The 72,089-nt window shown below is 38.4% G+C and overlaps 1 pseudogene; it reads left to right on the forward strand.

Moving 5' to 3' along the window:
- The first annotated feature begins 3,221 nt into the window (after positions 1 to 3,221).
- LOC100409628 (non-POU domain-containing octamer-binding protein pseudogene) lies at positions 3,222 to 45,458 on the forward strand (annotated as a pseudogene).
- Positions 45,459 to 72,089: the final 26,631 nt, after the last annotated feature.

Here is a 72,089-nt window from a genome sequence, read left to right on the forward strand (position 1 = left end):
AATCTTAGGTATTGTCACAAAAGAAATGCCTGGCTTTTATAAGAGCTCATTCACAGAGGGAAGTGAATGTGATTTGTCTTAAATATTGAAATAGAAAAAAAATCTATATTGGGCTAACTTTTTAATGTTCAATTACATGTTTCAAAGACATTATCAAGATGGAGTATTCTCGTTGATCTAATAATCTAAAAACCAACTGATTAAACATTAGCTTGTTTTAGCCTTGGACCAATTATTTATAAAACAAGATTTCAAAGACATGGAAAGAATTGGATCTACAATGAAAATGAAATAATTGGCCTTAAATGGAAGAGGAAGACTCTAAGGATGAATATGCATGATTCCACTTATATGAGGTATTCAAAATAGTTAAACTCTCAGAAAGAGAGAGTAGAATGTGGGTTGATTGGGAAGAAGGGAAATGGAATTGCTGTTCAAAGGGAACAGAGTTTCAGTTGTACAAGATAAGAGCTAGAGATCTGTTGTAAAATATTGTGCTTAATTAACAATAGTGTATTGTGCACTTGAAAATGTATTTAGAGGGTAGATCTCATGTTAAATGTTTTTACCACAATAAAAAAAGGAGTTGTGAAAAGTGGATTCAAATATATTGAAGATTTGAGTGGTAGTGGAGGGAAATAATATGTGATATTCTCAATTTTATTGATGTCATACGATAAAACTTTGAAAAAGTAAAAAGAGTCACAGGTAATGGAAATGGAGTAACTTGCTTATCTGGGCCATCAAAAATATAGCTCTACAAGGCATTTATTTGTGTAATTGTATTATTTCTTCACAACTGGGACATGATTAAAAATAAGAGTGTATTATTCTTGGTCAGGGCTATCTTGAATAATAAATATTTTACCAGAAAAAAGGCCCCATTTCTTTTTTATTGTTTCTTTCTTTGAAGCTCTTCTCTTTACTATTTTATAATACTTTAAGATATAACTGGTCAATAAAAGAAAATACATGCAGTTCAGATCTTTAGAAGGCTTTTAACAAAGGCGTTAGTGTTAGACAGACTCTAAAATATATTCTAATCCCCAATAAGTCCTTTCATATTTAAACAATCTTTAGTTCACAAAAGAAATGCCTGGCCTTTATAAGAGCTCAATAGCACTTGAATATTTTGTTTTGTTTTGTTTGAGTCCTGGAGTAGGGAGTAAGTGAGGAAGCATTTCCTCATGTTTGTGTTCAACTAAACTAAGCAAATATGGTTTAAGTAAATTACACAATGCCAGATCAATTAGGCAGAGGCCAGTTCATAGCAAAACATTTATGTCCCTTCCTCCTTCCTGGAAAAATGCAAATCATTGCCCTGCCAACAAGCAAATGACCATTTGCTTTTCTAACAATTGATCCTGTCTCTGACCTGGACCTTCAAATAATCTAACCATAGAAGTAGGCTGTATAAACTTAGAATCATAGAGATTGCACATTGTACAATGGCCGCATTCTACAAAAGCAGAAATGAGGCCAGGTCAAAGACTTACTTTGCTTAAATTCAATGTCTCATCTCATCTTATATGTCCTAACATTTATTGAATGTTTACTACTTGCCAAGCACTCTGTCTTCAGTAACTCATTTAATCCTTATGAGAACCCTATAAGGTAGGCATTATTATTTTTCTCATTTTATAGATGAACAACTTTGGCTCCCAAGAGACTTCAGCATGCCCAGTGTCAATCAGTTTGTCAGTAAATAGCCTAGATTGGAACCCTGTCAGATTTCAGAGCCTACACTTTAAACACAATATATTCCGTCTCTATAATACTTTATATCTAGCAGTGTTACCCAATCAATGTATTCAAATTGTAAAACTGTACACAAGTATTTGTATTATTATATAAATATAATAGTCATATTTTACATCTCTTATTCTTTATCAACAAAATTTAAACTAGATTATATTTATTTAATCTAACATAATAAAATTGCATTTATCAGTTTAGACAATGGTGAACTGCTTTTGCATGTCTGTTCTCATCACTCATTTTTATAAACTGTAGCAAGCAGTTCAACACTAAGTTCACTTAATATATTATACCTCAAAAATAAGCAACAAGTGTTTATTTACAAACTAAATACTATCAAACTTTTTCCTTTTCTGATCATTAAATATCAATAAGTCAATTTGCAAATAAATAATGCATTTTTTTCCCTGAGGCATGAACAAAACCCTAGCTTCTTCCTTTTCTCTGCTTTTAGGGATGAGGATTCCTGGACTCTGATACATAGAACACATCCAGTAAATATGAATCAGTGGAAAGGAATAATTTATGTCCATAACTATAATCTGAATTTCCTCTTTCATAATTAAAATGTGGAAAATTTTTTCCCTAAATGAAAGTGGAATATATGTATAAGGAACTGTCATTATTTGAAGATAATATTATTGTGTATCTGGAAAATTTAAAAGGATACTTTGAAATGTTCATACACAAGATAATGAAATATAAAATAAATATTCAGACATTGAATGGACAAGAGGAAGCAAAGCAAAAGTGCAACTTACTCTTCTAGCTATGCGTGAGTAATGTTTTTCTTTCTCTGACTCAGGAGGCTCATGTCTTAGGTCAGTATGCATGAAACACACAGGCTGACTTGGTACCTTGAAAGTAAGATAAACATCTCAGATTCTTCACAGTTCTTGATGGTTTTGGGGGATGAAGATGGATGGGTTGCCAACAGAAGAATGGGTTTCTCAAAGAGAAGGGACAAGAGTCCCCATGGATTGGGTGAGGGAATGTGAGAAGTCTTCGTTACCTAAATGAAGTGTTAATTGCATCACTCTCCTCCGGGGAGCTGAGAATGCAGAGGTAGGCAGTACCCAGTCTTATAGGCCCTCAGAGGTCAAGCCTCAGTTCTGTTTTCTGCTCCTGCACCTTCATTGGCTTCTATAATACAGCCATGATTCTTTACTTTCGTCCTGCAAGGGTTCAACATTTGATGTTTCTTTATGCATAACCAGCACTCTAACCCAAATAAGCTTAGCCATGGATATCTTTTACAAAGAAAAAAATTGGCTTTGCAAAAGTAATTCATAAAACTCCTGACTAAAATAAATAATAAAACATTACCTTCACACTTTCCATTTCTTTCTAACTTTCCCTTTCTATCTTCTCTTCCAATTATTTTTTTCCTTCTTCCGTCCTGGTATGGAGGTGTCAGAATCTATCTGTGGAGGGGGAGCCATCTATGAAGGCTTCTTGGAGGCATGCAGGATTCTGCAGCAGATAAGGAGAGTCAGGCAGAAGTGCATTCAAGGTGGGTGAGGAACTGGCAAGTGGAGGAGATATCCAGGGGTGGTCTGGAGATTCATTACATTGAGCAAATAATTACTTTATTTGAGCGAATAAATAAAGGCATTGTAAATGATGAGAGCCAGGTTTATCTCAGGTGGAAAACGTACTTAAAAACATGGAAGGAAATTCAAGATGGTTCGGTAAGGACAATTCAGGATTGCAGCTCTCAGTGAATGCGCAGAGGGTGAGTCAAAGCCGCATTTCCAGACAGATCTTTGTTGCCCACAAAATGGGGAAATTCCCAGGTGTAGTAGAGACACAGGATGCCAGCACAGCTGTTTTGACTGGTGCGGCCACTTCGGCCAGCACTGCAGAGCAGCAGCACTCCACAACACTCCACACAAAACACACTAATCTGGATGCCCTGTTAAACTAGCAATCTGAGATTTGGGAGGGCAGATTAGTATATCCATCTGATTATACGGGACGTGGACAGTGAGTGAGACCAAGAGATTCTTGGGAAGAGGGTTTGAGCCAGTGCAGTGGGTCACTGCACGGGAAATCACACAGATCCCAATGTCCTAACAGCAGGTGACTAAAACACCTGAAAGAGCCAACCATTCAACTTAAAAAAAAAAAAAAAAAGGTGCTCTGAGGCAGGAAGCCAGGTGAGCAGGCTCAGTGGGTTTCACCCCACAGAAACAAACAGAATGGAGATTCGAAATGCTCCAGGTGGAGAGTTTCACTGCCGGCACAGCTGAACCCAGGATGGTGCAGCTGGGGGGGGAGCGGCGTCTGCCATTACCAAGGAAATCCGCCCCTACAGAGGTACACTCCCATTGCTGATGCAGCCTGCTGTTGCTGAGGCAAACCACCATAACAGAGAGACTCCACGCAGGGCAGAACCTGTGGCAGCAGTGTGGAGACCATGGCTGCAGGGCAGAGCCTGTGGCAACAGGGTACACCCCATGCCAGCAGGGCGGAGCCTTGGCAGGCAAATAGTGACTAGACTGCCTCCTAGATGGGCAGGATAGTGCAACAGACACTCATAAAGAAAGCCCTAACTCCCCGAGACAGAGCATCTGAGGAAAAAAAGGGGTTTTATGAGTTCTGCTGCAGCAGACTTAAACGTAGCAGCCTAACAGCCCTGAATAAACAATGGAGCTCACAGCTCAGCACTTGAGCTTTTATAAAGTACAGACCATCTCCTCAAGCAGCTCCCTGACCCCTGTATATCCAAAGAGTCACCTCAAAAAAGACTGATCAGACTAACATTTGGCAGGCATCATTCTGGGACAAAGATAGCAGCAGAAGAAACTGATAGCATCCCTCACTGTTCTGCAGCTGCTACAGGTGTACCCCAGACAAGCAGGGCCTGGAGTGGACTTCAGCAGTCGTACAGCAGAGGGGCTAGACTGGGAGAAGGAAAACCAAGTAACAGAAATACTTCATCATCAACAATCTGGGCGTCCACTGAGAGAAAAACACCCAAAACCAGAACACCTCACCTCCTACAAAGGACCAAACCTCCTCACAAGCAAGGGAACAAAGCTGGATGGAGAATGACTGTGACAAAATGACAAAACTAGACTTCAGAAGGTGGATAATGAGAAACTTCTTTTAGCTATAAGAACATGTCCTAAATCAATGCAAGGAAACAAAGAACTTTAAAAAAAAAGATTTGAAAAAAGATTTGAGATAATGATAAGAAGAACGGATAACTAAGAGAGGAATATGAATGAATTGAAGGAGCTAAAAAACACAACACAAGAACTTCGCGAAGCATGCACAAGTTTTAACAGCCGAATTGAACACGTGGAAGAAAGAATATCAGAAGTCGAAGATCAACTCAATGAAATAAAATGAGAAACCAAGATTAAAGAAAAAAACACACAAATAAATGAACAAAGTCTCCAAGAAATGTGGAACTATGTGAAGAGACCTAACCTACATTTAATAGGTGTACCAAAATGTGACGAACAGAATGAATTCAAGCTGGAAAATACTCTTCAGGATATTATCCATAAAAATTTCCCGAACCTAGCAAGGCAGGCCAACACTTAAATTCAGAAAATAAAGAGAACACCACAAAGATACTCCACAAGAAGAGCAACCCCAAGGCACATAATCGTCAGATTCACCAGGGTTGAAATGAAGGAGAAAATACTAAGAGCAGCCAGAGAGAAAGGTCGGGTCACCCACAAAGGGAAGCCCATCAGACTCACAGCAGATCTCTCAGCAGATACCCTACAAGCAAGAAGAGAGTGAGGGCCAATATTCAACATCCTTAAAGAAAAAACCTTTCAACCCAGAATTTCATATTCAGCCAAACTGAACTTCACAAGTGAAGGAAAATAAAATCCCTTGCAAACAAGCAAGTACTCAGAGATTTTGTCACCACCAGGCCTCCTCTACAAGAGCTTTTGAAAGAGACACTACACATAGAAAAAAACAACCAGGACCAGCCATTCCATAATCACACTAAAGCTAAAGAGCATCAACATAATGAAGAATCTACATCAACTAATGGGCAAAACAGCCAGCTAGCATCAAAATGGCAGGATCAAATTCACACATAACGATATTAACCCTAAATGTAAATGGACTAAATGCACCAATCAAAAAACACAGACTGGCAAATTGGATAAAAATCCAAAACCCATCAGTGTGCTGTATCTAGGAAACCCATCTCACATGCAAGGATACACAAAGGCTCAAAATAAAGAGATGGAGAAAGATTTACGAAGAAAATGAAGACCAAAAAGAAGCAGGAGTTGCAATTCTCATCTGTGATAAATTTGATAAAGAGACAAAGAAGGTCATTATGTAATGGTAGAAGGATCGATAAAACAAGAAGAGCTAACAATCCTAAATATATATGGACCCAATAAAAAAGTACTCAGATATATAAGATAAATTCTTAATGACTTACAAAAAGACTTAGACTCCCACACAATAATAGTGGGAGACTTTAACACTCCACTGTCAATATTAGACAGATCAACCACACCGAAAATTAACAAGGATATCCAGGGCTTGAACTCAGACCTGGAACAAGCAAACCTGATAGACATTTACAGAATTCTCCACCCCAAATCCACAGAATATACATTCTTCTCAGCACCACATCACACCTACTCTAAAATTGACCACATAATTGGAAGTAAAGCACTCCTCAGCAAATGCAAAACAATTGAAATCATAACAAACAGCCTCTCAGACCATAGTGCAATCAAGTTAGAACTCAGAATTCAGAAACTAACTCAGAACCGCAAAGCTTCATGGAAACTGCACAACTGGCTCTTGAATGTTGACTGGAAAAACAATGAAATGAAGGCATAAATAAAGAAGTTCCTTGAAACCAATGAGAACGAAGACACAACATGTCAGAATCTCTGGGACACATTTTAGGCAGTCTCTAGAGGAAAATATATAGCAATAAGTGCCCATATGAAAAGAATGGAGAAATCAAAAATTGACACCCTATCGTCAAAATTGAAAGAGCTAGAGGAGCAAGATTAAAAAAACTCAAAACCTAGCAGAAGACAAGAAACAACTAAGATCAGAGACACAAAAACCCCTTGAAAGAATCAATAAATACAAGAGCTGTTTTTTTGAGATCAACAAAATAGACAGACCACTAGCCAGACTGAAAAAAAAGAAAAGAGAGAACAACCAAATATATGCAATAAAAAATGTTCAAGGGGAAATCACCACAGATTCCAAAGAAATTCAAACCATTATCAGAGAATATTACAAACAACTTTACGCACATAAACTAGTAAACCTGGAAGAAATGAATAAATTCCTGGACTCCTGTGTCCTCCCAAGCCTAAACCAGGAGGAAGCCAAACTATGAATACACCAATAAAACGGTCTGAAGTCGAGGCAGCAATTAAGAGCCTACCACACAGAAAAAGCCCAGATCCAGATGGATTCACAGACAAATTCTACCAGACACACAAAAAGAAGCTGGTACCATTTCTTCTGAAACTATTTGAAATAATCCAAAAATAGGGAATCCTTCCCAAATCATTTTATGAGACCAACATCATCGTGTTACCAAAACCCGGCAGAGACCCAATAAGAAAAGAAAACTTCAGGCCAATATCCATGATGAACATAGATGCAAAAATCATCAATAAAATACTGGCAAATTGATTGCAACAGCACATCAAAAAACTTATCCATCATGATCAAGTAGGATTCATCCCGGGGATGCAAGGCTGGTACAACATATGCAAGTTTATAAACATAATTCACCACATAAATAGAACCAAAAAAAAAAACCACATGATTATCTCAATTGATGCAGGGAAGGCATTTGACAAAATACAACAGCCCTTTATTCTAAAATCCCTTAATAAACTCGGTATTGATAAAACGTATCTCAAAGTAATAAAAGCTATTTATGACAAACAAACAGCCAATATCATACTGAATGGGCAAAAACTTGAAGCATTCCCTTTGAAATGCAGCACTAGACAAGGATGCCCTCTTTCACCACTCCTATTCAATATAGTACTGGAAGTTCTAGCCAGAGCAATCAGGCAAGAAAAAGAAATAAACGGTATTCAAATAGAAAAGGAGGAAGCCAAATTGTCTCTATTTCCAGACGACATGATAGTATACCTAGAAGACCCCATCACCTCAGCCCAAAAACTCCTGAAACTGTTAAGCAACTTCAGCAAAGTCTCAGAATATAAAATCAATGTGCAAAAATCACAAGGTTTCCTATACACCAATAAAAGACTTAAAGAGAGCCAAATCAAGATTGAACTGCCATTCACAATTGCTAAAAAAGGAATAAAATACCTAGAAATACAACTTACAAGGAATGTAAGGGACCTCTTTAAGGAAAACTACAAACCACAGCTCAACTAAATAATAGAAGACACAAACCATTGGAGAAACACTCCATGTTCATGGTTAGGAAGAATTAATACCGTGAAAATGGCTATACTGCCCAAAGTAATTTACAGCATCAACGCTGTCCCCATCAAGCTACCACTGACTTTCTTCACAGAACTGGAAAAAACCACCATGAACTTCATATGGAACCAAACAAGAGCCCACACAGCCAAGTCAATTCTAAGCAAATAGAACACAGCAGTGGGGTGGGGGGGAGGCATCACACTACCAGATTTCAAACTATACTACAAGGCTACAGTAATCAAAACAGCATGGTACTGGTACCAAAACAGAGATATAGACCAATGAAACAGAACAGAGACATCGAAGGCAACACAATATATCTACAACCATACAATCTTTGATAAACCTGACAATAACAAGCAATGGGAAAAGAATTCCCTGTTTAATAAATGGTGTTGGGAAAACTGGCTAGCCATGTGCAGAAAGCAGAAACTGGACCCCTTTCTGACACCTTACACTAAAATTAACTCCAGATGGATTAAAGACTTAAACATAAGACCTGGTACCATAAAAACCCTAGCAGGAAATCTAGGCAAAACTATCCAGGACATAGGAGTATGCAAGGACTTCATGAACAAAACACCAAAAGCATTGGCAACAAAAGCCAAAATAGACAAATGGGACCTAATGCAACTCCACAGCTTCTGCATGACAAAAGAAACAGTCACTAGAGTGAATCAGCAACCAACAGAATGGGAAAAAATTTTTGCAGTTTACCCATCTGACAAAGGGCTGATATTTAGAATTTACAAAGAACTCAAACAGATTTACAGAAAGAAAAAACAAACAAGTTCATTCAAAAATGGGCAAAGGATATGAACAGACACTTTACAAAAGAAGACATATATAAGGCCAGCAATATATGAAAAATGCTCATTATCATTGGTCATTAGAGAGATGCAAATTATAACCACATTGAGATACCATCTCACGCCAGTTAGAATGGCGATCATTAATAAATCTGGAGACAACAGATGCTGGAGAGGATGTAGAGAAATAGGAACACTTTTACACTGTTGGTGGGAGTGTAAATTAGTTCAGTCATTGTGGAAGACAGTGTGGAGATTCCTCAAGGCCTTAGAAATAGAAATGCCATTTGACCCAGCAATCCCATTACTGGGTATATATCCAAAGGACTATAAATCATTCTACTATAAGGACACGTGCACATGAATGTTCATTGCAGCACTGTTTACAATAGCAAAGACCTGGAACCAACCCAAATGCCTATCGATGATAGACTGGACTGAGAAAATGTGGCACATATACAACATGGAATATTATGCAGCAATCAAAAATGATGAGTTTGTTTCTTTTGTAGTGACATGGATGAATCTGGAGAACATCATTCTCAGCAAACTGACACAAGAACAGAAAATGAAATACCACATATTCTCACTCATAAGTGGGTGAGGAAAAATGAGAACACATGGACACAAAGAAGGAAGTACTACACACTGTGGTCTATTGGGGGGAATAGGGGAGGGATAGCGGGGGAGGAGAGCTGAGGAGGGATAGCCTGGGCAGTAATGCCAAATGTGGGTGAAGAGGAGGAAGGTAGCAAAACACAGTGCCATATGTGTACCTATGCATCTATCTTGCGTGTTCTGCACATGTACCCCAAAACCTAAAATGCAATTAAAAAAAAAAGAACTTTCAACCCAGAATTTCATATACAGCCAAACTGAACTTCATAAGTGAAGGAAAAATAAAATCCTATGCGAACAAGCAATTCCCAGAGATTTTGTCACCACCAGGCCTGCTTTACAAGAGCTCCTGAAAGAGGCACTACACATAGAAAGCCACAACCAGTACCAGGCACTCCAAAAGCATACCAAATGGTAAAGAGCATAAACAAAATGAAGATTCTGCATCAACTAACCAACAAAACAGCCGGCTAGCATCAAAATGGCAGGATAAAATTCACACATAACAATATTAACCCTAAATGTAAATGGACTAAATGCCCCAGTCAGAAGACACAGAATAGCAAATTGGATAAAAAAAAGCCAAAACGGTGTGTTGTATTCAGGAAACCCATCTCACATGCAAGGGTAATCAAAGGCTCAAAATGAAGGGATGGAGGAAGATTTACCAAGCAAATGGAGAGCAAAAAAACGGAGTTGCAATTCTTGTCTCTGATAAAATAGATTCTAAAGCAACAAAGATCAAAAGAGACAAAGAAGGACATTACATAATAGTAAAAGTATCAATACAACAAGAAGAGCTAATGATCCTAAATATATACCCACCCAATGCAGGAGCACCCAGATAAATAAGGCAAGTTCTTGATGACTTACAAAGAGACTTAGACTCCCACACAATAATAGTGGGAGACTTTAGCACCCCATTGTCAATATTAGACCAACCAGACAAAAAATTAACATAGATATCCAGGATTTGAACTTAGACCTGGAATAAGCAAACCTAATAGTCTTTTACAAACTCTCCATTCCAAATCCACAGAATATACATTCTTCTCAGCACCACAGCACACCTACTCTAAAATTGTCCACATAATGGGAAGTAAATCACTCCTCAGCAAATGAAAAACAACTGACATAATAACAAACAGTCTCTCAGACCACAGTGCAATCAAGTTAGAACTCAGAATTCAGAAACTAACTCATAACCGCACAGCTTCATAGAAACTGAACAACTGGCTCTTGAATGTTGACTGGATAAACATTGAAACGAAGGCAGAAATAAAGAAGTTTTTCGAAACAAACGAGAATGAAGACACAACATACCAGAATCTCTGGGACACATTTAAAGCAGTCTCTAGAGGAAAATATACAGCAATAAGTGCCCACATGAGAAGCAAGGAGAGATCCAAAATTGACACTTCATCATCAAAATTGAAGGAGCTAGGAAAGCAAGATCAAAAAAACTCAAAACCTATCAGAAGACCCGAAATAACTAAGATCAGAGCAGAACTGAAGGAGATAGAGACACATAAAACCCTTCAAAAAATCAATAAATCCAAAAGCTGATTTTTCGAAAAGATCAAAAAAATAGACCACTAGCCAGATTAATAAAAAAGAAAAGAGAGAATACTTAAATTGAAGCAATAAAAAAATGATAAAGGGGATATCACCACAGATTCCACAAAAATTCAAACCATCATCAGAGATTATTACAAATAACTCTATGCACATAAACTAGTAAACCTGGAAGAAATGAATGAATTCCTGGACACCTGCCTCCTCCCAGGCCAAAACCGGGAAGAAGCTGAAACCCTGAACGGACCAATAAAAAGATCTGAATTTGAGGCAGCAATTAAGAGCCTACCGCACAAAAAAGCCCAGGCCCAGATGGGTTTACAGCCAAATTCTACCAGACACACAAAAGGATCTTGTACCATTCCTTCTGAAACTATATCAAATAATCCAAAAAGAGGGAATCCTTCCCAAATAATTTAATGAGACCAACATCATCCTTATACCAAAACCTGGCAGAGACTCAACAAGAAAAGAAAACTTCAGGACATTATCCATGATGAACATAGATGCAAAAATCTTCAATAAAATATTGGCAAGCCGATTGCAACAGCACATCAAAAAGCTTATCCACCATGATCAAGTAGGATTCATCCCAGGGATGCAAGCCTGGTTCAACATACACAAGTCTATAAATGCAATTCACCACATAAACAGAACCAAAGACAAAAACCACATGATTATCTCAATTAATGAAGAGAAGGCCTTTGACAATATTCAACAGCCCTTTATGCTAAAAACCCTCAATAAACTCGATATTAATGGAACGTATCTCAAAATAATAAAAGCTATTTATGATAAACCAACAGCCAATATCATAATGAATGGGCAAAAACTGGAAGCATTCTCTTTGAAATCTGGCACTAGACAAGGATGTCCTCTCTCACCACTCCTATTCAATATAGTACTGGAAGTTCTAGCCAGAGCAATCAGACAAGAAAAAGAAATAAAGGGTATTCAAATAGGAAAGGAGGAAGCCAAATTGTCTCTATTTGCAGACGACATGATTGTATATTTAGATCTCATCTTCTCTGCCCAAAAAACTGATAAGCAACTTCAGCAAAGTCTGAATATAAAATCAATGTGGAAAAATCACAAGCATTCCTATATACCAATAACAGACTTAAAGAGAGCCAAATCAAGAATAAACTACCATTCACAATTGCTGCAAAGAGAATAAAATACCTAGGAATACAACTAAGAAGGAATGTAAAGGACCTCTTCAAGGAGAACTACAAACCACTGCTCAATGAAATAAGAGAGGACACAAACAGATGGAGAAACATTTCACGTTTATGGTTAGGAAGAATCAATATGGTGAAAATGGCCACACTTCCCAAAGTAATTTATAGATTCAATGCTTTCCCCATCAATCTACCAATGACCTTCTTCACAGAACTGGAAAAAACCAACTTAAACTTTATATGGAACCAAAAGAAAACCCGCATAGCCAAGTCAATTCTAAGCAAACAGAACACAGCAGGAGGCATCACACTACCAGACTTCAAACTATACTACAGGGCTACATTAATCAAAACAGCATGGTACTGGGACCAAAACAGAGATACAGACCAATGGGACAGAACAGAGGCCTCAGAGGCAACACAACATATCTACGATAATCTGAACTTTGACAAACCTGACAAAAACAAGCAATGGGGAAAGGATTCCCTATCTAATAAACGGTTTGGGGAAAACTGGCTAGCTACGCACAGAAAGCAGAAACTGGACTTCTTCCTGACACCTTACACTAAAGATGGATTAACTCCAGATGAATTAAAGACTTAAACATAAGACCCAACACCACAAAAACCCTAAAAGAAAGCCTAGGCAAAACCATTCAGGACATAGGAGTAGGCAAGGACTTCATGACCAAAACACCAAAAGCATTGGCAACAAAAGCCAAAATAGACAAATGGGACCTAATCAAACTCCACAGCTTCTGCACAGCAAAAGAAACAGTCATTAGAGTGAATTGGCAACTGACAGAATGCGAAAAAATTTTTGCAGTTTATCCATCTGACAAAGGGCTGATATCCAGAATTTACAAAGAACTCAAACAGATTTACAAGAACAAAACAAACAAGCCCATTCAAAAGTGGGCAAAGTATACGAACAGACAATTTACAAAAGAAGACATACATTAGGCCGACAAACATGAATAAATGCTCATTATCACTGGTCATTAGAGAAATGCAAATTAAAACTACATTGAGATACCATGTCAAACCAGTTAGAATGGCAATCATTAAAAAATATGGAGACAACAGATGCTGGAGAGGATGTGGAGAACTAGGAATGCTTTTACACTGCTGGTGGGAGTGTAAATTAGTTCAACCATTGTGGAAGACAGTGTGGCGATTCCTCAAGGACCTAGAAATAGAAATTCCATTTGATCCAGCAATCCCATTACTGGGTATATGTCCAGAAGATTATAAATTGTTATACTGTAAGGACACATGCACACGAATGTTCATTGCAGCTCTGTTTAAAATAGCAAAGACCTGAAACCAACCCAAATGCCCATTGATGATAGACTGGACATGGAAAGTGTGGCACATATACTCCATGGAATACTATGCAGCCATCAAAAATGATGAGTTCCTGTCCTCTGTAGGGACATGGATGAAACTGGAGACCATCATTCTCAGCAAACTGACACAAGACAGAAAGTGAAATACTGCATGTTCTCACTCATAAGCGGGTGTTGAACAATGAGAACATGGATGCAGGGAGGGGAGCACTACACACTGGGTTCTGTAGAGGGAAATAGGGGAGGGACAGTGGGGGGTGGGGAGTTGGGAAGGGATAGCATCGGGAAAAAACCCAGATATAGGTGAAAGGGAAGAAGGCAGCAAATCACAATGCCACGTGTGTACCTATGCAACTATCTTGCATGTTCTTCACATGTACCCCAAAACCTAAAATGCAACTAAAAAAAGTTTAGGCATAGAGATGAAATTGGGATGCATGATGAGGCAGATCTGGAGATGAAAATAATTAGAATTGATGTCTTCTCTGAAGCTCTCACCTATCCCTTATCAATGCAAGTAATTTGTAGGTAACCGACTACACAGGATTCCTAATTACTAGCCTGAGATGACTTCTGAAAGAATAAGATGTTTACAATGCCATTTGGAGCTGTTGGCTTTCCTTAGGACTGAATGGCCACCTGGGACCTGGAGGACCCAAACTCCCGTGACTCTCACAAAACCTGGAACTTGCTGCTTTTGGGAATAGGTGGTTTGTCCCTGGACAGTGTGGATAAATTGATTGCCATGCTGTGATTATAAACGGAGGCTATAGTCTGCTACAGAAAACCCTTCTATTTTTTTTTTCTGTGTTGAGCTGACTTTTCTTTTTGCAAAAGCAATATTAATAACATGGCCAAGCTACACTACACAATGCAGCTTGGCAAACTTTTTCTGTAAAGATCCACATAGTAAATAACTTAAGCTTTTGAGACCCATCATCTCTGTCACAGCCACTGGACTCTGCTGTTGTGGTCCAAAAGCATCCATAGACAATGCATAAACACATGAGGGAGACTGTATTCCAATAAAACTTTATAAACACTGATGTTTCACAACATTTCCATGGGTCATAACAGTTTTGTTTTAATTTTTGTACCAACCATTTTAAAGTGCAGAAACACTCTCTGCAATTGTTTGTACAAAAATTAGGCAACTGGCCAGGTTTGCCCCTGGGCCATGGTGGCCAACCCCTGCTATACAGGAAAACTATTTACCGTGAAAATCTGTTTCTTCAAGCGCTGACTGCTCACACTGATCCTCATCCAGACAGCTGAATTAGGGTGTCTCTTTAAATCTATGAAACTAAATAAATGAGGGCAGACCCCTTTTTCAGTCTAGAATGCAGCTTGTGTACACCGATGTTATTTCACATATCACATTTTCACCCATAAAACACTGTCATGCCATTAATAATCTTCAGAGGAACACCTTGAAACTTGAATAGCTGAGGGTACATTGTAAATGGGCTGTAATGGCTTTTATTTCTCATTCTTGTCACCTCAGATCTAATTGGCTGTTTTGTCATTTTTAGTTCCTACTTTGCAGGATTCTCCAACTTCTCTGGCCTTTCAGATAAAGACTCAAAGGAGAGCCAGGACCTGAGGCTCTTAGGATTGGGAAGTAGAGCAGAAAGATTAGGCAACGTGGATGGTGGCCATCAACTTTGGCTGATTCAGGAGGAGTAGGGAGGTACACACATCCTCAAATGACTTCTGCCCCTACCCTCCACTTCTCTATGGGGGCTCATCCATGTTCTGAAATTTGGGGACAGTATCTTTTGATCCTCAATTAGAAATAAGTTTCAAATCTCATATTGTTCTACATTGGTTAGGAAGAAGACAGAGCACGGAATTTGAGACCTCTAAAATGTGTAGCTTTTCTTTTCTTCTTTTCCAAGACAGTCTCACTCATTTTGTCCCCCAAGCTGGAGTGCAGTGGCACCATCTCAACTCACTGCAACCACTGCCTCACAGGTTAAAGCAATTCTCCTGCCTCAGCCTGCTGAGTAGCTGGGACTACAGATAAGCACCACCACGCCTGGCTAATTTTTGTACTTTTAGTAGAGATGGGGTTTCAACATGTTGGCCATGCTGGTCATAAACTTCTGACCTCAAGTAATCTGCTCCTCTCAGCCTCCCAAAATGTTGGGATTACAGATGTGAGCCAGCACACCTGACTGAAAATGGGTAGCTTTTTCTTATGCAGAGCACTCGAGCTCTGGTCCAGCTCCTGCAAACCTGAATTTCTACACCCATCTGGCTGTAAGCAACCAAAGGACCACTTTTGACTAAGACCCCACCTTCCTTGGACTTCAAATGATGAAAATAATTCACTTACATCGCTGTAAATGACATAAGGGATTGTGAATGATGAGAATAAATTTGTTAAATAAACATAAAATTGTAATTTAATATAAGGTCCTTTAAAATAAATAATGAATAAATAAAACTAATAAGTGCTAAAGTATTTTTTAGTGTTTATCACATCCTAGTTATGATGCTAAGCATCTTATATTAGCTCACTTAATCTTCAGAATATTATTGTTTTCATTGTATGGGTCAGAAAAAGAAACTCAGAAGGTATGTAGTTTATCCAGGTCCACAGCTGATAAGTAGCAGAAGAACTTTACAATATGCAGACTCATCTGGCTCCAGAGTGTATGATCTTCACAACCCCTAACGTGGCTATGTGTCTTTGCCAAATCATCTTACCTCTCTGAGCCTCCTTGTCCTCAGCTCAGAAATGAAGCTTCAAACTATAAAATTGCTAACCTCACTTCCAAGTCAAAATTCTAAATCTACTATTTCATGCTTCTCTTTTCAGGAGGGGGACAAAACTAAATATGTAAGTTCATATGGTAACAGTGGGAAAATAACTCTAAATTTTCAGGCTGTGACACATTGAGTCAGTGTTTATTAAGTAAAAACTCTCACACCCTTTTGGCATAAACTGAAATACAATTGAGCAGTAATAAATAATAGGCACTCATGCTCTGTTAGACATGGGAAAGAGACAACATGGGGACCTGCTTTGATCTCTCTTGCGGTAGCTTGTAAATGATCCTGAAGAAGACACATAAATCAGAGCAAAAAAGTTTTTCAATCAAAAATTCAAGATTCTGAATTATTTAAAAAAGCATTATGCTTATTATGCCATATTTATTAAGTCAGAAAAATAGTTGAACTTGTTTATTTTACAATTTAAAGTTTAGAGCCTTTGAGCAACATGCCCCAACTTCCCCCACCTCCTCCTGCCTAATAACCACTGTCTTACTCTTTGCTTCTGTGAAATTTTTAGATTTTGCATTTAAGTGAGACCATACATATTTATTTTTCTTTGCCTGACTTATTTCACTTAGAATAATCACCTCCAGTTTCATTGTTGTGGTTGCAAATGGCAGGATTTTCTTCTTTTGAAAGCTGAATAGTATTTCATCATCTTCTTTATGCATTCATAGATTACTTGTTTTTAATCAAACTATACCTACTTATATTCATCCATAAAAATGGGAGTAAGGGCAATTGACTTAATTTTTCTGGTTGTATTGTGAACATTGGAGACACTGCCTGTAAGTAGTTAACACAGAGACCAGCGCACAGTAACTGCTTTAAAATACAATCGTCACAATAAAAGTCATTATCATCCTTCAGAATTTACTTACAAGAAGCCTTTCTTTACCATCCTTTTAATTAGAATTGGATCCTCTCTTCTTTGTGCATCTCTAGAACCCAGTACAGAGATTTCCCCATAATAATTATTATTTAAAGTATTAACATTTATTAAGAAATTACCAAATGCCCAAATCATGCAAAGGATCACATGTATGATCAATTTTGTCCTCATTATAGAGTTGTGAAGTGACAAAACTGAAGGTACTGAAGGGCTAAGTAGGTCAGGATGCCCAGTGAATAGATGGAAAGGTGGAATTTGGAAGAATGAAACACCCGTTTCTACAGCCAGCACTTACAAGCTCTATGCATTGCTACCTCGTCTTTTTTTAAATAATTTTTTATTGCAATTTAGGTTTTGGGGTACATGAGCAGAACATGCAAGACAGTTGCGTAGGTACACACATGGCAGTGTGCTTTGCTTCCTTTCTCCCCTTCACCCACATTTGGCATTTCTCCCCAGGCTATCCCTCCCCACCTCCCCCTCCCACTGGCCCTCCACTTTTCCCCCCAATAGACCCCAGTGTTTAGTACTTTCCTCCCTGTGTCCATGTGTTCTCATTTTTCATCACCCGCCTATGAGTGAGAATATGTGGTGTTTCATTTTCTGTTCTTGTGTCAGTTTCCTGAGGATGATGTTCTCCAGATTCATCCATGTCCCTACAAACGACATAAATTCATCATTTCTGATTGCTGCATAATATTCCATGGTGTGTATGTGCCACATTTTTCCAATCCAGTCTATTATCAATGGGCATTTTGGTTGATTCCAGGACTTTGCTATTGTAAACAGTGCTGCAATAAACATTCGTGTACATGTGTCCTTATAGTAGAACGATTTATAGTCCTTTGGATATATACCCAGTAATGGGATTGCTGGGCTAAATGGAATTTCTATTTCTAAGGCCTTGAGGAACTGCCAGACTGTCTTCCACAATGGCTGAACTAATTTACACTCCCATCAACAGTGTAAAAGTGTTCCTATTTCTCCACATCCTCTCCAGCATCTGTTGTCTCCAGATTTTTTAATGATCGCCATTCTAACTGGCGTGAGATGGTATCTCAATGTGGTTTTGATTTGCATCTCTCTGATGACCAGTGACGATGAGCATTTTTTCATATGACTGTTGGCCTCATATATGTCTTCTTTCGTAAAGTGTCTGTTCATATACTTTGCCAACTTTTGAATGAGCTTGTTTATTTTTTTCCTGTAAATCTGTTTGAGTTCTTTGTAAATTCTGGATATCAGCCCTTTGTCAGATGGGTAAACTGCAAAAATTTTTCCCATTCTGTTGGTTGCCGATTCACTCTAGTGACTGTTTCTTTTGCCGTGCAGAAGCTGTGGAGTTTCATTAGGTCCCATTTGTCTATTTTGGCTTTTGTTGCCAATGCTTTTGGTGTTTTGTTCATGGAGTCCTTGCCTACTCCTATGTCCTGGATAGTTTTGCCTAGATTTCCTTCTAGGGTTTTTATGGTGCCAGGTCTTATGTTTAAGTCTTTAATCCATCTGGAGTTAATTTTAGTGTAAGGTGTCAGAAAGGGGTCCAGGTTCTGCTTTCTGCACATAGCTAGCCAGTTTTCCCAACACCATTTGTTAAACAGGGAATCCTTTCCCCATTGCTTGTTTTTGTCAGGTTTATCAAAGATTGTATAGTTGTAGATATGTTGTGTTGCCTCCGGTGCCTCTGTTCTGTTCCATTGGTCTATATCTCTGTTTTGGTACCAGTACCATGCTGTTTTGATTACTGTAGCCTTGTAGTATAGTTTGAAATCCGGTAGTGTGATGCCCCCCACTGTGTTCTTTTTGCTTAGAATTGACTTGGCTATGCGGGCTCTCTTTTGGTTCCATATGAAGTTCATGGTGGTTTTTTCCAGTTCTGTGAAGAAAGTCAATGGTAGCTTGATGGGGATAGCATTGATTCTGTAAATTACTTTGGGCAGTATAGCCATTTTCATGATATTAATTCTTCCTAACCATGAACATGGAATGTTTCTCCATCTGTTTGTGTCCTCTCTGATTTCGTTGAGCAGTGGTTTGCAGTTCTCCCTGAAGAGGTGTCTTACGTTCCTTGTGAGTTGTATTCCAAGGTACTTTATTCTTTTTGTAGCAATTGTGAATTGCAGTTCGTTCTTGATTTGGCTTTCTTTAAGTCTGTTATTGGTGTAGACGAATGCTTGTGATGTTTGCACATTGATTTTATATTCTGAGACTTTGCTGAAGTTGCTTATCAGTTTCAGGAGTTTTTGGGCTGAGGCGATGGGTCTTCTAGGTATACTATCATGTCGTCTGCAAATAGAGACAATTTGGCTTCCACCTTTCCTATTTGAATACCCTTTATTTCTTCTTTTTGTCTGATTGCTCTGGCTAGAACTTCCAGTACTATATTGAATAGGAGTGGTGAAAGAGGGCATCCTTGTCTAGTGCCAGATTTCAAAGGGAATGCTTCCAGTTTTTGCCCAATTAGTATGATATTGGCTGTTGGTTTGTCATAAATAGCTTTTATTACTTTGAGATACGTTCCATCGATACCGAGTTTATTGAGGGTTTTTAGCAGAAAGGGATGTTGAATTTTGTCAAATGCCTTCTCTTCGTCAATTGACATAATCATGTGGTTTTTATTTTTGGTTCTGTTTATGTGGTGAATTACGTTTTAGACTTGCGTACGTTGAACCAGCCTTGCATCCCCGGGTTGAATCCCACTTTATCATGATGAATAAGTTTTTTGATTTGCTGTTGCAATCGGCTTGCCAATATTTTATTGAAGATTTTTGCATCTATGTTCATCATGGATATTGGCCTGAAGTTTTCTTTTCTTGTTGGGTCTCTGCCGGGTTTTGGTATCAGGATGATGTTGGTGTCATAAAATGATTTGGAACGGATGACCTCTTTTTGGATTATTTGGAAGAGTTTTAGAAGGAATGGTACCAGCTCCTCTTTGTGTGTCTGGTAGAATTCGGCTGTGAACCCGTCTGGACCTGGCTTTTTCTGAGTGGTAGGCTCTTAATTGCTGCGTCGACTTCTGACCTTGTTATTGGTCTATTCATAGTTTCTGCTTCCTCCTGGTTTAGGCTTGGGAGGACACAGGAGTCCAGGAATTTATCCATTTCTTCCAGGTTTACTAGTTTATGTGCATAGAGTTGTCTGTAATATTCTCTGATGATGGTTTGAATTTCTGTGGAATCTGTGGTGATTTCCCCTTTATCATTTTTTATTGCATCTATTTGGTTGTTCTCTCTTTTCTTTTTTATCAATCTGGCTAGTGGTCTGTCTATTTTCTTGATCTTTTCCAAAAACCAGCTCTTGGATTTATTGAATTATTGAAGTGTTTTTTGTGTCTCAATCTCCTTCAGTTCACCTCTGATCTTAGTTATTTCTTGTCTTCTGCTGGGTTTTAAGTTTTTTTGATCTTGCTCCTCTATCTCTTTCAATTTTGACGATAGGGTGTCAATTTTGGATGTCTCCATTCTCCTAATATGGGCACTTATTGCTATATACTTTCCTCTAGAGACTGCTTTAAATGTGTCCCTGAGATTCTGGCATGTTGTGTCTTCGTTTTTTTGAAGAACTTCTTTATTTCTGCCTTCATTTCATTGTTTATCCAGTCAACATTCAAAGGCCAGTTTTTCAGTTTTCATGAAGCTGTGCGGTTCTGGGATGGTTTCTGAATTCTGAGCTTTAACTTGATTGCATTATGGTCTGAGAGGCTGTTTGTTATGATTTCAGTTGTTTTGCATTTGTTGAGCAGTGCTTTAATTCCAATTATGTGGTCAATTTTAGAGTAGGTGTGATGTGGTGCTGAGAAGAATGCATATTCTGTGGATTTGGGGTGGGGAGTTCTGTAAATGTCTATCAGGTGTGCTTGCTCCAGGTCTGAGTTCAAGCCCTGGATATCCTTGTTGATTTTCTGTCTGGTTGATCTAATATTGACAGTGGAGTGTTAAAGTCTCCCACTATTATTGTGTGGGAGTCTAAGTCTCTTTGGAAGTCATTAAAAACTTGCCTAATGTATCTGGGTGCTCCTGCATTGGGCCCATATATGTTTAGAATTGTTAGCTCTTCTTGTTGTATTGATCTTTTTACCATTATGTAATGGCCTTCTTTGTCTCTTTTGATGTTTGTTGCTTTAAAGTCTATTTTATAAGAGATGAGAATTGCAACTCCTGCTTTTTTTTTTTGCTTTCCATTTGCTTGGTAAATCTTCCTCCATCCCTTTATTTTGAGCCTTTGTGTATTTTTGCATGTGAGATGGGTTTCCTGGATACAGTGCACTGATGGGTTTTGGCTTTTTATCCAATTTGCCAGTCTGGGTCTTTTGATTGGTGCATTTAGTCCATTTACATTTAGGGTTAATATTGTTATGTGTGAATTTGATACTGCCATTTTGATGCTAAGTGGCTCTTTTGCCCGTTAGTTGTTGTAGATTCTTCATTATGTTGATGTTATTTAGCATTTAGTGTGATTTTGGAATGGCTGGTGCTGGTTGTTCCTTTTTATGTGTAGTGCCTCTTTCAGGAGCTCTTGTAAAGCAGGCCTGGTGGTGACAAAATCTCTGAGTACTTGCTTGTTTGCAAAGGATTTAATTTTTCCTTCACTTCTGAAGCTCAGTTTGGCTGTATATGAAATTCTGGGTTGAAAGTTCTTTTCTTTAAGAATGTTGAATATTGGCCCCCACTCTCTTCTGGCTTGTAGTGTTTCTGCCGAGACATCTGCTGTGAGTCTGATGGGCTTCCCTTTGTGGGTGACCCGACCTTTCTGTCTGGCTGCCCTTAGTATTTTCTCCTTTATTTCAAGCGTGTTGAATCTGACAATTATGTGCCTTGGGGTTGCTCCTCTTGCGGAATATCTTTGTGGTGTTCTCTGTATTTCCTGCATTTGAGTGTTGGCCTGTCTTGCTAGGTGGGGGAAATTTTCCTGGATGATGTCCTGAAGAGTATTTTCCAGCTTGGATTCATTCTCTTCGTGCCCTTCTGGTACACCTATCAAATGTAGGTTAGGTCTTTTCACATAGTCCCACATTTCTTGGAGACTTTGTTCATTCCTTTTTGTGCTTTTTTCTCTAATCTTGGTTTCTCGTTTTATTTCATTGAGTTGATCTTCGACTTCAGATATTCTTTCTTCTGCTTGGTCAATTCAGCTATTGAAACTTGTGCGTGCTTTGCGAAGTTCTTGTATTGTGTTTTTCAGCTCCCTTTATTCATTCATATTTCTCTCTAAGTTATCTATTCTTGTTATTATTTCCTCAAATCTTTTTTTATATGTTTTTTCAAGTTCCTTAGTTTCTTTGCATTGATTTAATACATGTTCTTTTAGCTCACAAAAGTTTCTCATTATCCACCTTCTGAAGTCTAATTCCGTCATTTCATCACAGTCATTCTATGTCCAGCTTTGTTCTTTTGCTGGTGAGGAGTATTGGTCCTTTCTAGGAGGTGAGGTGTTCTGGTTTCAGGTGTTTTTTTCTTTTTTGCGCTGGTTTCTTTCCATCTTTGTGGATTTATCCACTTGTCGTCTGCGTAGTTGCTGACTTTTCGATTGGGTCTCTGAGTGGACACCCAGATTGTTGGTGATGAAGTATTTCTGTTACTTGGTTTTCCTTCTACCAGTCTAGCCCCTTCGCTGTATGACTGCTGAGGTCCACTCCAGGCCCTGCTTGTCTGGGGTGCACCTATAGCAGCTGCGGAAAAGCGAGGGATGCTACCAGTTTCTTTTTCTGATATCTTTGTCCCAGAATGATGTCTGCCAAATGTCAGTCTTTTGGATATACAGGGGTCATGGAGCTGCTTGAGGAGACAGTCTGTACTTTGTAGGAGCTCAGTTGCTGAGCTGTGAGCTCTGTTGTTTATTCAGGGCTGTTAGGGTGAAAAAACCCTTTTTTTCTCAGATGCTCTGTCTGGGGGGGGTTTGAGGCTTTCCTTGTGAGTGTCTGCCTCGCTGTCCTGCTCAGCTAGGAGGCAGTCAAGTCACTATTTGCCTGCCGAGGCTCCATTCTTCTGGTGTGAGGTTTGCCCTGTTGCTGCAGGCTCTGCCCTTCTGCTGCAGTCTCCGCCCTGTTGCCACGGGCTATGCCCTGCAGCAGAGTTTCTCTGTTGTACCGGGTTGCTTCGGCAATGGCAGGCTACGTCAGTAATGGGCGTGTACCTCAGTGGGGGCTGATTACCTTGGTAATGGCGGACGCCTCTCCCCCGCAGAGCTGCACTTTAAGAGAACCTCCTCCCTGGGAGCGTTTGGAATTGCTGTTTTGTTTGTTGCATTGCGCTATCCCAAATGCTTTGTCCCTGGGATTTCCTGGGCTGGCTCACTGCCCAAGTCCCGTTCAGTCTCAAGTTTAGCCCTCTCAGGTCTCAGTTTGCTGGTTCAACAGGGCACCTGTAACAGTGCGCTTTTGTATGGAGTGTTGTGGAGCACCTCTGCACTTTGGCGTGGGCCGGAGCCACACCAGCTGCTGGCTACACCAGCTGAGACCTCTGCCTGGCATCCTGCATCTCTTTTATACCTGGGAATTTCCCCGTTTTGTGGGCAACTAAGATTTGTCTGGAAATGCGTCCCCGACTCACCCTCTCTGCGGATCCAGCGAGAGCTTCAATCCTGGGTTGTTCTCACAGCGCCATCTTGAGTCTTCCCCTCCGCTACCTCCTCTTTTCACCGTGGTTCTCCACTGTGAGCTGGTAGCTACTTGAGGTTAAATAACTTTTTTTCTCTTTATAACAATTATTTTAGCATCTTATGCCAAATCTGGCATCATTCATAGAGGCTGAGGTAGAATAGAGGAGTTAGAAAGGAGAACGTTGTGTTACAAAGCCAAAACTGGTCAATGATGGAGAGTGTTTACATCTTTAAAAAGACTGACAGCTTCCATATTTGATGGTCCCTTCTTTAGACTGTCTCTGATCTGTTTTCACCTGGCCACTGCCAGGGAGATACCTCATCTGAAGAAAGAGAACAAGAGCTATGAGAGGAAAAGATGGAAGCTCTAATGTTTCCCTGGCCACCTCTGGTCCACTGTAGGAAAGGCTTTGGGTAAGCCCCATCTGGAACCAGCAGACCCTGGATGGACGCAGGTCTTGCTTTGAACTGTGCTGGGCTTTGGGAAGAGGCAATGCTGGGCAGAAACTTGTTGCTAACTAATGAGATGCCTGGGCACTATAATCAGAAGATGAGCTGGAGCCAGTGACACCGGAAACACTATGAGATTGCTTGTGCAACTGCCTATTTTTCCATACAGAGGGCATGGAGGCATGATAAAGGGCTCTTCTTGCTCAGGGGCTGACCCACCAGCGTGCTGATGTCCTATGGCCTGGTTGCCTGGAAGCAATGTTCCCTGATGGCACTGCCTCTGTTCTGCAAAGCAACACACGTATAACTTTTTTATTACTGTGACCAAATGGATTACTCCTTTCTGCACAAGAATGTATGTCATTGTCAACATCAAAAACTTCCCTGCTTTAGCCTGATAGCACATGCCTTATTGATTGGGTGCCTCTGAAAAACTTACTCACAAAAAGCACTTAAACCTGTATGATTTCAAAAGGTAAGGTAAGACAAGCCACATTGAGCAGTATCAATAGCATACACCTAATATGATTATTTCTCTTCTCGGTGATAAGAGAATTATGCAAAAGCGGCCTTGACCCAGTAAATATTTTCTCTTCAGAATCATATCTCTGCTCTCCATTGACTCACAATCCCCCCCGCCCCTCACCATCCTCATTTCTGAGTCCCTTGACATGGCAGCTATCATTTTTGTACCATCTGCTAAGTCCAAAGTTTTCTGACCTGTAAAGTACAACAAAACAATAAAACATGCGGCTCTTGTTATCTAGAATGTAATTGATGAAGAACAACCTCCATCTTCATTTGTTAATTCATTCTGAAATGTTTATTGATCATCTCCCATTTGACTGTAGTCAGATTGGGTAGCTACATTTAATTTAATGACTGAGACTTATGAAAACTGTCTTACGACTCCCCACTTCTTACTTTTCCCAAGTTATCTGGATCTTGGGAAGAGGTAGGCACTGCCACTGGAATTATTAGTTACAGTAGTCAGTAACAGCTGATCAACAGTGGTCAAAAGAGAGCCCTTGGAGGGCTTATCCAGAAGAATTTTCAAGAGCTTAACAGCAGCTGGGTGTAGTGGCTCACACCTGTGATCCTAGCACTTTGGGAGGCTGAGGTGGGTGGATCCCCTGAGGTCAGGAGTTCAAGACCAGCATGGCCAATATGGTGAAACCCTGTTTTTACTAAAAATACAAAAAAATTAGCTGGGCATGGTGGCACATATCTGTAATCCCAACTACTCCAGAGGTTGAGGCAGGAGAATTGCTTGAACCTGGGAGGTGGTTACGGTGATCTAAGGTTGTGCCATTGCACTACACCCTGGGGAACAAGAGCAAAACTCTTTTAAAAAGAAAAAAAAAGCAGGCATGGGGCTTGCACTTTTCCCATGTATGCTGGGGCAGGTAGATTATGCCTACACTTTTCAAGCACCTTGCAAAGGAGAGAATATTGGCAGCCTTTCTTAGGTAGGAAAAATGAGATTGACAGAAGGTAGTTCTTGAAATTCATGCCCCACAAGGCAACAGAACCAAACCTGGAGCCTGGGCCTCTCTGACATTAAAACTAGTGTCTTTTCTTCATCTTCCATTTTACCCATTTCTGGTACTCAAATTTTTATCACCTCAACAGGAAGGTGATGTTTTCTTAATGGTGTTAGATAAGGTTATTTGGGTTTGGGATTATTAACAAATAATAATAAAATGGCTATACAATGAGGCGAAGGTTTGAGAATTGTTGGAATGACTTCAAAAAGTAGGAGATTCTATTAACTGTATGCCCTTTATTAATCCATGTGTTTAGAACATATTATTTATTTAATTATATATTTAATATGTTCTAAACACATGAATTAATAAAGGGCATACATTCTGAAGAATGTCTTCCAAAGAATAATTATTCTTAGGCTTATAAAGTACTAATTTCTTGGCATAAGGCTAGTAAGATTTCCTCTGAGTCTTGGATCAGAACCCTATGCATGAAGATGCCCAAACAGAGTATCTTTGAGCAACAAAATAATGAGCTGCTATTATCCTGAACTGCTTTTGTTTATGTCTTCAGTGGTATAAAACTTTAGGACACGTGCTCTGACAAAGAATTTATAAATTTATTGGTGAATTAAGTGAAAATTTATAAAACTATGAAAAGTGATCTTTCAGTATGAAACCTCACACTTAATATCAATTCATCATTTAGTACATAAAAGCACTATTCTAAATAACAAGAATACAGTAGCAAATGGGACAAATGAGTCTTTTACATAATTTCACCTAAAACAAACTCAATTAAAACTTGAAGTGATGAACTTGAGTAAATTAAGTGGTGGCTATTTAATAGAGAGGCAATAAGTTTACAGAACAAGTATATGTTTGAAAGGTAGAAATGACAGATTTGCTAATAGATTGAATGTGGACATGAGGAAAAAAGAGGCTAAGCCTTTCTCCTTTGGCATGAGCAATTGGATACAAGAGGGTGGTGTTAAATAAGATACAGAGTAACAGAGAAGATGAAGCCTGGGGCCAAGGGAATGAAGGAATTCATTTTTCCTTCTTGACCATATTGAATTTCAGATGCATCCAATATTATGATGTTGATGTTTACATTAATAGAAACATGGAACGCAGTGAAAAATGTAAGGATTGAAATATAAATTTTAGAATCATCTTCATTTAGAAGATACTAAAAATTATGAACTTGGATTATACCATTAAGGAAGATAATAAACACGGAGAAGAAGAGTCAGCCTCAATCTGATCTGTGGAACATTCCAACTCTAGAGAGTAGATAATGGGATTTATTTAATATGTCTGGGAAGGAGTGACCAGTGAGAGAAGAAGAAAACCAGAAAAGTGAGGTATCATGAAAGTGATGTGAAGCAGGAGTTTTCAGGAGACAATGATCATCATTGTTTCCTTGGAAAAAGCCCAGGGCTTATTGAGCATGCATTTTGTAGATTTACTGCCAAAGTAGAGCTTATTTTAAGGCTATTTTGGAGTCCAGAAGAACACAATTTCAGGAAGTCAGTCAGCTGAGCCAAAAGTTGCCTGCTTTGTATTTTATGAGAATGGGGGTGACCTCACAAGAAATATCAACAGCTTTCAAATATTTGTTCATTCTTTTCCCATTTTTTAATAGAATACTCATCAGGTGAAAGCAGATTTTAATCATGATTCTAGGTAGCATTGTGCTTATTGGATTTATCACCTGACTCTTAAGTTAACTGATGTCCTTATTTGGAGGCTCTTACAGCAGATACACCCTTTTGTGACTTAAAAAAATTCTCTCAACAAACTAGAAATAAAAAAAATTACCTAAAGTTAGACTACATATGAAAAGTTTATAATTGACATTATACTCAGTGGTAAAAATCGGAAAGCTTTCCGTATAAAATTCAGAACAAGGCAAGGATGTCCACTCTTACCACTTTTACTCTACATAGTACTGAAAGTCCAACCAGAAAGATAGGGAAAAACGTAATAATAAAAATAAATAAGTGAAAAACATCCAAATTAGAAAAGAAGAAATTATTTCTTTGTAGGTAACAAGCTCTTACATGTAGACAACCCTAAAGACTCCGCACACCAAAAAAATTGTTGAACTAATAAATGAATTCAGTAATGTTGCAAGATACAAACTCAACATAGAAAAATATTTTGTATTTCTATACACCAATAATAAATTGTCTAAAAAAGGAAAGAAAATAATCTCATTTATAGTATTAACATTATAAGAGACTAAAATACTTAGCAATGAACGCACGAGATAAAAGTTTTATACACAATTTTAAAATGTTGATGAAATAAATTTAAGAAGACACAAATAAATGGAAATAAATGGATTCATGGATTTAAAAAATTAATGTTAAAATGGAGTGGACCTACTATCCAAAATGATCTATAGATTCAATGAAATCATGATAAAAATCCCAATGGTGTTTTTTTGTTTTTTTTTTTTGAGATGGAGTATTACTCTTGTTACCCAGGCTGGAGTGCAATGGTGCAATCTCGGTTCAGGGTTCCGAGTTCAGGCAATTCTCCTGCCTCAGCCTCCTGAGTAGCTGGGATTACAGGCATGCGCCACCATGCCCAGCTAATTTTTTGTATTTTTAGTAGAGATGGGGTTTCACCATGTTGACCAGGATGGTCTTGATCTCTTGACCTCGTGATCTGCCCGCCTTGGCCTCCCAAAGTTCTGGGATTACAGGTGTGAGCCACCACGCCCAGCCCCCAATGGTGTTTTTTACAAAACCAGAAAAAAAAATTCCAAAATTTACAGAAAATTACAAAGAAATTTAGATAGAAAAAAGTTCCTGAAAAAACAAAAAGCAGCTGGAAACGTCATACTTCCTGATTTCAAAATATATTACAAAGCTGCAGTATTAAAGCAGTATGTTGCTTGAACATGTAGAACAATGGAATGGTATGAAAAGCCTCAAAATAAACCCATGCATATATGGGCAATTAATCTTTGACAAGGCTGTCAAGGATACACAATGAGGCAAGGGAGGGGGAAAGATAGTCTCTTCAACAAATGGTGTTAGGAAAACTGTAAATCTACATGCAAAATAGTTAATTTTGACCTTACTTCTTTATATCACACACACAGATCAACTCAAAATGAATTAAAGACTTAAACATAAAACCTGAAATGATAAAACTCTTTGGAAAAAAAAAGGAAATATTTTCATGGCATTAGATTTGGCAATGATTTCTTCAATATGACACCAAAAGCACAGGGAAAAGAAACAAAAATCAACAAATTGGACTAAATCAAATTTAAAAGCTTCTGCACAGTAAAGGAAACTAAAACAGAGTGAAGAGAAAATCTACTGAATGGCAGAAAATATTTGCAAACTATACATTTGATTAGGAGTTAATACTCAAAATATATAAGGAACTCCTTCAATTTAATAACAAAAAAACAAATAACCCAATTAAAAATGGGTAAATGATTTGACTAAACCCTTCTTCAAAGAAGCCATGTAAATGGCCAACAGTTACATTAAAAAATGTCCAACATCACTAATCATCAGGGAAAGGCAAATCAAAATAAAAAGACTCATCATCTCCTCTCTGTTAAGATGGCTAATATAAAAGCAAAACATTCAAAAAAAGAGAGATAGAAAATGCTGGTAAGGATGTAGAGAAATTGGAATTCTTGCATGCTGTCAATGGGGATGTAAAATAGTGCAGCTATTTGGAAAAACAGTGTGGCACCTTCTCAAAATATTGAAAATACAAATACCACATTACCAGTAATCTTACTACTTCAATTTCCAAAGAATTGAAAACAGAATCTTCAAGAGATATTTGCACTTTCATGTTTATTGCAATATTATTAACAATAGCCAAGATGTGGAAACAATTTAAATGTCAATTGGCAAATAAATGGATAAAGAAAATATGGTATATTCATACAGTAGAATATTTCCCAGCCTTAAGAAAGAAGGAATTCCTGCCATATGTGGCAAGACAGATAAACCCTTAGGACATTATACTATGTGAAATAATCTAGTAACAGAAGACAAATATTGCTGATATCATTTGTACGAAGCATATAAAATATTGAAACATGTAGAAGTAAAGTAGAATAGTGGTTGCCAGGAGCTGGGGGAACAGGGAAATAGAGATTTCCTATTCAGTGGGTATAAAGTTTCAGTTATGCAAGATGATTAAGTCCTATAGATCTTCTGTAAAACATTGTGCGTATGGTTAACAATAATGTATTGTCCCTTTAAAAATTTGTTAGGAGGGCAGACCTCATGTTAAATATTCTTACCATAATAAAAAAGAAAATAAGATGCAAACATAAAATGTGAAATCTCTAGTAAATCCAAATAAACATGGTCTTTATAGAATTATCATAAAGATGATGTTTAATTTGAGATGTTTATTAAAAAAAGACTTTAGGAGTTCTTCTTAGATTTTGCCTTAGAATTTATAAAGATAGGGCCAGGTGTGGTGGCTCAAGCCTGTAATCCCAGCACTTTGGGAGGCCGAGGCGGGTGGATCACGAGGTCAAGAGATCGAGACCATTTTGGTCAACATGGTGAAACCCCATCTCTACTAAAAATACAAGAAATTAGCTGGGCATGGTGGCACGTGCCTGTAATCCCAGCTACTCAGGAGTGTGAGGCAGGAGAATTGTCTGAACCCAGGAAGTGGAGGTTGCAGTGAGCAGAGATCATACCATTGCACTCCAGCCTGGGTAACAAGAGTGAAACTCCATCTCAAAAAAAAAAAAAAAAAGAATTTAGAAAGCCATTAAAAAATGAATCTCAAGCCAATAAAAATGCACAAACTACCCCCAGACAATATACAAAATAATCACTTTTCAAGAGCCCAATGGAGAGCTGAGTTTGCAAGGCAACTTGGTGACCTAAATTCTAAAATCTGACAGGACTCTCTCAGCAAAGACAGGACACACAGATCTTTTCATCTTTGCAGAGCACAGAAGGAAGAAGTGACCTACATAATAGTAGGTAAGAATAAACATCCACATTTTGTTAATTCTGAGGGGCTGACATAACATTGAGAATTCCTGAGAACCTCAGGCACAAAAGGAGTCCACATGCACTAAAAAGTTATTTTTCATGGTCCTTCATCAGGTGTTTATGCACAAGATTGTGGACAGAGCAGGAGATTTGAGAGAGACTCCTTAATGGTGCACAGGTATGAGACCCCATCTCATTCCCCAGTCTGCTTCTCTCATGCAAAATACAAACCTTTAACTGCTTGAGGGATAGCAGAACAACCTCTTTCCCAAAAGACCTAAGCAAAGATTCCTTCTTCTCGTGTAAGAGCAGGGGGAAAGAAGCCTTCTAATTCTGGGTAACGGGTTAGGCAACCTTCCTGCCCAGGGTCTCAGGAAAAGGTGAACTGATGCTGAGATAAAAATCGAATCCAAACCTGTATGTTCCTAAGGGAGATGTAGGAAATTATCCTTAATCACAATCCTCGTGCTGAGTAATAAGTGAGAAGCAAAGGGACATGCATTAAGGGAAGAGTGAAGGAACTCTTTTCTACTGGGAATGGGAGAAACCTGCTGAGTTTGAGGATGTTGTGCAGCTACAAAGCAAAGCCTGGCAGCTACTGGGGAGGAGCAAGAAGTGCTGTCTTGCCCAAGATCTTCCCACAGGCTGCTATAGACGGAAGGGGCAGTAATATAAAGAAAGCCCTAACCATTACATAAAGTACGCAGTTCCTGACTAACATTGAGGCTGAACCAGGAGAATCCAGAATCTTCGCTCCTTCCAGACATTTTACATCTATTAACCAGTAGTAGCATTCTACTGCTTGGGGGAAGGACAGAGCACAAAGAAAAATATTCTATGTGGTAGAGGCAAACAAGACCTACAGAAAGCTAAAATTGAAGTAGAAAAATTTAGAAAAGCTTTCAACACCTCACACCCAACATTGACCACAAGGTTGCAATATCTTGTGCTGGAAGAATTTCAGGTCCATAGGCCTTTCAAAGTAACTATTTCAACAACAAAACCCAAACACTGTTCAATCATTAACTAAACCCCAAACCCTTTACCTAAAAGAAAAAGATATATGCTCATTTTCAACACAAATTTTGTGAAAATAATTTGCATCAAAAATTAGCACATAGGCCTCAGCCTCTGCTGTTCTACATAAAATATCTGGCATTCAATCAAAAATTGTGAAAAAAATAATCAAAAGAAAATTAACTATCAAGAGATACAGCAGTTTAAACAATTTGAGGTAGCCTAGATGTTGGAACTGTCAGAGGAGGACTTCAAAATAACAATAATACAGATGTTAACATAACTCATGGAAAAGATTAACATTGTACACAAATAGAAAATGTCAACAGAAAAAAAAAGCTAAACAAAGGAGTGAAATAAAAATGCTAGAATTAAAAAAAAACACAATATGAAAGATAAAAAATCTCTGATTGGTTTATTAAAAGTTTGAGTGGAAAAAATAAGGGAATTTAAAAAGAGACCAAAGAGATGATTTGAATTGTAATACAAGGAGAGGAGAACAATCCAAGATGGCTGTTTGGTAACATTTTGGGATTGCAGCTCCCAGTAAAAGCCCAGAGAACAAGAGGATGCCACACTTTCAGACAAATTTTTGTCGCTCACAGAGCAGAAGATTCCCAGTGAAGGAGCCCCACAAGTCGCCAGCATGACTCTTGTGGCTGGTGCAGCGGTTTTGCTGGCACCTCAGCGCGGCAGCTCTTGGTGCAAAGTAAACAGGACTGGTTCCCCTTCTGACTGAGGTTTGGAGCTCCGGGAAGGCAGAGTCGCCTATTACAGACTCAAGAAGAAAGCCAGACTGGAGATTCTGGGGCCGAAAAGCAGCATTAGTCTTAACGCTGCTGTTTTGGCCAGAGCAGTGGGTTGCTTATATTTTGGCCCTGGGAATTAACAACTTGGACCCACTCAGAGAGCCTAATTTGAAAGTTGGTAATTACAAAGACGACAGCTAGATAAATTTACAATGATGGGAAGAAACCAGTGTAAAAAGGCGGAGAATACTCAAAATCAGAATGCCTCTCCCTCTAAAGAGGATCACGATTCCTCATCAACAAGGGAACAAGACTTGATGGAGAACGAGTGCATCTTATTAACAGAATCAGGCTTCATAAGATGGATAATAAGAAACTTCTGTGAGTTAAAAGAACATATTGTAGCCCAATGTAAAGAAACTAAGAACTTTGAAAAAAGCTTTGACGAAATCCTAACGAGAATAGACAATTTAGAAAGAAATATAAGTGAATTAATGGAACTGAAGAATATAATACAGGAACTTCGAGAAGTATGCACAGGTTTAAACACTCGAATTAATCAAGCAGAAGAAAGAATATCAGAGGTCGAAGACCAACTTAATGAAATAAAACGAGAAGACAAGATTAGAGAAAAAAGGATAAAAAGGAATGAGCAAAGTCTCCAAGAAATGTGGGACTATGTGAAAAGACCTAATTTATGTTTGATAGGTGTATCTGAATGTGATAAAGAGAATGAATCCAAGCTGGAAAATATTCTTCAGGATATTATTCAGGAAAATTTTCCTAACCTAGCAAAGCAGGACAATATTCAACCCCAGGTAGTACAGAGAACATTACCTGGGGTATTCCTCAAGATGAGCAACCCCAAGGCACATAATCGTTAGATTCACCAGGGTTGAAACGAAGGAGAAAATACTAAGAGCAGCCAGAGAGAAAAGTCAGGCTATGCACAAAGTCAAGCCTATCAGACTTACAGCAGATGTCTCAGCAGAAACTCTACAAGCCAGAAGAGAGTAGGGGCCAATATTCAACATCCTTAAAGAACAGAACTTTCAGCCCAGAATTTCATATCCAACCAAGCTATGCTTCACAACTTAAGGAAAAATAAAATCTTTTATGAACGAGCAAGTACTCAGAGATTTTTTTTACCACCAGGCCTGCTTTACAAGAGCTTCTGAAAGAAGCATTACACATAGAAAGAAACAACCAGTATTAGCCTTTCTAAAAATACACCAAAAAGTAAAGAGCATCAACATAAAGAAGAATTTACATTAACGAATGGATAAAACAGCCAGTTAACATCAAATGGCAGTAATCCTAAATTTAAATCGACTAAATCCTCCAATCAAAAGATGCAGCCAAAACCCAACTGTATGCTACATGCAGACCCATTTCACATGCAAGGATACACAAAGACTTAAAACAAAGGGATGGAGAAAGATTTACCAACCAAATGGAGAGCAAAAATAAATAAATAAATAAAAAGCAGGAGTTGCAATTCTTGCATCTGATAAAATAGACTTTAAAGCAACAAAGAAATAGTGGTAAAAGGATCAATGCAACAATAAGAGCCAACGATTCTAACACCCAGATACATAGAGACTTAGACTCCATGAGACAGAAAAATAACAAAAAGATTCAGGACTCGAACTCAGATCTGGAACAAGTAAACTTATAAATATTTATAGAGCTCTCCACTTTAAATACACAAAATATACATTCTTGTCAATACCACATCACACCTACTCAGAGGTTTAAATGAAATATTGATTGTCCATTATTAATACCCATTTTATAGAATAAAGCAACATTTTCATTCCCTCTCCCTTTTTTTCTTCCTCTTCCTTCTTCTTCACTCCTTTATTTTCTTTTCTTCTCTCAAAAAAAAAGAAATACAAGGAGAAAAATAGTTAAATATAAAAATATACAAACAAATAAAAACTGAATAGAGTATCCCAAATCTGAGGGATAATACTAGATAAGTAACATACATGTAACTGAATACTGAATGGAAAATAGAAAATAAAGCAAAAGGAATATTTGAAGAGATAATGGCTGAAATTTTCCAAATTTAATGAATCATAAATCTATGAATTTCAGAGAACAACAAGCCGCATAAACACACAGACACACACACACAGACACACACACCTAACTACATCATAGTTAAACTGCTGAAAATACAAAAATAAAGAGTAAATCATGAAAGCAGCCAGAGAATAAAGAAATTCCATTTCCTGAGGAATAAAGACAAAAATTGCAGTGGACTTCTCATATGAAATGATGAAGATAATGTCTTTAGAATACTGAAATTAAAGAAATAAACATCATTATTGCTTTTTCCATATTGTATTGGATGTCCCAGACAGTGCCTTAAAGAAAAAAGTCAAACATTAGAGAGGAATAAGGAAAACGGACTTTATTCAGAGATGACATAAATATCGATGTAAAAATATCCAAGGAATCTGAAAAATGTTAATATAACTAATAAGTGAGATTGACAACATCACAGATACAAAGTTAATATACAAAAATCAGTAGTGCTATATGCTAGCAACAGAAAACACACAGTTCAAACATTAAAAGTACCAATTACCATTACATCAAAAATTATAAAATACATAGGGATATGTATGTGCATGATTTGGACTCTAAAAACCACATAACATTGTTGAGACAAATTAAGAGCTAAATAAATGAAGGAATATATTATGGTTATGAAACTTCAACAAGCTTAATTATATATACAAAAAAGTCCTTGAAGGGAGATAGAGAACAAGAAAGTCAAGAAATGATAGTTAAAATTTTTCTAAGTTGGAGGAAAACTCTAAACTCACAGATATGAGAAACTCAATGAGTCATCAATTACAAGAAACAGAAAGAAAGCTATATTAAGGCATTTCATAATGAAATCATTCAAAATCAGTGGTTAATAGGAAATATTAAGAGTAGCCAAAGAGGAAGAAAATGTAAGAAAAAAATCATGTAATGATGGCCATTCACATAGTTTACAATTCTGCAATTACATTTTTATATTCCTGAATATATATTATTTTGATACTATTGTACATGTGTACCACGTTAGTAAAAATGTACAGAATTGTTTACAATAATGAATAAAACAAAACAAAAATGTAAATGTCCATTGACATAAGAAATGGTTTTATCGTGATATATTTACCCAGTGGAATACTTAACAGTCATTGCTGTGAATGGATGAAAAATACCAAAACATCACAAATTAGTTTTAGAAATGTAATATTGAGAGAAAAAGGTAAGTGTTAAAACAATACAATAGAGTTTAAAACCCACCAAAGCTAATTTTAATAACGTCACAAATTAGTTTTAGAAATGTAATGATGAGAGAAAAAGGTAAGTGTTAAAACAATACATAGTTAAATGTTATAAAACCATATAAAAGGTATGCAGAAATAGATGCAAGTTATTAAAAATGTTCTAATTCTTGGGTTGATTGAGAGGCTCAAAAATGCTGACTACATTTTATGTTTTATAATATTCATATTATTTATATCATTTTAAATTTATTAAATGTTTAATAAATGATAAAATGTAGAGAAATCGACTAAATTTATACATGTCTCAATGAATATATGTTGAATAAAAATTGTAAAGTTCCATTTTTGCACTTTAAAAAACTGACAAGTATGCATAATTCACAAATACATGCATGTGTGCATAAGTTAAAAAAAAATGGGAGGACTCAAGATGGTGCTGTGAGAACAACCCAGGATTGAAGCTCTCACTGGATTCGCGGAGACAGTGAGTCAGGGATGCATTTGCAGATGGATCTTAGTTGCCCACAGAAAGGGGAAATTCCCAGGTATAAAAGAGATGCGGGACACCAGGCAGAGGTCTTGGCTGGTGTAGCCGGCAGCCGGTGTGGCTCCAGCCCATGCTGGAGTGCAGAGGCGCCCCACAGTGCTCCATACAAAAGCACACTGTTACGGGTGCCCTGTTGAACTGGCAAACTGAGGCCTGAGAGGGCTGAACTTGAGACTGAACAGGACTTGGAGAGTGAGCCAGCCCAGGAAATCCCAGGGACACAGCGTTTGGGGTAACGCAGTGCGACAAACAAAACGGCGATTCCAAATGCTCTTGGTGAAAAGGTTTTCTTAAAGCACAGCTCCGTGGGAGAGGGGGGTCTGCCATTACCGAGGCAGTCAGTGCCTACTGAGGTACACGCTCATTGCTGATGCAGCCTGCCGTTGCCGAGGCAACCCGGTACAACAGAGAGACTCCGCCGCAGGGTGTAGCCCATGGCAACAGGGCGGAAAACTCAGCAAAAGGGAAGAGCCTGCAGCAACAGGGAGAACCTCACACCAGCAGGGCGGAGCCTCGGTATGCAAATAGTGACTAGACTGCCTCCTAGCTGGGCAGGACAGCGAGGTGAACACTCACAAGGAAAGCCCCAACACCCCCCCAAGACAGAGCATCAGAGAAAGAAAAGGCTTTTTTATGAGTTATGTTGCAGCAGAATTAAACATAGCAGCCTAACAGCCCTGAATGAAAAACAGAGCTCACAGCTCAGCATGTGAGCTCCTACAAAGTAAAGACTGTCTCCTCAAGCAGCTCCCTGACCGCTCTATATCCAAAAGACTGACATTTGGCATCATTCTGGGACAAAGATATCAGAAAAAGAAACTGGTAGCATCCCTCGCTGTTCCGCAGCTGCTATAGGTGCACCCCAGACAAGCAGGGCCTGGAGTGGACCTCAGCAGTCGAACAGCGAAGGGGTTAGAGTGGTAGAAAAAAACCAAGTAACAGAAATACTTCATCATCAACAATGTGGGTGTCCACTCAGAGACCCAATTGAAAAGTCAGCAACTAAACAGACGACAGGTGGATAAATCCACAAAGATGGGAAGAAAGCAGCGCAAAAAGGAGGAAAACACCCAAAACCAGAACACCTCGCCTCCTAGAAAGGACCAAAACTCCTCACCAGCAAGGGAACAAAGCTGGATGGAGAATGACTGTGATGAAATGATGGAATTAGACTTCAGAAGGTAAATAATGAGAAACTTTTGTGAGCTAAAAGAACATGTTTTAAATCAATGCAAGGAAACTAAGAACCTTGAAAAAAGATTTGAGAAAATGATAACAAGAATGGATACCTTAGAGAGGAATATGAATGAATTAAAGAAGCTGAAAAACACAATATGAGAAATTCACAAAGCATGCACAAGATTCAATAGCCGAATTGACCAAGCAGAAGAAAGAATATCTGAAGTCGAAGATCAACTCAATGAAATAAAATGAGAAATCAAGATCAGAGAAAAAAGTGCAAAAAGGAATGAACGAAGTCTCCAAGAAATGTGGGACTATGTGAAGAGAGCTAACCTACGTTTGATAGACATACCAGAATGTGATGAAGAGAATGAATTCAAGCTGGAAAATACTCTTCAGGACATTATCCAAAAAAATTTCCCCCACCTAGCAAGACAGGACAAGACTCAATTGCAGGAAATACAGAGAACACCACAAAGATATTCCGCAAGAGGAGCAACCCCAAGGCACATAATCATCAGATTCAACAAGGTTGAAATAAAGGAGAAAATACTAAGGGCAGCCAGGGAGAAAAACCGGGTCACCCACAAAGGGAAGCCCATCAGACTCACAGCAGATCTCTTGGCAGAAACTCTACAAGCCAGAAGAGAGTGGGGGCCAATATTCAACATCCTTAAAAAAAGAAACTTTCAACCCAGAATTTCATATCCAGCCAAACTGAGCTTCAGAAGTGAAGGAAAAATAAAGTTCTTTGCAAACAAGCAAGTACTCAGAGATTTTGTCACCACCAGGCCCGCTTTTCAAGAGCCCCTGAAAGAGGCACTACACATAGAAAGGAAAAACCAGTACCAGCCATTCCAAAATCACATTAAATGCTAAAGAGCATCAACATAATGAAGAATCTACAACAGCTAATGGGCAAAACAGTCAGCTAGCATCAAAATGGCAATATCAAATTCACACATAACAATATTAACCCTAGGGGAGGACTCAAGATGGCGCTGTGAGAACAACCCAGGTTTGGAGCTCTCGTTGAATCCATGGAGAGGTGAGTTGGAGCTGCATTTCCACACTGATCTTTGTTGCCCACAGAACGGGGAAATTCCCAAGTATAAACGAGACACGGGACACCAGGCAGAGGCTCTGCCTGGAGAAGCTGGCAGCCAGGGTGGCGGCGGCCGGCCCTATGCAGCAATTCCCACAGGGCACGCTTTTCCAGGTGCCCTGTTGAAACGGCAACCTGAGACTTGAGGGGACTGTACTCGAGACTGAAAGGGACTTGGGCAGTGGGCCAGCCCAGGGGATTGCAGGGACACAGCGTGTGGGATGGCACAGTGGGACAGACAAAACGGCGATTCCAAACTCTCGCCGTGGAGACCATCCCTGAGGCGCTCCATGGGGGAGGGGCATCCACCATTACCGAGGCAACCCGCCCCGACTGAGACACACGCCCACTGCTGACGCAACCTGCAGTTGCCGAGGCAACCCGCCCCTACTGAAACACACGCCCACTGCTGATGCAGCCTGACATTGCCAAGGCAACACGCTACAACAGAGAGACTCCGCTGCGGGGCGTAGCCTGTGGTGGAGAATGCAGCAGAATAGCAAGAGCCTGCAGCAACAGGGTAAGCCTCACAACAGCAGGGAGGAGTCTCGGCAGTCAAATAGTGATTAGAATGCCTCCTAGCTGGGCAGGACACCACAACAGACATCCAAAAACAAAGCCCCAAACCCCCAAGACAGAGCATTTGAGAGAAAAAGGGGTTTTTTAATGAGCTCTGTTGCAGCAGAATCAAACATAGCAGCCTAAAAGACCTGAATGAACAACAGAGCTCACAGCTCAGCAATTGAGCTCCTATAAAGTACAGACTCTCTCCTCAAGCAGCTCCCTGACCGCTCTATATCCAAAAGACTGACATTTGGCAGGCATCATCCTGGGACAAAGATAGCAGAAAAAGAAACTGGTAGCATCCCTCACTGTTCCGCAGCTGCTATAGATGTACCCCAGACAAGCAGGGCCTGGAGTGGACCTCAGCAGTCATACAGCAAAGGGGCTAGACTGGTAGAAGGAAAACCAAGTAACAGAAATACTTCATCACCAACAATCTGGGTGTCCGCTAAGAGACCCAATCGAAAAGTCAGCAACTACACAGACGACAAGTGGATAAATCCACAAAGATGGGAAGAAAGCAGTGCAAAAAGGAGGACAACACCCGAAACCAGAACACCTCACCTCCTAGAAAGGACAAAAACTCCTCCCCAGCAAGGGAACAAAGTTGGACAAAGAATGACTGTGATGAAATGATGGAATTAGACTACAGAAGATGGATAATGAGAAACTTCTGTGAGCTAAAAGAACATGTATTAAATCAATACAAAGAAACTAAGAACCTTGAAAAAAGAGATGAAAAAAGATTTGAAGAAATGATGACAAGAATGGATAACTTAGAGAGAAATATGAATGAACTAAAGGAGCTGAAAAACACAATACGAGAACTTCGTGAAGCATGCACAAGTTTCAATAGCCGAATTGACCAAGCAGAAGAAAGAATATCTGAAGTCAAAGATCAACTCAATGGAATAAAACAAGAAACCAAGATCAGAGAAAAAAGCGCAAAAAGGAATGAACAAAGTCTCCAAGAAATGTGGGAATATGTGAAAAGACCTAACCTACGTTTGATAGGTGTACCAGAAGGGGATGAAGAGAATGAATCCAAGCTGGAAAACACTCTTCAGGAAATCATCCAGGAACATTTCCCCCACCAAGCAAGACAGGTCAACACTCAAATGCAGGAAATACAGAGAACACCACAAAGATATTTCACAAGATGAGCAACACCAAGGCACATAATCGTCAGATTCAACAAGTTGAAATGAAGGAGAAAATACTAACGGCAGCCAGAGAGAAAGGTCGGGTCACCCACAAAGGGAAGCCCATCAGACTCAGCAGATCTCTCGGCACAAACACTACAAGACAGAAGAGAGTGGGGGCCAATATTCAACATCCATAAAGAAAAGAACTTTCAACCCAGAATTGCATATACAGCCAAACTGAGCTTCAGAAGTGAAGGAAAAATAAAATCCTTGGCGAACAAGCAAGTACTCAGAGATTTTGTCACCACCAGGCCTGCTTTACAAGAGCTCCTGAAAGAGGCACTACACATAGAAAGGAACAACCAGTACCACCCATTCCAAAATCAAACTAAATGCTAAAGAGCATCAACATAATGAAGAATCTACAACACTTAACAGGCAAAACAGCCACTTAGCATCAAAATGGCAGTATCAAATTCACACATAACAATATTAACCCTAAATGTAAATGGACTAAATGCACCAATCAAAAGACACAGACTGGCAAACTGGATAAAAATACAAAATCCATCAGTGTGCTGTATTCAGGAAACCCATCTCACATGCAAGGATACACAAAGGCTCAAAATAAAGGGATGGAGGAAGATTTACCAAGCAAATGGAGAGCAAAAAAAGCAGGAGTTGCAATTCTCATCTCTGATAAAATAGACTTTAAAGCAACAAAGATCAAAAGAGACAAAGAAGGCCATTACATAATGGTAGAAGGATCGATACAACAAGAAGAGCTAATGATCCTAAACATATATGGACCCAATACAGGAGCACCCAGATACATAAGGAAAGTTCTTAATGACTTACAAAGAGACTTAGACTCCCACACAATAATAGTGTGAGACTTTAATACTCCACTGTCAATATTAGACAGATCAACCAGACAGAAAATCAACAAGGATATCCAGGGCTTGAACTCAAACATGGAGCAAGCAAACCTGATAGACATTTACAGAACTCTCCACCCCAAATCCACAGAATATACATTCTTCTCAGCACCACATCACACCTACTCTAAAATTGACCACATAATTGGAAGTAAAGCACTGCTCAACAAATGCAAAACAACTGAAATCATAACAAACAGCCTCTCAGACCATAGTGCAATCAAATTTGAACTCAGATTTCAGAAACCAACCCAGAACCGCACAGCTTCATGGAAACTGAACAACTGGCTCTTGAATGTTGACTGGGTAAACAATGAAATGAAGTCAGAAATAAAGAAGTTCTTCGAAACCAATGAGAATGAAGACACAACATGCCAGAATCTCTGGGACACATTTAAAGCAGTCTCTAGAGGAAAGTATATAGCAATAAGTGCCCATATGAGGAGAATGTAAAGATCCAAAATTGACACCCTATCATCAAAATTGAAAGAGCTAGAGGAGCAAGATCAAAAAAACTCAAAACCCAGCAGAAGACAAGAAATAACTAAGATCAGAGCTGAACTGAAGGAGATGGAGACACGAAAAACCCTTCAAAAAATCAATATATCCGAGAGCTGGTTTTTTGAAAAGATGAACAAAATAGACAGACCACTAGCCAGATTGATTAAAAATAAAAGAGAGAACAACCAAATAGATGCAATAAAAAATGATAAAGGGGAAATCACCACAGACTCCACAGAAATTCAAACCATCATCAGAGAATATTACAAACAACTCTATGCACATAAACTAGTAAACCTGGAAGAAATGGATGAATTCCTGGACTCCTGTGTCCTCCCAAGCCTAAACCAGGAGGAAGCCGAAACTATGAATAGACCAATAACAAGGTCAGAAGTCGAGGCAGCAATTAAGGGCCTACCACACAAAAAAAGCCCAGATCCAGACGGGTTCACAGCCGAATTCTACCAGACACACAAAGAGGAGCTGGTACCATTCCTTCTAAAACTCTTCCAAATAATCCAAAAAGAGGGAATCCTTCCCAAATCATTTTATGAGACCAACATCATCCTGATACCAAAACCCGGCAGAGACCCAACAAGAAAAGAAAACTTCAGGCCAATATCCATGATGAACATAGATGCAAAAATCTTCAATAAAATATTGGCAAGCCGATTGCAACAGAAAATCAAAAAACTTATTTATCACAATCAAGTAGGATTCATCCCGGGGATGCAAGGCTGGTTCAACATACGCAAGTCTATCAACGTAATTCACCACATAAACAGAACCAAAAACGAAAACCACATGATTATCTCAATTGACGCAGAGAAGGCATTTGACAAAATACAACAGCCCTTTATGCTAAAAAACCTCAATAAACTCGGTATCGATGGAATGTATCTCAGAGTAATAAAAGCTATTTATGACAAACCAGCAGCCAATATCATACTGAATGGGCAAAAACTGGAAGCATTCCCTTTGAAATCCGGCACTTGACAAGGATGCCCTCTGTAACCACTCCTATTCAATATAGTACTGGAAGTTCTAGCCAGAGCAATCAGGCAAGAAAAAGAAATAAAGGGTATTCAAATAGGAAAGGTGGAAGCCAAATTGTCTCTATTTGCAGATGACATGATAGTATACCTAGAAGACCCATCGCCTCAGCCCAAAAACTCCTGAAACTGATAAGCAACTTCAGCAAAGTCTCAGGATATAAAATCAATGTGCAAAAATCACAAGCATTTGTCTACACCAATAACAGACTTAAAGAAAGCCAAATCAAGAACGAACTGCCATTCACAATTGCTACAAAAAGAATAAAATACCTTGGAATACAACTCACAAGGAACGTAAGGGACCTCTTCAGGGAAAACTACAAACCACTGCTCAACGAAATCAGAGAGGACACAAACAGGTGGAGAAACATTCCATGTCCATGGTTAGAAAGAATATTGTAAAAATGGCTATACTGCCCAAAGTAATTTACAGAATCAATGCTATTTCCATCAAGCTACCATTGACTTTTTTCACATAAATGGAAAAAACCACCATGAACTTCATATGGAACCAAAAGAGAGCCCGCATAGTCAAGTCAATTCTAAGCAAAAAGAACACAGCGGGGGGCATCACACTACCGAATTTCAAACTATACTACAAGGCTACAGTAATCAAAACAGCATGGTACTGGTACCAAAACAGAGATATAGACCAATGGAATAGAACAGAGGCATCAGAGGCAACACAACATTGCTACAACCAAACAATCGTTGATAAACCCGACAAAAACAAGCAATGGGGAAAGGATTCCCTGTTCAACAAATGGTGCTGGAAAAACTGGCTAACCATTTGCAGAAAGCAGAAACTGGATTGTTTCCTGACGCCTTACACCAAAATTAACTCCAGATGGATTAATGACTTAAACATAAAACCTGGCACCATAAAAACCCTAGAAGGAAATCTAGGCAAAACTATCCAGGACATAGGAGTAGACAGGGACTTCATGAACAAAACACCAAAAGCATTGGCAACAAAAGCCAAAATAGACAAATGGGACCTAATGAAACTCCACAGCTTCTGCACGGCAAAAGAAACAGTCAATAGAGTGAATCGGCAACCAACAGAATGGGAAAAAATTTTTGCAGTTTACCCATCTGACAAAGGGCTGATATCCAGAATTTACAAAGAACTCAAACAGATTTACAGGAAAAAATCAAACAAGCCCATTCAAAAGTGGGCAAAGGTTATGAACAGACACTTTACAAAAGAAGACATATATGAGGCCAACGATCATATGAAAAAATGCTCATTGTCACTGGTCATCAGAGAGATTCAAATCAAAACCACATTGAGATACCATCTCATGCCAGTTAGAATGGCGATCATTAAAACATCTGGAAACAACAGATGCTGGAGAGGATGTGGAGAAAAAGGAACACTTTTACACTGTTGGTGGGAGTGTAAATTAATCCAACCATTTTTGAAGATGGTGTGCCGATTCCTCAAGGCCTTAGAAATAGAAATTCCGTTTGACCCAGCAATTCCATTACTGTGTATATATTCAAAGGACTATAAATCGTTCTACTATAAGGACACATGCACACGGATGTTCATTGCAGCACTGTTTACAATAGCAAAGACCTGGAATCAACCCAAATGCCCGACGATGATAGACTGGATTGGGGAAATGTGGCACATATACACCAGCTGCTCCTAAAGCTGTGGACAGATGCAGTGAAGGCTCCTTCCTACTACTAACCACATTTTCTCGTCCTGTTACTGTGGAGCCCATGGACCAGTTAGATGATGAAGAGGGACTTCCAGAGAAGCTGGTTATAAAGAACCAGCAATTTCACAGGGAATAAGAGCAGCCACCCAGATTTACACAACTGGAAGGCACTCATTGAGATGGAGAAGCAGCAACAGGACCAAGTGGACCGCAGCATCAAGGAGGCTCATGAGAAGCTAGAGATGGAGATGGAGGCTGCACGCCATGAGCACCAGGTAATGCTAATGACACAGTATTTGATGAGGCGCCAAGAAGAACTTCGGAGGATGGAAGAGCTCCATAACCAAGAGGTGCAAAAACGAAAGCAGCTGGAGCTCAGGCAGGAGGAAGAGCGCAGGTGCCATGAAGAAGAGCTGCCGCGAGAGCAAGAAGAACTGATGTGGCTACAGCAGGAAGGATTAAAGGGAACCTTCCCTGATGCGAGAGAGCAGGAGATTCGGATGGATCAGATAGCTATGGGAGGTGCTATGGGCATAAACAACAGAGGTGCCATGGTCTCTGTTTCTGTGCCAGCTGGTACCCCAGCTCCTCCAGGACCTGCCACTATGATGGTGGATGGAACTTTGGGATTGACTCCACCAACAACTGAACGCTTTTGTCAGACTGATACAATGGAAGGAATGGGGCAATTGGTGGAACTCCTCCTGCATTCAACCATGCAGCTCCTGGAGGTGAATTCACTCCAAACAAATGTCACTGATACTAATAAATTTGCAGTGTCTAGTTTCTCAAAACCCTTAAAGAAGGACCCTTTTCGGACTAGCCAGAATTCTACCCTGGAAAATTGTTAGGAATTCCTTCCAATAGTTAGATCTATGCTACCTGTACTATAGGGAGTATGCTGGGGCAGAGGGCAAGGAAGGGGTGGTATAAACAAATCATGGGTGGTATAATGTTTAATCAGTTCTGTGTGGTGCATTCCTGAAGTCTCGAATGTGATTGTTGAGCATCTGGGGAAATAATGGCAAAGTGGATCCAGTTAGAGCTCATTAATCTTGATCATTCCAGGTTTTTGTTTTTGTTCTTTTTTTTTTTTTTTTTTTGAGATGGAGTTTCGCTGTTGTTACCCAGACTGGAGTGCAATGGCACAATCTCGGCTCACCGCAACTTCTGCCTCCTGGGTTCCAGCAATTCTGTCTCAGCCTCCCGAGTAGCTGGGACTACAGGTGAGCACCACCATGCCCAGATAATTTTTGTATTTTTTTTAGTAGAGACGGGGTTTCACCTTGTTGACCAGGATGGTCTCGATCTCTTGACCTTGTGATCCACCTGCCTTGGCCTCCCAACATGCTGGGATTATAGGCATGAGCCACTGTGCTCAGCCTTTTTTTTTTTCTTGGTCCATCTTGTTTCGTTTGCTTACTTCCCACCCGCCCGGAGACAGAGTCTCTCTGTCACCCAGGCTGGAGTGCAGTGGTGCGATCTTGGCTCACTGCAACCTCCACATCTCGAGTTCTTGTCCAGGATGGTCTTGAACTCCTGACCTCGTGATCCACTTTCCTCAGCCTCCCAAAGTGCTGGGATTACAGGCGTGAGCTACTGTGCCCAGCCTCATTTGCTTTCTTATCCTTAACACTCTCCCAGCCCCAGAGAAACTGCCACATTCACGACAAAAACCAAACATCCCCCAATGACCTTAGCCCCATTGCTCCATTCACTCCCAGGTGAGAATTCAGGCAATCCACAGAGGTCACAGGCAACCAACATATCGTTGTGTTATATCCCATATATTACCCCTTCATGTCATAAAGAAGACATTTTTCTTAGATATTTTCATTTTAGTTAAAAAAAAATCTTGTGTTAACTTGCCTCCATCTTTTTCTTGAGTGAGTTTGCCCAGGAATGACTGTTTTGTGTCTATGATGTTACTGTTCACAGATTTTCTTGATAGGCCTAGTACAATCTTGGCAACAGGGTTGCTGTATACTGAAAGTCTGACAGTAGCTCTTAGATTCGCCTATCTTAGGTAGTCACTCTGCGCATTTTTTTCATCAGTGTACCGTGTTTGATTTGGCTGATAAATTTGGAGGTTTTTTCTGAGAAATGGAGCAGTAATGCAGCATCAACTTATTAAAATACATTTTAAACCTTAAAAAAAGAAGGAAAGAAAATAGAAGTCCTAAAGTGTCTTTCTCTCTTTCATGGGCATTCCTTTAAATACTATTTCTTAAAACTCTTGAAATGTCTCCATTTATATGTAGGCTTACGTCACTATGTTTCTAAACAAACATTAACTCTGGATAGAAACAGGCCATTTATTAAAATGGTTGTACCTCTGGGAAAAGGAAATACTCAAACTTTTAAAAAATTACTAGACATTGCCCATGCTTTGATCCTAATTCCTAAGTCCACAAAATGCCACTGTGGTCCCCTAAACAACCTAGAGACTTACAGTTATAAGGTAATAGCCAGTGTCCCTCTCTCATTGGCTCCAGTTGGTATGTTGACTCACCCCCACATGTAGTTCCTTTGCTTGTAGTTGGAACGGGCATACTTGAGAACTGACAGAACTTGCTCAATGGCACTCTGGACCCATGGGTGTGAGTGCTATTTTGGTAAAAACTGCTAAATGAAAGTGTCTGGAATTTCCCCTCCCTACCAAGGTAGTAAAGCAGGAATAATACCTCATCTCCAAGCGAGCTGCAGAAGTTAATGCCACAATCAAAAGCTTGAACAAAATAGAGGTTAGCAATATTTATTTAACTCCCACTTAACTCTAAGGGTGGCTTCCTAGAAATTGTCCCAGCTCCATAGCAGGTGGCATACCAATAAGTCGGGCTGGCACCGAAGTGAGTGGCTTCCCAGAGAGTCACACTTCACACAAGTAGATTTGTTTCTAGTGATTTTCACCTGTACTCAAGGAGGTGGGTTTTACTCACAAGTTCCACCCTTTGGCACCTCAGCAACTTCTCTGGCACCCAATGGGCCGCAGTCACACCCAATGATGCTCACAGCTCAGCTTTGTGGTGCTGAGGGGGTGTCTTGTGTAATTGTCCTCAGCCTTAGGAGATAGGTACTGACTACTTCCTAAATACGCCATTCTTCCATTCTTCAGACTTCTCTTAACCCCTCTTAACAGTTAATCATTTGGTATCAGTTTATATTTTATTATATTAAATCTCTTTTTAATTTAGTGGTGAAATTTTCATTTCTTACTAGACTCTGACTCATACAAGAAAGCTCCAGATGTTTTGCATATATTGAAAGCACAATTTTTGAAAAATTATACTTTTCAGGGGGGGAGGACTCAAGATGGCACTGTGAGAACAACCCAGGATTGAAGCTCTCGGTGAATCCGTGAAGAGGTGAGTCACAGCTGCATTTCCAGACTGAACTTTGTTGCCCACAGAACGGGGAAATTCACAAGTATAAAGGAGACGTGGGACGCCAGGCAGAGGTACAACCCAGCAAAGCCAGCAGCCGGGGTGGCGGCGGCCGGCCCTACCCAGCACTCCCCACAGGGTGCGCTTGTCTGGGTGCCCTGTTGAACCAGCAACCTGAGACTTGAGAGGGCTGGACTTGAGACTGAATGGGACTTGGACAATGGGTCAGCCCAGGGGATTGCAGGGACACAGCATTTGGGGTAGCCCAGTGGGACAAACAAAACCACGATTCCAAATGCTCCCCATGCAGATGGTCCAAGATGCTCTGTGGGAAAGGGGCGTCCACCATTACCGAGGCAACCCGCCCCTACTGAGATACATGCCCACTGCTGACACAGCCTGCTCTTGCCGAGGCAGCCCGCTACAACAGAGAGACTTTGCCGCAGGGCATAGCCCATGGCAGAAACCTCAGAAGAAGAGCAGAGCCTGCAGAAACAGGGCGAACCACACAACAGCAGGGAGGAGCCTCAGCAGGCAAATAGTGACTAGACTGCCTCCTAGCTAAGCAGGACACTTCAACAGACATCCAAACATAAAGCCTGAACCCCCCAAGACAGAGAATTTGAGAAAAAAAGGTTTTTTTAAATGAGCTCTGTTGCAGCAGAGCCAAACATAGCAGCCTAACAGCCCTGAATGAACAACAGAGCTCACAGCTCAGCAATTGAGCTCCTATAAAGTACATACTGTCTCCTCAAGCAGCTCCCTGACCCCTCTATATCCAAAAGACTGACATTTGGCAAGCATCATCCTGGGACAAAGATAGCAGAAAAAGAAACTGGTAGCATCCCTCACTGTTCCGCAGCTGCTATAGGTGCAACCCAGACAAGCAGGGCCTGGAGTGGACCTCAGCAGTCGAACAGCGAAGGGGCTAGACTGGTAGAAGGAAAACCAAGTAACAGAAATACTTCATCACCAACAATCTGGGTGTCCGCTAAGAGACCCAATCAAAAAGTCAGCAACTACTCAGACGACAAGTGGATAAATCCACAAAGATGGAAAGAAACCAGCGAAAAAAGGAGGAAAACACCCGAAACCAGAACACCTCACTGCCTAGAAAGGACCAAAACTCCTCACCAGCAAGGGAACAAAGATGGACGGAGAATGACTGTGATGAAATGACGGAATTAGACTTCAGAAGGTAAATAATGAGAAACCTTTGTGAGCTAAAAGAACATGTATTAAATCAATGCAAAAAAACTAAGGAACTTGAAAGAAGATATGAAAAAAGATTTGAGGAAATGATAACAAGAATGGGTAACTTAGAGAGGAATATGAATGAATTAAAGGAGCTGAAAAACACAATACGAGAATTTCGTGAAGCATGCACAAGTTTCAATAGCCGAATTGACCAAGCAGAAGAAAGAATATCTGAAGTCAAAGATCAACTCAATGAAATAAAACGAGAAACCAAGATTAGAGAAAAAAGCACAAAAAGGAATGAACAAAGTCTCCAAGAAATGTGGAACTATGTGAAAAGACCTAAACTACATTTGATAGGTGTACCAGAAGGGGATGAAGAGAATGAATCCAAGCTGGAAAATACTCTTCAGGACATAATCCAGAAAAATTTCCCCCACCTAGCAAGACAGGCCAATACTCAAATGCAGGAAATACAGAGAACACCACAAAGATATTCCACAAGAAGAGCAACCCCAAGGCACATAATCGTCAGATTCAACAAGGTTGAAATAAAGGAGAAAATACTAAGGGCAGCCAGAGAAAAAAGTTGGGTCACCCAAAAAGGGAAGCCCATCAGACTCACAGCAGATCTCTCGGCAGAAACACTACAAGCCAGAAGCGAGTGGGGGCCAATATTCAACATTCTTAAAGAAAAGAACTTTCAACCCAGAATTTCATATCCAGCCAAACTGAGCTTCATAAGTGAAGGAAAAATAAAATCCTTTGCGAACAAGCAAGTACTCAGAGATTTTGTCACCACCAGGCCTGCTTTACAAGAGCTCCTATAAGAGGCACTGCACATAGAAAAAAACAACCAATACCAGCCATTCCAAAATCACACTAAATGCTAAAGAGCATCAACATAATGAAGAATCTACAACACTTAACAGGCAAAACAGCCACTTAGCATCAAAATGGCAGTATCAAATTCACACATAACAATATTAACCCTAAATGTAAATGGACTAAATGCACCAATCAAAAGACACAGACTGGCAAATTGGATAAAAATCCAAAACCCATCAGTGTGCTGTATCCAGGAAACCCATCTCACATGCAAGGATACACAAAGGCTCAAAATAAAGGGATGGAGGAAGATTTACCAAGCTAATGGAGAGCAAAAAAAAGCAGGAGTTGCAATTCTCATCTCTGATAAAATAGACTTTAAGCAACAAAGATCAAAAGAGACAAAGAAGGCCTTTACATAATGGTAAAAGGATCGATACAACAAGAAGAGCTAACGATCCTAAACATATATGGACCCAATGCAGGAGCACCAGATACATAAGGCAAGTTCTTAGTGACTTACAAAGAGACTTAGACTCCCACACAATAATACTGGGAGACTTTAACAGTCCACTGTCAATATTAGACAGATCAACCAGACAGAAAATCAACAAGGATATCCAGGGCTTGAACTCAGACCTGGAGGAAGCAGACCTGATAGACATTTACAGAACTCTCCACCCCAAATCCACAGAATATACATTCTTCTCAGCACCACATCACACCTACTCTAAAATTGACCACATAATTGGAAGTAAAGCACTGCTCAACAAATGCAAAACAACTGAAATCATAACAAACAGCCTCTCAGACCATAGTGCAATCAAGTTAGAACTCAGATTTCAGAAACCAACCCAGAACCGCACAGCTTCATGGAAACTGAACAACTGGCTCTTGAATGTTGACTGGGTAAACAATGAAATGAAGACAGAAATAAAGAAGTTCTTTGAAACCAATGAGAACGAAGACACAACATGCCAGAATCTCTGGGACACATTTAAAGCAGTCTCTAGAGGAAAGTATATAGCAATAAGTGCCCATATAAGGAGAATGGAGAGATCCAAAATTGATACCCTATCGTCAAAATTGAAAGAGCTAGAGGAGCAAGATCAAAAAAACTCAAAACCCAGCAGAAGACAAGAAATAACTAAGATCAGAGCTGAACTGAAGGAGATTGAGACACGAAAAACCCTTCAAAAAATCAATAAATCCGAGAGCTGGTTTTTTGAAAAGATCAACAAAATAGACAGACCACTTGTCAGATTGATTAAAAATAAAAGAGAGAACAACCAAATAGATGCAATAAAAAATGATAAAGGGGAAATCACCACAGACTCCACAGAAATTCAAACCATCATCAGAGAATATTACAAACAACTCTATGCACATAAACTAGTAAACCTGGAAGAAATGGATAAATTCCTGGACTCCTGTGTCCTCCCAAGCCTAAACCAGGAGGAAGTTGAAACTATGAATAGACTAATAACAAGGGCAGAAGTCGAGGCAGCAATTAAGAGGCTACCACACAGAAAAAGCCCAGGTCCAGACGCGTTCACAGCCGAATTCTACCAGACACACAAAGAGGAGCTGGTACCATTCCTTCTGAAACTCTTCCAAATAATCCAAAAAGAGGGAATCCTTCCCAAATCATTTTATGAGACCAACATCATCCTGATACCAAAACCCGGCAGAGACCCAACAAGAAAAGAAAACTTCAGGCCAATATCCATGATGAACATAGATGCAAAAATCTTCAATAAAATATTGGCAAGCCGATTGCAACAGCAAATCAAAAAACTTATCCATCATGATCAAGTAGGAATCATCCTGGGGATGCAAGGCTGGTTCAACATACGCAAGTCTATCAACGTAATTCACCACATAAATAGAACCAAAAACAAAAACCACATGATTATGTCAATTGACGAAGAGAAGGCATTTGTCAAAATTCAACAGCCCTTTATGCTAAAAACCCTCAATAAACTCGGTATCGATGGAACGTATCTCAAAGTAATAAAAGCTATTTATGACAAACCAACAGCCAATATCATACTGAATGGGCAATAACTGGAAGCATTCCCTTTGAAATCAGGCACTAGACAAGGATGCCCTCTGTCACCACTCCTATTCAATATAGTACTGGAAGTTCTAGCCAGAGCAACCAGGCAAGAAGAAGAAATAAAGGGTATTCAAATAGAAAAGGTGGAAGCCAAATTGTCTCTACTTCAGATGACATGATAGTGTACCTACAAGACCCCATCGCCTCAGCCCAAAAACTCCTGAAACTGATAAGCAGCTTCAGCAAAGTCTCAGGATATAAAATCAATGTTGAAAAATCACAAGCATTCGTCTACACCAATAATAGACTTAAAGACAGCCAAATCAAGAACAAACTGCCATTCGCAATTGCTACAAAAAGAATAAAATACCTTGGAATACAACTCACAAGGAACATAAGGGACCTCTTCAAGGAGCACTACAAACCACTGCTCAATGAAATCAGAGAGGACACAAACAGATGGAGAAATATTCCATGTTCATGGTTAGGAAGAATTAATATTGTGAAACTGGCTATACTGCCCAAAGTAATTTACAGAATCAATGCTATTTCCATCAAGCTACCATTGACTTTCTTCACAGAACTGGAAAAAACCACCATGAACTTCATATGGAACCAAAAGAGAGCCCGCATAGCCAAGTCGATTCTAAGCAAAAAGAACACAGCGGGGGGCATCACACTACCGAATTTCAAACTATACTACAAGGCTACAGTAATCAAAACAGCATGGTACTGGTACCAAAACAGAGATATAGACCAATGGAACAAAACAGAGGCACCAGAGGCAACACAACATATCTACAACTATACAATCTTTGATAAACCTGACAAAAACAAGCAATGGGGAAAGGATTCCCTGTTCAACAAATGGTGTTTGGAAAACTGGCTAGCCATGTGCAGAAAGAAGAAACTGGACCCCTTCCTGACATCTTACACTAAAATTAACTCCAGATGGATTAAAGACTTAAACACAAGACCTGGCGTGATAAAAACCCTAGAAGGAAATCTAGGCAAAACTATCCAGGACATAGGAGTAGACAGGGACTTCATGAACAAAACACCAAAAGCATTGGCAACAAAAGCCAAAATAGACAAATGGGACCTAATGAAACTCCACAGCTTCTGCACGGCAAAAGAAACAGTCAATAGAGTGAATCGGCAACCAACAGAATGGGAAAAAATTTTTGCAGTTTACCCATCTGACAAAGGGCTGATATCCAGAATTTACAAAGAACTCAAACAGATTTACAGGAAAAAATCAAACAAGCCCATTCAAAAGTGGGCAAAGGATATGAACAGATACTTTAAGAAAGAAGACATACATGAGGCCAACAATCATATGAAGAAATGCTCATCGTCACTGGTCATCAGAGAGATGCAAATCAAAACCACATTGAGATACCATCTCACGCCAGTTAGAATGGCGATCATTAAAAAATCTGGAGACAACAGATGCTGGAGAGGATGTGGAGAAATAGGAACACTTTTACACTGTTGGTGGGAGTGTAAATTAGTACAGCCATTGTGGAAGACAGTGTGGCGATTCCTCAAGGCCTTAGAAATAGAAATTCCATTTGACCCAGCAATTCCATTACTGGGTATATATCCGAAGGACTATAAATCGTTCTACTATAAGGACACATGTACACGAATGTTGATTGCAGCACTGTTTACAATAGCAAAGACCTGGAATCAACCCAAATGCCCATTGATAATAGACTGGATTGGAAAAATGTGGCACATATACACCATGGAATATTATGCAGCAATCAGAAATGATGAGTTTGTGTCGTTTGTAGGGACATGGATGAATCTGGAGAACATCATCCTCAGCAAACTGACACAGGAACAGAAAATGAAACACCGCATATTCTCACTCATAGGCGGGTGATGAAAAATGAGAACACATGGACACAGGGAGGGGAGTACTAAACACCGGGGTCTATTGGGGGGGGGAAAGGGGAGGGCCAGTGGGAGGGGGAAGTGGGGAGGGATAGCCTGGGGAGAAATGCTGAATGTGGGTGAAGGGGAGAAAGGAAGCAAAACACACTGCCATGTGTGTACCTACGTAACTGTCTTGCATGCTCTGCTCATGTACCCCAAAACCTAAAATGCAATTAAAAATTTTAAAAAAAATTATACTTTTCAGGATTTTTTTCTTAATTCATCTATGTTGCCAAATTTTTTATATAAACTTGTTCATATCTTTTTAATATGTAAGATCTATACAATGTTCCTTTCTAAATTTTAATATTGATCATTTATGGCTTCCCTATTTTTTTCTTAGTTTTGATAGAGTAATCCAATTTGATTAATGTTAGCAAAGATATAACTTTTGGCTTTTAAAATTTATTTGTTGTATTATTTTTATTTTATTAATTTAACTTCTTTATAATTTATTTACTATCAGTTTCTTTGGTTTTAAATACCTTTTCTATTTAAGTATTATTTATTTATTTTGAGACAAAGTCTCGCTCTGTCGCCAGGCACCAGGCTGGAGTGCAGTGGTGGGATCTTGCTTCACTGCACCTCTGCCTTCCAGGTTCAAGCAATTCTCCTGCCTCAGCCTCCCGAGTAGCTGGGACTACAGGCGTTTACCACCACATCCAGATAATTTACTTTTTAGTAGAGACGGGGTTTCACCATGTTGGCCAGGGTAGTCTTGATCTCTTGACCTTGTATTCCTCAAGCCTCAGCTTCCCAAAGTGCTGGGATTACAGGAGTGAGCCACTGTGTCTGGCTGTTCCTTTTCTTTTCAGTTTATTGAGATAGATTCTTAATTTTTAATCATTCGTTTGAAAGTAGCTTTTTTAAATGATCAATTTCCTAAGTATAGCTTAAGCAACATTTCTTAAATTTTGCATATAATATTTTCATTGTAATGCAATTCCCAATGTATTCTAATTTCTTCTTTTTTCCTTGCATTTGTGGATTTCTCAGAAGCATATTGCTTGATTTCAAGTTATTTGAGAGGCTTTCTAGTTTTTTAAACATTAATTTTTGAGTTAATTTTACTATGATCAGAAAATGTACTTCAACTAATTTTAGTCTTTAGAAATTCATTGAGATGTTCTTTATGGTACAAATATGATCAAATTGTAACTGTCCCATGTGCTTTTGGGAAAAATGTTTACTCAGGAGTTGTTGCATATCATGTTCTGTATTTTTTCATTAGGTTGATTTATTCTATTTTGCTACTTAAATCTTATCCTTACTGATTTTTTTCTCTTAAATCTATCAGTTACCAGGAGATGTTGGTTAAAAAGTTTTACTTTGTGTATTTATTTTGTTTTTTCTGTCTCTGTTGTCATTTTTTTGTTTTAAATATTTTAAGAACATGTGATTGTAAATATAACTTAGAATTTTTAAACATTCTCATTAGATTATTTAGCATTACAAAATGTTTCTGAATATCTTTATTAATGTTTCTTAGCTTCAAGTTTGTGTTATTTGCTATTAGTATAGCTATGCCAGGTTTCTTCCTATTATTTTTATGGTATAAAATTTTCTATACTTTTTTTCAATCTCTTCGTGCCATACGTTTAAGCTGTGTCTCATTAGCATTATATACTTTGTTTATTGTTTATTTAATCTGAAAATTTTTACTTTTTGAGTTAATGGTTTATATTTTTAAAACCTATCATCTTGCATTTGATTATTAGTAGCTTTTTTCTTTTTTCCTTTTGTGTTTTGCCTTCTTTTGACCAATCAGTTTTTTCCATTTTGTTTTTTTTGGTTTATGATGTATTCTTTTTATTATTCTCTTAATGCTACTTGGTAAATTATAATAAGTATCTTTCAGTTAATAAAGTTACTATGAATTAGAACTTTCACCAGTGTTTTTACCATTTTCCAGCAACGTACAAACCTTAAATATCTTTCACTCCATTTGATAACCTATATTTTTTTTATTTAAAATTTTACAAGATAATTACTATTATTTACCTTGGACAGTATTAGTTTGTATATATCCATATATTTATCAGGGTTTTTTTTACTTCTATTCAGTACTGTATTTCTGTATTACCATTTATGGTTTCTTCTTTTATTAAATAATTCCCTTTGTGTCTCTTATAAGTCTGAAATGATAAATGATTTCACTTTTTGTATTTCTGGCAATATTTATGTTTTGCCTTATAAAGGATATTTTCACTAGGTCTAGGATGCTGGGCAGTTAGTTTTCATCTCTTTTACAAATGTTTAAATATTTTATTCCACTGACCTATGACTTTTATTGTTTCAGTTTCAAAGTCAGCTATAAATTTATCATAGCTTCTTTGAAGATGATGTGTCTTTTGTTTTTGTCTGGATATCTTTAAAATGTTCTATTTTAGTTTAATACAAAGAAATTTCACCATGATGTGTTTCGGAGTTCTTTTTATTTTTTGTGTTTGAGGAACAAAAAATTCTTGAATGTGTGTCAGTGTCTTCTGTTTAGAGCAATTCTTGGTTAGTATTTTCATAAAATTCTATTCCACTTGCTGTCTCTTTTCTGTTTTTCTAGGGATCTAATTACATCTTAGATATTATTACCATGTCTCTTACACATATTTATGCATGTTTTCTTTTTTTCTCCATTCTTTACTCTGATTTTACTCTGCTAACATTTTTTCCAATTCTCTAATTTACCTTCTTGTTTACCCAAACAGCTGTTAAACCTATTTCTTACCTTTATAATTTTACTTCTTGTGTGTTTAAAATAATTTTTGGATAAATTATCATTTTCTAGTAAATTTCTCCATCTTATCACCCAATGTCTTGAACATGGTAGAGTTATTTAAAAGTTCATGTCTGGTTTTTGATATCTATATTGTGATATAGCTAGCCTAGAGTTAGAACCTGTACACCACCATTTTATAAAAAAGACAAAACTGTTTCTATTCCCCTCACAATGACTGCTAACCTTGGCTTCTGTAAACTGCTGAGTTTACAGGTAAAGTTGCATGCCTTCTCTTACCTGTAACGATCAGAATTGCTGGCCTTTGTTTACCAGTACTGACCAGAGTAAGCACACCCAGATAATTCCATCCTGATGCCAAGCAACTGAAAAATCTGTGGACCCCACACCTGTCCAAATAATGTATAAACTAATGTTTATCTTAACCTCTGTAAACCACTTAAGTAGCAATTGAAATGACAAAAGTCCCCTGGCCCTTGGAATGTCTGGAGCCCCATCACCCTCGTCTCAGCCTAGGAGGTGATTTACAGTCTTTCATCCCCATCTCCGCTTCTCACCCCCACCCCCAAAGTGGTTTTGTAGGTATAAAAAGGTCTTGTCACCCTTCTTTCTCGGCCAAGGGTTGGAGAGATGTGAGTCCTCTGTGGTCACCAGCAATAAACCCTGCAATTTGGCATACTTTTGTCTTGGTGTTGATTTTCTGTTCTCAGTCCAATAAAACAATATCACCTGGGGGCCATCTCCATTATCTATTTTTTCTTGGCTTTTAGTTTATTATTCTTTCTTTTTTTACTCTCTCTGTTACTTCCATTTAAAATATTTACTTATTTATTTGCTGCATAGGTAAAAAATGAATAAGAGATGATCAACATTTTTATAACTCAGAAAAGAAGGAACCAAAGTTTGCTGCCCTACCTAAAGAGTAAATAAAGGCAGAGATAAGATTGAATCTAACCATTTTTATTGAGTGCTTTATACTGTGTATAAAAAGAGTGTAGAAAAGCTCTGATTAATGTTAACTTCTAGCTGAAATAACTTACCTTTTTTTCTCATAGGCAGTTATATAGTTTGTAGTTCTCTGATTTTCTCAAACAGATAATTTTTAAAATGTTTATCTAGTTTTAATTTTTTTCTTGGAGTGAGAGTTGGTCTGCCTCAGCTACTCTATCACTGCCATAAACCAAAATTTAGCAGAAAAAAAATGTTATCACCTTTACATGGTGAGGGAATGGGAAGCACTGAACTGGATTTCAGATGCTGTGAGAACTGCTCCATTCATAGTTCACAGTAATCCTAAAGTAGGGCCTTTCAAGGACTGCAGTGAAAGCAAGAGATGGCTTTTGGGGTAGATTCTCCTTTCCAGGACTTGAATGACAATTTTTATATTTCTAGGATTATGAGAAGGGCACAAGCTCTGCTTAGCTTTCTAGCTTTTTAGCTAATGCTTTCTTCTTAGCTGCTCAGTCTCTCATACTGAAAATATTGGGAATAAATAAATTCCCCAAGGAGAAAAGCAGCATGGGAAGTTATGCTGACTGCTTTCCAATTCTCTTCTCCTAAACCTAGTCCTCTCAAAACCTGGCTACCTTGATAGCCCCGTCAAATTGTTTTCTTTCTCCTTGGCCCATGAATCTGCTGAAAACTATGAGCCTTACAGTTCAACCTGATCTCTTGTCCAGGGCCATGTACTAATTGCCAGATGCCTTAAGGAAAGAGTGGCAGAAAATGGTAACCTCGCCTCAAAGTTTTTCCTTTTTCTTGGATCATACTTAGCCTTTCAAGGTCTTACCGACTTTGTAGCTCTCTGATTACTTCAAACAGATAATTTTTTAAATGTTTATCTAGTTTTAATATTTTTCTTGGAGTGAGGGTTGGTCTGCCTTAGCTACTCTATCACAGCCATAAACCAAAATTTAAAAGGATAATGCTGTCATATAGAAATCAGAATTTCCAATTTCTTTTAGAAATTAAAAAAAAATCCAGCATCACTGAGCCCACATTGTTGCATGACAGCAATGGCTAGAGGCAAATGGTTTCTGTCCTTTTCATTTCAGTTATATGCTCTCCAGTGTTTTTTTTTTTTTCTTTTTTTTTTTGGTCTGCCTAACTAAAGGATCCCTGACAGTGGAAAAAGAAGAGGGTCCATGATCAAGGTTTGAGTGATTCCAATACGGAATTGTATTGTAGAAAAGAAGAATCAAAAGTAATGTGAGAATGCATAGGCAAAGAAGTAAAGAAAAACTGGAAGACTGTTATATCTTGGAAGTCAGGAGAAGACAGTGTTTCAGGATGGAGGAGGAGGATCAACTGTACTGAGTCCTGCTAAGGCTTCATGTCAGGCTAGCACTAAATATTCTAGTATCCTGAGTGACATAAATGTCATTGATGATCTTAGGAAAAGCATTCTTAGAAGATTGATAGCCATGTTGGGTGGTTTGTGTAGTAAATCAGAGACATTGAAATAAAGTAGTGAATATAGGCAACTAGTTACCAAGTTTCTGACAGGAAAGAAAGAGAAAGGATGGGGGCAGGAGAAAATATGTGCAGTTGAGAGATAAATATAAGAGTGGTCTTCTTAACTGCCTCAGCACATTAGCTGTCCTTTTTCACTTTCATGCCAGATGAAATGCTGCAAAGACATTTTCATGAAGGCAAAGAAGAGCAAAAGAGCTGGTCAGCATTTCCATATCTCAGAAAAGGAGGAAGCAAGACTTGCTGGGCTATCTGGAGGCTAATTTAGGTTGCTAGAGGAAAGAATAAATTAAGGCAGAAAAGAAGACTGACTCCCACCATCTGCCTGACCTGAGGAGTCACTGTATCTGTATTGTATGAAGTCATCTTTCCTGCCTTTAGAAAAAGCAGCACTCATGATATCCAGAATTTACAAAGAACTCAAATAGATTTACAGGAAAAAAACAAACAAGCCCATTCAAAAGTGGGCAAAGGATATGAACAGACACTTTACGAAAGAAGACATATATGAGGCCAACAATCATATGAAGAAATGCTCATCGTCACTGGTCATCAGAGATATGCAAATCAAAACCACATTGAGATACCATCTCACACCAGTTAGAATGGCGATCATTAAAAAATCTGGAGACAACAGATGCTGGAGAGGATGTGGAGAAAAAGGAACACTTTTACACTGTTGGTGGGAGTGTAAATTAGTTCAGCCACTGTGGAAGACAGTGTGGCGATTCCTCAAGGCCTTAGAAATAGAAATTACATTTGACCCAGCAATCCCATTACTGGGTATATATCCAAAAGACTATAAGTCGTTCTACTATAAGGACACATGTACACGAATGTTCATTGCAGCACTGTTTACAATAGCAAAGACTTGGAATCAACCCAAATGCCCATTGATGATAGACTGGATTGGAAAAAATGTGGCACATATACACCATGGAATATTATGCAGCAATCAGAAATGATAAGTTTGTGTCATTTGTAGGGACATGGATGAATCTGGAGAACATCATCCTCAGCAAACTGACACAAGAACAGAAAACGAAACACCACATATTCTCACTCATAGGTGGGTGATGAAAAATGAGAACACATGGACACAGAAAGGGGAGTACCAAACACTGGGGTCTATTGGGGGAAATGGGGAGGGCCAGTGGGAGGGGGAGGTGGGGAGGGATATCCTGGGACGAAATGCCAAATGTGGGTGAAGGGGAGAAAGGAAGCAAAACACAATGCCATGTGTGTACCTATGCAACTGTCTTGCATGTTCTGCACATGTACCCCCAAACCTAAAATGCAATAAAAAATTTAAAAAAAAAAAAGCAGCACTCAGAAGACAGCAGCCAGGGGCTGCCTTATTTTTTCTTTACAAAAACAAGAAGAGGTCTGGGACATTTCCCCCCTAGCTTCAGGGATCTGTTAATTGGCTCCCCATTAACATTACAGAAGCAGCCTGACTGATAATGATTGCAAATGACAGAGATGATAAGGTTTACCTTGAGACGTCCCCAGGAGACTTGCAGCTAGTTTAGTCTGAACTTAGCATCATCTGCTCAGGTTCCTTTTTCTCAGCATGCCATGGCTGCCTTCATCCTGTAGTCTTTCAAACCTAATTAGTGTTAGAGCCTTTCCTCCCTGGCTCCCTCCCATCCCCAGCAGCACTTCATTCTTCTCACTGCCTCCTGTCCTTCTCACTGTTCAGAGCTCCCTGTGCATGCAAATCAAAGAACTGACTTGAGATGACTTTTAGATGGCCTGGAAGAAACAACTCTTAAGTTTTGAGCTTTAAGTTGTTTTTCCTCCAGGAAATTATACATCAACCTCATTGAAGTTTAACCTCCCTTAACTCCTTTATGGTTTGAAGGTATGCAGCTTGAGAATTTTATAATTAGAGGTGTTGGAAGATATGTCTTATATAGAAGTTAATATGCCAAATAGAAGAATGTTGGTGGAACTAGTGTCATTAAAACCAAACCTCCAAATCTTTTAAATTTCTTTCAGAAATCCCTGTGTGTGTATTTATATGTGTATGCATATTTGCATATATATGTATGTGTATGTGTGTATATGACACATATATATTGCATATACATATGCACATTTGTATGTTCTTATAATGAGGTAGTTTTAATTGAAACCATATCTTTTTAATTTTTCAGAAACCACCGTGTATATGTGTTTATATGTGTATGCATACTTATGTATATGTATTAGTATATGTATGTGTGCATTTGTACTATATGACACATATATGTTGCATACATACATGCACATGTATATATCCCTTGAAAATATTGCTTTCCAAACTTTAATGTGTGAATCATTTATAAATCTTGTTAAAATTCAGATTTGGATTCAGTGGGCCTGGGGCCTGCTTTCAGGTAATACAGATGTTGCTGGTTGGGGGCCGTATTTTGAATAGCACATCTTAAAGAGATTTTCATGTATTGCCTCAAGCTTCTTCATCTTACCCTAGTTGCCCTACTATTCACTTCTGTTCAAATGTTGCTCCAGTATTTCTTTAGGCTACTTAAATAAAACAATTCATTTGATAGAGGATGTTTTCTCTATTTCTCAAAATAACAAATGGTTAGCTATTGAGTAAAGTGGAGTCTTGATTTGTGTTCTGGTTTCCTGTTCCAGCCAAGTATGTTGGGAAATATGAAGACAATGCAACATTCCTTTAGACTTACATCAGTTTACTTCATCATTTTCTCTAATTTACTATAATAAATTGAACAATTAACTAATATTTCAGAAATTATCTATTCCTACAGATGCATACAAAGTTACAAATTTACTTCTTTTTACTGATTTATATGTATATAACCATTTGTTCTATAGTGGTTAAAAACATTACATAAAATTTACCCCCTTAACCATTTTTAAGTTTACAGTAACGTATTCACTATATACACATTGTTGTGCAACAGATATTGGAAACTTTTTCATCTTGCAAAATGAAAATTCTATACCCATTAAATAACTCCCTTTTACTCTCTCCCCCAGCCACTTTCAACCACCATTCTGCTCTCTAAGAATCTTAGATACCATAAAACTCAAAGAGTTTTTTGATAACATATGTAAGTGGCATCATGCAGCATTTGTCTTTTCGTAGCTGATTTCTTTCACTTAATGTCCTCAACGTTTATCTGTGTGGTAGCATGGATACAATACTTTCTTTCTTATTAAGATTAAATATTTTATTCTATGCCTATACCACATTTTCTTTATCCATTCATCTGCTGACGAACTTTTAAGTTGCTTTTACCTCTTGGCTATTGTGAATCATGCCTCAATAAACTCGGGCACATGGAATACTCCTTCTAGACAGTTTTCATTTTTTTTTTTTTTTGATAATTAGAAGTGGATGACTGGATTACATGGTAATTCAATTTTCAACTTTTTGGAGAACCTCCATACTGTTTTCCATAGTGGCTACAACATTTCATGTTGCCACTAACAGTACACAAGTGTTCCAATTCCTTGATGTCCTTGCCAGCACTTGTTATTTTCTGTTTGTTGTTATTTGCTTGGCTTTTTAAAGACAGTGTCTCACTCTATTGTCCAGGCTGGAATGCAGTGTTGCAATCATAGCTCACTGCAGCCTTGATCTGGGCTCAAGTAATCCTCTCACCTCAGCCTCCCAAGTATCTGGGACACAGTTGCCTACCACCATGCCTGGCTAATTTTTGTTTACTTGTTTTGTAGAGACAAGGTCTTGCTTTGCTGCCTGGGCTAGTCTAGAGAACTCTTGGGCTTAAGCAACCCTCCAACCTCAGACTCCCAAAGTGCTGGGATAAAAGGAGTGAGCCACTTTGTCTGTTGTACATATTGATGGTGTATGTAGTGATGTTTCAATACATAAAATGTATAGTGATTAAATTAGGGTAATTCGCCTATCCATTATCTCAAACATTTATCTTTTTTTTCTGGTGTTGGGAACATTTAAAATTCTCTCTTACAAGCTATTTGAAAATATATAATAACATACTGTTAACTATAGTCATCCTACAGTGCTATAGAACAGTATAACTCGATCTTCCTATCTAGCTGTTATTTTGTATTCTTTAACCATTTTTTCCTCCCACCCCTCCTTTTCTTACCCTCTGGTACCCTCTATTCTTACTCTCTACTTACATAAAATCAACTGGTTTAGCTTCTGCATATAAGTGAGAACATGCAGTATTTATTTTTTTGTTCCTGGCTTATTTCACTTAAAATAATGTCCTCCAAGCTCAGTCATGTTGCCATAAATCACAGGATTTTATTTTTTTAATGGCTGAATAGTACTTCATTGTGTATATCTATAACATTTTCTTTATCTGTTTATCTGTTGATGGACACTTAGGTTGATTCCATATCTTGACTTTCGTGAACAATGCCACAATAAACATGGGGGTGGAGCCGTCTCTTCAACATACTGATTTCCTTTCCTTTGGGTATGTAACCAGCAGTGGGATTGCTGGATCATATGGTTGTTCTAGTAGTAATTTCCTGAGGAATCTCCTTACTGTTCTACATAATAGGTATACTAGTTTATACTCCCACAAACAGTGTGTAAGAGGTGTCTTTCCCTCCACCCTCACCAGCATTTGCTGTTGTTTTGTCTTTTTGATAGTAGCCATTCTAAGTGGTTGAGGTGACATATCATTGTGGTTTTCTTTTACATGTACTAATAATCAGTGATGTTGAACATTTTTTCATATATTTTTTGGCCATTTGAATGTCTTCTTTTATGAAATGTCTATTTGGATTATTTGCTATATTTTTAACCTGATAATTTTTTCTTTTTTTTTTTTTTTTTGCTCTTGTGTTTCTTATATATTCTGGATATGAATCTCATGTCAAATCAAAAGTTTGTGAATATTTTCTCCCATCTGTAGGTTATCTTTTCACTGTGTTGATTGTTTCCATTGCTGTGCAGACACTTTTAAGTTAGATATAATTTCATTTGTTTATTTTTGTTTTTGTTGCCTGTGCCTTTGAGGTCTTATTTATATAATCTTTTTTTATACCAATGTCCTAAAGCATTTATCATGTATTTTTAGTTGTTTTACAATTTTGGGTCTTACATTTAAGTCTTTACTCCATTTTGAGTTGATTTTTGCATAAAGTAAGAGATAGGAGTCTGGTTTCATTCTTGAGAATACAGATATCCAGTTTTCTCAGCACCACTTATTAAAGAGGCTGTCCTTTCCTTAATGCATGTTCTTAGTGCCATTGTCAAGAATAAGTTAGCTGTAAATATATGTGTTTATTTCTGGGTTCTCTATTTTATTCCACTGATCTATATATCCATTTTATACCAATATGATATTCTTTATCATACAAAGATTTGTAGTATATTTTGAGGTCTGGTAGTATGATGCCTCCAGCTTTGCTGTTTGCTCAGGATTGCTTTGGCTATTTGGGAACTTTGGTGGTTCTGAGGGAATGTATTCTCTTCCAGAGTCCACAAGGGGGCGTAGTTTCAGAGGTAAGAACTGCCCAGTGCCATACCCACCCCTTCATCCCAGGACTTAGAGGTTTTTGTTTAAACTTTCTCGCACGCTGGAAATAATAAAAAATCAATCACTCCACTGGAAGTTTACAAGAACTCCTTTCACAGGCTGGGACACTTAAAAGGGGTGGGAATTTCTCCCAGGTTAAAAGTCCCTGTCTTCCACATCTGGGTGGACTCCATATCTGGATTCCCTTCCATGACCTCATGGAAGCTCTTTCTCTTTCTCTTTTTCCTCTCTCTCTGCCTAAATAAATCACTTTCTGAAAAACTCTTTGGGGTAAGATATTTACTTACGAGTGCACTGGGTCCTCTCTCCCATTCTTGGGTGAGTGAGGAACCAAGAGCCTGGAAGAACACCACCCATCAGGGAGTGAGCTATGCCTTCCCCAGGTCCTGGAACCCAGTCTCAGTTTCATACAAATTTTAAAATTATTTTTTCTATTTCTGTGAAAAATGTCATTGGTATTTTAATAGAGATTGCATTAAATCTGTAGATGGTTTGGGGAAGTAGGGTCATTTTAACACAATAAATTCTTCCAATTCATGAACGTGGGATTTCCCTTTGGTTGCATCTTCAATTTCTTTTATCACTGTCTTATAGTTTTTCTGGTAGACACCTTTCACCTCCTTGGTTAAACTTATTCCTAGGTTTTTCTCTTATTTTTAAGCTATTGTAAATAGGATTGCTTTTTATATATTTTTCAGCCAGTTTGTTGGTGTAGAAAAACATTACTGATTGTTAATGATGTTTTGTGTCCTGTAAATTTACTGAATTTGTTTATCAGTTCTAAGAGTATTTTGGGGGAGTCTTTAGGTTTTTCTATATGCATTATTTGTTGTCTGCAAACAAAAACAATTTGCTTTTCTCTTTTTCAATTTGGATGCTCTTTATTTATTTCTCTTGCCTAATTGCTCTGGCTGGGACCATTAGTACTATGCTGAATTAGAATGGTGAGAGTGAACATCCTCGTCTTGTCCTGGTTTTTAGAGAAAAATCTTTTATGTTTTCCCCATTAAACATAATGTTAGCTTTGGATTTGTCATATATGGCCTTTATTGTGTTGAGGTACATTTTCCCTATACCTCATTTTTTGGGAGATTTTTTTTTATCATGAAAGGACGCTGAATTATATCAATTATTTTCCACATCTATTGAAAGGATCATTTGTTTTTGTTCTTCACTTTCTTGATGGATTCTATAACATTTATTGATTTGCATATATTGAGCCATTCTTGCATCTCTGAGAATAAATCACACTTGATTATCATGTACAATCTTTTTGACATTCTGTGGAATTAAATCTGCTAGTTTTATATATATATTTCTTGCATCTATATTCATCAAAAATATTGCCCTGTACTTTTGTTGTGTCCTTATCTGGTGTTAGTATCAGGGTTAAGGTGGTCTTTCAGAATGAGTGGAAGAATTCGCCTCCCTTCAATTTTGTTGAATAATTTAAGAAGATTTAGTATTAGTTTTTAAAGAAAAGTTTGGTAGAATTCAGCAGTGAAGCCACTGGTCCTGGGATTTCTTGTTTCAGCACTTTTTATTACTGATTCAACCTTTTACTCATTATTGGTATGCTCAGTTTTCTATTTTTTCTTGATTCAATCTTGGTAGGTTGTATGTAAATGAGAATTAATCCATTTCCTCTAGATTTTCAAAGTTGTTGGTCTGTAGTTGTTGGTGGTAGCCTCTAGTGATTCTATTTTTGTTGGTATCAGTTGTAACATTTTTCTTTATTTCTGATTTTATTAATTTGAATTTTCTCTTTTTTCTTAGTATAGCTACAGATTTTTCATTTTTTTCAAAAAAATTAATTTTCAAAATACAGGTGACTTGCATGTCACTGGGGTTGGGTGTACCAGTGATTTTCTCATTTAGTAGTGAACACAGTACCCAATAGGTAGTTTTTCCACCTCACCCTCCTTCCACCCTTTCCACTCAAGCAGGCCCTGGTGTCAGTTGTTTCCATCGTTATGTCCTTGGATACTCCATGTTAGCTCCATGTTTAGCTTCATGTTTTTAACATGAAGACATGTTAAGTTTTATTGGAAGTCTTTTCTGCATCTATCGAGATGATCATGTGGTTTCTATTTTTAGTTTTATGTGATGTGATATTCTCAGTTTTGTTTATTTCTGCGTGATCTTTATTATTTCTTTCCTTCTCTAATTTTGGGTTTGGTTTGTCATTGTTTTGTAGTTCCCTGAAGTACCTTCTTAAGTTGTTTATTTGAAATACTTCTACTTTTTGATATAGGCATTTATTACTATAAACTTGTCTCTTAATACTCCATTTTTTGTGTTCCATAGCTATTTGTATGTTGTATTTCTATGGTAATTTGTTTCTAGAAATTTTAATATTCTTCTTAATTTCCTCCTTGACTCATTGGTCACTCAGAAATATGGTGTTGATTTTTTATGTGCTTGTATATATTTGAATGTTCTTTTCGTGGTAAGTAAAGAAAATACATGGTATGATTTTAATTTTTTTAAATTTTTGAGACTTGTTTTATATCCTAACAAATGGTAAATTTAGGATAACATTTCACGTGCTGATAAATAGAATGCGTATTTTGTGGCTATTACGTAAAAAGCTCTATAAATGTGTTAGGTCAATTTTGTCCATGGTGCACCTTAAATTTGGCATTTCTTTGTTCATTTTCTGTTTAGATAGTCTGTACAATGCTGAGAGTGGGATGTTGAAGTCCCCAACTATTATTATTCTGGAATCTCTCTCTCTTTAGATCTAATAATATTTGCTTTACATATCTGGGTGCTCTGGTGTTAATGCCTATATGTTTTCATTTGTTATATAGTCTCACTTAATTGATCCCTTTTTTGTTACATAATGTTCTTCTTTGTCTCTTTTTACAGCTTTTGATGTAAAGTCTGTTTTATTTGATAGATATAGAACTACTCCTGCTTGCTTTTGGTACCCGTTTAATATTCCAAAGAATATCTTTATCCACCTCTCCACTTTCAGTCTATTTGTGTCTATTCAGGTGAATTAAATTCTTATAGGCAACATATAGTTATTGGTTTATTTTTTTATTTTTTTTTTTAGTATTATACTATTTTATTTATAAGAATCTTACAACAGTATACTTCCGTATCAGCCTGCTATCCTTGCTTTTACACGATTTACTTTTATTTATATCATAAAACTTACAATAAATTACAATAATTTGTATTTAACAGTAATCTTTGAACAAAATTTAAATCAGAAAAAATATTTTATCTCTACTCTCTTATTTGTCACTTCTAGCACTTTTTATTTGTTTTATATATGTAAAAATTTTCATCTGATAACATTTTCCCTAGGTATTATATTTGATAGTGGCTGGTGACAAATTTTTTGTTTATCTATTAAAAATAGGTTTTCCCCCTAATTATTCATCTATTGAATATTGCAGACATTGCATTTTTCTGCTGTGAGTTTTTTTTTAATCGCATTCTAGGTTTTGGGGTACATGTGCAGAACATGCAAGATAGTTGCTTAGGCACACACATGGCAGTGTGATTTGCTGTCTTCCTCCCCTTCACCCATATCTGGCATTTCTTTCCAGGCTATCTCTCCCCAACTCCCCCCAGCCATCTCTCCCCTATTCCCCCCAATAGATCCCAGTGTGTAGTGCTCCCCTCCCTGTGTCCATGTGTTCTTATTGTTCATCATCCGCTTGTGAGTGAGAATATGTGGTATTACATTTTCTGTTCTTGTGTCAGTTTGCTGAGAATGATGTTCTTCAGATTAATCCATGTTTCTACAAAGGACACGAACTCATCGTTTTTGATTGCTGCATAATATTCCATGGTGCATATGTGCCACATTTTCCCAGTCCAGTCTATCACCAATGGGCATTTGGGTTGGTTCCAGGTCTTTGCTATTGTAAACAGTGCTGCAAAGAACATTCGTGTGCATGTGTCCTTATAGAATGATTTATAGTCCTTTAGATATATACCCAGTAATGGGATAGCTGAGTCAAATGGAATTTCTATTTCTAGGTCTTTGAGCAATCGCCACACTGTCTTCCACAATGGTTGAACTAATTTACACTCCCACTAGCAGTGTAAAATTGTTCCTATTTCTCCACAGCCTATCCAGCATCTGTTGTCTCCAGATTTTTAATGATCGCCATTCTAACTGGCGTGAGATGGTATCTCTTTTTTTCTTTTCTTTTTTTTTTTTAAATTTTTTATTGCATTTTAGGTTTTGGGCTACATGTGCAGACCATGCAAAACAGTTGCATACGTACACACATGGCAGTGTGTTTTGCTTCCTTTCTCCCCTTCACCCACGTTTGGCATTTCTCCCCAGGCTATCCCTCCCCAGCTGGCCCCCCCCGCTGGCCCTCCCCTTTACCCACCAATAGACCCCAGTGTTTAGTACTCCCCTCCCTGTGTCCATGTGTTCTCATTTTTCATCACCCACCCTTGAGTGAGAATATGCGGTATTTCATTTTCTGTTCTTGTGTCAGTTTGCTGAGAATAATGTTCTCCAGATTCATCCATGTCCCTACAAACAACACGAACTCATCATTTCTGATTGCTGCATAATATTCCATGGTGTATATGTGCCACATTTTCCCAATCCAGCGAATCATTAATGGGCATTTGGGTTGATTCCAGGTCTTTGCTATTGTAAACAGTGCTGCAATGAACATTCGTGTGCATGTGTCCTTATAGTAGAACGATCTATAGTCCTTTGGATATATACCCAGTAATGGGATTGCGGGGTCAAATGGAATTTCTATTTTTAAGGCCTTGAGGAATTGCCACACAGTCTTTTACAATGGTTGAACTAATTTACACTCCCACCAACAGTGTAAAAGTGTTCCTTTTTCTCCACATCCTCTCCAGCATCTGTTGTCTCCAGATTTTTTAATGATCGCCATTCTAACTGGCATGAGATGGTATCTCAATGTGGTTTTGATTTGCATCTCTCTCATGAACAATGATGATGAGCTTTCTTTCATATGATTGTTGGCCTCATTTATGTCTTATTTTGGAAAGTGTCTGTTCGTCTTCTTTGCCCATTTTTCAATGGGCTTGTTTGTTTTTTTCCTGTAAATCTGTTTGAGTTCTTTGTAAATTCTGGATATCAGCCCTTTGTCAGATGGGTAAACTGCAAAAATTTTTTCCCATTCTGTTGGTTGCCAATTCATTCTAGTGACTGTTTCTTTTGCCATGCAGAAGCTGTAGAATTTGATTAGGTCCCATTTGTCTATTTTGGCTTTTGCTGCCAATGCTTTTGGTGTTTTGTTCATGAAGTCCTTGCCTACTCCTATGTCCTGGATGGTTTTGCCTAGATTTCCTTCTGGGGTTTTTATGGTGCCAAGTCTTATGTTTAAGTCTTTAATCCATCTGGAATTAATTTTAGTGTAAGGTGTCAGGAAGGGGTCAAGGTTCTGATTTCTGAAAATGGCTAGCCAGTTTTTCCAACACCATTTATTAAACAGGAAATCCTTTCCCCATTGCTTGTTTTTGTCAAGTTTATCCAAGATTGGATGGTTGTAGATATGGTCTGTTGCCTCCGATGCCTCTGTTCTGTTCCATTGGTCTATATCTCTGTTTTGGTACCAGTACCATGCTGTTTTGATTACTGTAGCCTTGTAGTATAGTTTGAAATTCGGTAGCGTGATGCCCCACGCTGTGTTCTTTTTGCTTAGAATTGACTTGGCTATGCAGGCTCTCTTTTGGTTCCATATGAAGTTCATGGTGGTTTTTTCCAGTTCTGTGAAGAAAGTCAATGGTAGCTTGATGGGGATAGCGTTGATTCTGTAAATTACTTTGGGCAGTATAGCCATTTTCATGATATTAATTCTTCCTAACCATGAACATGGAATGTTTCTCCATCTGTTTGTGTCCTCTCTGATTTTGTTGAGCAGTGGTTTGTAGCTTTCCTTGAAGAGGTCCCTTATGTTTCTTCTGAGTTGTATTTCTAGGTATTTTATTCTCTTTGTAGCAATTGTGAATGGCAGTTCGTTCTTGATTTGGCTTTCTTTAAGTCTGTTATCGGTGTAGAGGAATGCTTGTAAATTTTGCACATTGATTTTATATCCTGAGACTTTGCTGAAGTTGCTTATCAGTTTCAGGAGTTTTTGGGCTGAGGCGATGGGGTCTTCTAGGCAAACTATCATGTCGTCTGCAAATAGAGACAATTTGGCTTCCACCTTTCTTATTTGAATACCCTTTATTTCTTTTTCTTGCCTGATTGCTCTGGCTAGAACTTCCAATACTATATTGAGTAGAAGTGGTGAAAGACGGCATTCTTGTCTAGTGCCGGATTTCAAAGGAAATGCTTCCAGTTTTTGCCCATTCAGTATGATATTGGCTGTTGGTTTGTCATAAATAGCTTTTATTACTTTGAGATACGTTCCATTGATACCGAGTTTATTGAGGATTTTTAGCATAAAGGGCTGTTGAATTTTGTCAAAGGCCTTCTCTGCATCCATTGAGATAATCATGTTGTTTTTTTTTTATTCTGTTTATGTGGTGAATTACATTTATAAACCTGCGTATGTTGAACCAGACTTGCATCCCCGGGATGAATCCTACTTGATCATGAGGGATAAGTTTTTTGATTTGCTGTTGCAATCGGCTTGCCAATATTTTATTGAAGTTTTTTGCATCTATGTTCATCATGGATATTGGCCTGAAGTTTTCTTTTCTTGTTGGGTCTCTGCCAGGTTTTGGTATCAGGATGATGTTGGTCTAATAAAATGATTTGGGAAGGATTCCATCTTTTTGGATTATTTGGGATGGTTTCAGAAGGAATGGTACCAGCTCCTCTTTGTGTGTCTGGTAGAATTCGGCTGTGAACCCATTTGGACCTGGGCTTTTTTTGTGTGGTAGGCCCTTAATTGCTGCCTCGACTTCTGACCTTGTTATTGGTCTATTCATAGTTTCAGCTTCCTCCTGGTTTAGGCTTGGGAGGACACAGGAGTCCTGGAATTTATCAATTTCTACCAGGTTTACTAGTTTATGTGCATAGAGTTGTTTGTAATATTCTCTGATGATGGTTTGAATTTCTGTGGAATCTGCGGTGATTTCTTCTTTATTATTTTTTTATTGCATCTATTTGGTTGTTCTCTCTTTTCTTTTTTATCAGTCTGGCTAGTGGTCTGTCTATTTTGTTGATCTTTTCAAAAAACGAGCTCTTGGATTTATTGATTTTTTGAAGTGTTTTTCATGTCTCTATCTCCTTCAGTTCTGCTCTGATGTTAGTTATTTCTTGTCTTCTGCTGGGTTTTGATTCTTTTTTATC

The sequence above is a fragment of the Callithrix jacchus genome, chromosome 9 (assembly GCF_049354715.1).
Source record: "Callithrix jacchus isolate 240 chromosome 9, calJac240_pri, whole genome shotgun sequence".
NCBI classification, from domain to species: domain Eukaryota; kingdom Metazoa; phylum Chordata; class Mammalia; order Primates; family Cebidae; genus Callithrix; species Callithrix jacchus.